Source organism: Caretta caretta, chromosome 16 (assembly GCF_965140235.1).
Source record: "Caretta caretta isolate rCarCar2 chromosome 16, rCarCar1.hap1, whole genome shotgun sequence".
In the NCBI taxonomy this organism is placed as follows: domain Eukaryota; kingdom Metazoa; phylum Chordata; order Testudines; family Cheloniidae; genus Caretta; species Caretta caretta.
This window is the reverse complement of record NC_134221.1, coordinates 8,646,121-8,717,915: the sequence shown is the minus strand read 5'-3', so window position 1 is coordinate 8,717,915 and position 71,795 is coordinate 8,646,121. Positions and strand designations below refer to the sequence as shown.

Here is a 71,795-nt window from a genome sequence, read left to right as displayed (position 1 = left end):
TGTCTCCTATAGCTGCATCACCTTGGGTTTGTGATTGCTTTGGCAGAAGGCATAGGGCAGGATCGGTCCTTGGATGTGAAACCTCTTGGAAAAATTCAGGTGTTGACGGCAGCGGTGTTGGAGATTCACCAGGTAAAATTCTTTCTAAGTCATTTCTGAAACAATTCCCCAGCATGGTGCTCGAGGGCTCTGTGCTTCCAGAGGTGCTGTCAATTGAGAAGGGAAACTACAGCACTGAGGGTCTGTAGTTTTTAAAGACTCCCTGGCAACTTCTGCAAGAATTATGATGTTAACCGGGTCAATTTCCAACTCAGGTAAGTACCTCCGGCTTTCTGCCTAACCCAAGTCCCCTTTCAGTTTAAATTATGCACAGTGCTCCAAACTCATGTGTTGTGTTGCTGTGAGTTGTTAAGCAGTTCCACCCCAGAGGCAGCTGCACTTCAGTGGTTGGTAAAGTGATATAGATATAGTGATGTCAGTCTTATAAGTTTGGGATGTACTCAGTGGAGTATGAAGAGCATGGCAATAACAGCAAAAATGAAGGCCTCGGTGTTTGTGCAAGGCAATACTCATGATACTATGGTTACTATCATCTTCAGGGCTTCTTACTGATGCTCCTAGTGGGACCAGAATGCACTCCTCTCTGTTACCTACTACCTTCTGTTCCATGCACACTTGAGGAATGCCCCCATGCCCCCAGCCAGCTGATGACACCCCCTGCATCTAGCAATCAAGGAAGCATGAGTTCTGTACTACCGTGGCTACTGTGCTGAGGCAACCGATGTCTACACCTTCTTTAAACATCTGTGTAAGACAGGCTAGAATGTTTCCCAGATGCAGTGACATTAAAAATGTTAAATGTGTGTGGGGGGGGGGGGGCAAGCACAGGATTAAGAATGCGTGAGTTCAAACAGAATAGCCAAATATTGGGGAAGGTGACACATCCCCTCTTTTTACCCAATGGTTGACCCTGTGCCATAATGGGTAAAGCGCTTTGCAGATAAGAGGTGTTCTCAGAATATAAACTCCTCAGATTTGTTGCTATTATTATGATGACTGCTCCAAATTATTATCAGTACAACTCACTCACTCCAATTCGTATTTCTTAAAAAGCATTACAGAGACAGAAAATAAGGGGAGAACCAATGATTTCTCTCAGTCCTGGGTTAAAATTGCCCTAAATTTCAGCTTTCCCAGTTTGTCAGCTGTCCTAGCCAGTACATGACCATGAACCAAAATAAAGGAGCAGGTAGGGTTTACTCATTTTTGGAGCTCAGTGGGAAACAGTTTTCCCCTCCTAGGTTTTTTTTTTTTTTTTTTTTTTTTTTTTTTTTGAGATCCAACAATTTTCCTGTCAAGAATTGGGATAAAAATTCAAAATCCCCAAAATATTCATCCATTGAAATGTAAAAAAAAATCATTTTGGGTCATTTCAAACATTTTAAAAACATGTTCTTACCATTCTGACCCTTTTAATGTTTTGTTGGTGGGTTGGTTACTATACTTAGCTCAAATTTCAAAATGAAACATTGGTTCAAACCGGAAAACCAGATTTGTCGTTTGTTTCAAAATGAAACTTTTCAACAATTTCAAAACTTTTTCCCTCAAATAATTTTCAAGTTGAAAAAGTTGTCAAAACCAACCCTTTCTGGCAAAAAGTTTCAGTTTCGATGAATCAGCATTTTCTGACATTGCCAAGTACCTGAGTGGTCTGGCTCTTTGGTATTTTGACAATGCTTATATAACTTGTCACGCCAGTAAGCCTCACTGAATTGGAACACATTGCCAAAATGTCTCTTCTGGAGAAAGCTGTCTATCTGTAGCCATTTTGGTCCCAGGCTGTGAGAGAGTCTAGGTGGGTGAGGTAATATCTTTTATTGGACCAACCTCTGATGGTTAGAGAGAGACACGTTCAGGTCTGGGAACTGAAGAAGAGCTCTGTGTGGCTCGAAAGCTTGTCGGAAGTTGGTCCAATAAAAGATATTCCCTTCCTCGCTTTCTCTCTCTTTTGGAGCAGTCTGTTTCATTCATCTTTGTTGCATACCAAGCAACTATCACCAGTTAATACATCGTGTATATGGGCGCTAGAGGGACCATTTCTTCAGCAAGAACAGGAGGACTTGTGGCACCTTAGAGACTAACCAATTTATTTGAGCACAAGCTTTCGTGAGCTACAGCTCACTTCATCGGATGCATTCAGTGGAAAACATAGTGGGGAGATTTATATACATGAAACAATGGGTGTTTTCATACACTCTGTAAGGGGAGTGATCACTTAAGATGAGCTAACACCAGCAGGAGAGCGGGGGCGGGGAGGGACCATTTGTAGTGATAATCAAGGTGGGCCATTTCCAGCAGTTGACAAGAACGTCTGAGGAACAGTGGGGGTGGGGGTGGGGACTAAACATGGGGAAATAGTTTTACTTTGTGTAATGACCCATCCACTCCCAGTCTCTGTTCAAGCCTAAGTAGACTAACACAGCTGCTACTCTGAAACATTTCTGCAGAGTAAATGCTGAGGGACAGATGATGCCTTTGGGAAAGGGTTAACACATGTTTTTCTTTTAAAAGCAAGAAAATTACATTGAAAATGTCCAGCCTGACCTTTTCATCTCAAAGCAAGCAGTCACAGGTGGGTACAGACAATATTCTAGCTGGAGAAGAAATAATAGGAAGGAGAAGTATGGTTGGAAAGCAGATTTCTTTCCTGATTTTCAATAGAAAAGCAGAGACTGAACAAATCATAACAGCCAGAGTTACTGCTCATATGACCACTGAGATCAAATTTATTCTGGCAAAAGTAGACTCAACTACATTATTTCAATGGAGTTGCACACACCCCCTTGCTCTAGCATTGAACTTTGTTCTGAACTTTACAGATTACAGCACATGATCAACTTTGGCCAAGATTTACAAAAGTAGGAAGCTAAAGTTACGCTTCTAGGCCCAAAAACTCAAAGGTATTTAGACACCTTACTCCCACTGGTTTCAAATGGGAGTTAGATGCCTAAATACCTGTAAGGATCTGAGCTCTAGACTCATACTTAAGCACCTAAATCAGTGAGCTGATTTTCAAAAGTGCTAACCACCCAGTAGGTTCCTTTGGGCTGTTGTGTGCTCAGCACTTTTGAAAAGGAGACCACTCTTTAGCTGCCGAACAATGGATTTAGAAACCTAACTGTGACAGACTGTAACCGTGTGTTCGCACCCTACACATGATTGTAATAATTTTTGTAAAAGGAAAGTCTTGTAAGGTATCATTTGAAAACACATAATTTTCTGGTCAGTATCATCTAACAAAATATGTATGTAAAACTGTAAGAGTTCCATGCATGATGTTATTAACACATGTTCCAAATTCCACACCCTTGCCGAAACAGAGGTTGGCAAACTGATCGGTTGTAGACAAAGGAATATGTGCTCCACTTAATGTGCATTTAAGCAGTAAACAGAGTCATCAAGCAGGAAGGGAAACACAGAAAACCCAAAGAGGTGAGAAAAAGCCAGCAAGGAACATCCTTTCACATAGACTCTGGCTCCTAGTGCTCTGCTGAAAATGTGTTTCAAGCAAGTGACTGAACCTATATAAAGGAGGGATAAACACCCCAAGGCACCCCGCTTTCTTTCCCTGACCATTGCATTCACTACACTGAAGAGATAAAGGAGCATTTGTTGGACCTTGGAGGAGGGGTCCTGACCTGCAAAGGTTGGTCAATAAGACTGCTGAAAGCATGTGGTGAGAAACTTTGTTTGACTCTGATATAGTTTGTTCAGTTAGAAATTAGTAAACGTCTTATCTTTATTTTTCTTGTAAACATTTCTGACATTTAAGCCTCATTCCTTTTACTCACTTTGAATATCTCTCTTAGTAATTAATCAGCTTGTGGTTTTCTTGTTTGTTTTATCTAATCCAGTGTGTTTAAACGGAAGTGTCTGAATAACTATTTGAGATAATAAGATGGCATATTATTCCCTTTAAGCAATAACAGACTTAAAATATGTTGTACTGTCCAGGAGTGGGCTGGACAGCACAAGACATACATTTCTGGCAGGAATCCGGGACTGGGGTGTGTGTTGGGGTCACCCTGCAGTATAACCCAGGTTGGTGAGAGCCAAAGTGTAACCCTAGTGTCACCTAGGCTGCACTAATGCACAGATACTTATGGTGTGGTTTGCATGCTGGCAGGCTGTTTGTGAGCACAGACCAGGTGAGAGCTTCCTTTGTAAGACACACAAGGTTGCTGGGCAGGAGAGACACAGCTGCTCATTAGTCTGGATTATACCCTGGGTATGTCACACTAACTTTAGGCTCTGAAAATCTTGGCCTGTTTGTATAAACACAGATTATATATATGTAAATGCAGAGAGAGAAAGAGAAAGAACAACTGACAATAGCTTGCACAGTTACTACAGTGGTAGGGAGAAACAGCTGCATTTCAGATAAGTGCGCAGGTAGCTATTATTGCTAAATCTTGTCTTTTTAATAGTGAATGCTGTGTGTTTGTGTGTGTGTGTGTGTGTGTGTAAAAATTCCTGCTCACTCTCCTGCTGGTAATAACTCATCCAAAGTGACCACTCTCCCTACAATGTGCATGGTAATCAAGGTGGGCCATTTCCAGCACAAATCCAGGCTTTCTCACCCCCCCCCCACCCCTTTACATATCTTCTCATTGGCAACTTTACTGGCCATTTAATCAGCTGTGTAGTTCTTAAAAATCAGCCAAGGGTTTATGAGGAGGAGGCAAGATTTATGTTGTGAGATGCAACTACTAAACAAGCCAACACTCAGGCATAAACAAGGACATAGAAGCATGCTGAAGTATTACCACTTTTGAAGCAAGAGAGGCTATCTTTTGCGGTCATCACAGCTTGCCCACAAGAGAAATAAGCTTAGAAAAGCAGGCAGGCATGAGCTTACGTAATGGGTCAGGCAAGGAAATAATAAAGGAAGGCAGGCAGTCAAAGAGGATTTTAACAACCAGTACTCACTAATCCTCTGACCTAGTTTCTGAAAGGCCTATATAAGGAAGAATATTCTCCACTCAGCAAGCTGCTAATAAGCAGTGCCAGCATTTGAGATTTTGGAGCATATAGATTCTGAGATGAAACTTGCTCTTCCTGGAAAATAAAGCTATGCAAGTGAACTCTCTTCAAAGAAAAAATCACCTTACATCTCTAACAAAAGCAACATTGTCTCCCTCCATAGCAACCATGGTTAATGCAACAACCTCGTACGGTTTATTTTGTTCATTAGTTTGTGGTTGAACCTTAAAATGGACTTTACTGGCAGGGTGGGCCTTAGGGCTGGGCAAACGGGGCCCACGACCAGGGCACTGTAGCCAAGGGAGCACTAGCAGGGGCTCAGGCTTCCCCTGGCTCACTGTAGTCGTATTCCTCTCTTCTCCAGCCCATGGCCCATGCTGGGACAGTGGGCTTCTCCCCGCCCTACTGACCCCTCCCTCACTCGCTCCTCAGTGCACTCACTGTCTCTCAAACGTCCCTAACACACACACACACACACACACACACATACACACACACAGAGTTTCACACGCCCCAACACACACTCTGTCTCTCACACAATCCCCCAACACACAGTGACACACACACACTCATTGTCTCTCTCTCACACAGGCTGGCTCTCAGACCCACATACCCTCTGCCTCTCACAGTCCCTCAACACAGATTGTCTCACACACATAGTCTCACACTCCCCAACACACACTCTGTCTCTCACACAATTCTCTGACACATAGCCTCACACACACAGAGGCTTTCTCTCTCTGTCTCTCTCTCACAGACTGGCTCTCTCTCTAAGAGCGGCAAGGGGCTGCAGGAGGGCCGTAGACTCTGGCAAGATGCAGCCCCCTTTTGACAGTGTGAAGGCTGCCTTGAGCTGCAGGCCAAGTGCCAGGAACCAAAAGCCACTGCAGCAGACAGAAGTAAGTGTGGCAATACACCATATACCATGCCACTCTTACTTCCGCACTTCTGCTGACAGTGGCCTAGGAATTTGCTAGTTGTAGCAGTTACTCATTGTGACGTTATCTGATTAAAACATGACCATGTAGATCACTGTTGCATATTTGCAACAAATCTTGTACAACATGTCGCATGTAAGATGTCTATGAAAAGGTTATGATTTGCTGAATATGTTTATGCTATTTGTATGCATGTATCATTTTGGTATTTGAAGTCATGAGTAGAGACCTGTATTTCAGATGTTTGCTCCTGGGGTAACTCCCACAAGGTAGTTAGCCAGCACATCTTGAAGGGACTAGTCAAAGTAAGTGGCTCATCAAGTGGCACTTAACTACAATGGATCATGGGAGACGCCCATCTACATTGAATGGACTTTCCTGTGGACATTGCATATGAAGTATAGGTAATGGCCCAGAGGTGATGGGTAGGGGGGAGCCCAGGGACCCCGTAGGAGCCAGGGCTAATGGGGGAAGGAGAGGGAGGGCACTAAAATACAAGTTCACCCAGGGCACCATTTTCACTAAGGCCAGCCCTGTTCACTGGTAAGTGAGTCTCTCATCCATGGTTATTGGTCTGCATTGTGCATGTTAGTACAGTTATTACAACTATCTATCATAGGTGTTTGTATAGCCATCCATCACCGTATGATCTGAGAAAATCCCTCCATGTAAAATCAATAGCAATAATGAAGTCCTTAGTCTCCTTCATGGAGTCTCTGGGTCTTCTCAATTTAAAGAAAGCTCAGAATGGAGTCGAGAGAGACCCAAACTAGGACCCTCATGGGATTTTCATCCTGTCCAAGCTAAAAAGAGCCTTTCTGGGCCTTTTGCAGTTAGAAGCCACTACAACCTAAATTTTGAAAAGTGGCCACTGGTTTGGGGTGCTCAGTTTTTGGGTGGTCAATGTAAGATGTACTAGAGGTGTCAGTTTTCAGCGGTTGGCTTCAAATGGAGTCGTAGGTGCTCAGCTCTTCTGAAAATCAGTCCAAATATGTCTCAGGATAGGCTCCCAAAACCTGAGGAACCCAAAACTATTATCCAGTTTTGAAAAATCTGGTCAGTGTTCACATCTTACAGATCCGACTTCTCCTCTAACTTACATTGGTCCCACCTTGGTATAACTCAATTAATATCAGTGGGGCTACTCCTGATTCCTAGTGTACTGAGAGAGAGGAGAAATGAGTTCTCTGTGTAAGCCATGAGATTTCTTTTGCATCTTTTTCTTCTCTCCAGAAACACTGTGGATACGCTGCAGGGTCATAGAGGACACTGTCCTGTTGGTATTTCCCCTTGGCCCAGAAATGAGGCAGACCAGAAAATGCGCAACAGAGCCTACCCTGGTGAGATTCCCAGCCCCTTGTTTGCAGGCCCAGGTGTGATCCTTGTCTCAGGAAGAAAGTCCACTCCTCAAAACAATGAGATTGAAGATACCGTTGGAGGATGTCCAATTGTGAGGCTTCAGAAGAAGGTAAAAACCTCCTAGCTAATTGTGTAGCACTTTGGATCGGGGGAGAGGGGATATGAACAGAGAAGCCTCTCTGCCTTCGCAGGCAGAGGGGCAGGATGATCTAACGTCTCTGATTCTCTCCAGCCCCTGTCCCACCCCATCCCCTGGTGATCTTCTTATAAAAGAGGCTTAACCTTACATTTTACTTGCATAGCTCCATATATACTGCTTATAACATATATCGAGTTATTCAGGGCTAAAAAAATCCACAGGCACAGTATTTCACTTACTGATACCCTGAGGCAGCAAATCTTTGAGCAGCTCTTGGTTTACGTGGTATCAGAAAGAATATGAGGGAGGGATTGTTGAGCTTTACTACAGCCTTCATAGCATTGCTCATCATAATCAAGTCCCCTTAAATCTTCTCCTTTCCGGATCAAAATGATCCCAGACTTTACAACCTCTTCTCCTATAGAAACCCCATTTATAACACTTTCCATTGCAACATCTCACAGGTATTTACAAACAGCAGTAAATTAAGCCTCATGAGATAGGTAAGATATGCATCCACATTTCATCAATGTAAGAACTGAAGTGCAGAGAGGTTAAATGGTGTGCCCAAGTCCACACCACAAATCAGTGTCAGAGCCATGAATATAGCCCACCTCTCTTTACTGCCATCCCTGCTAACCGTGAGACTGCCTTTGAGCTTTCATCCCTCCGTTCAGGCTCTTTTCAATTTCTGCTTTGTCCTGCTTGAGACCAAAATGAACTTTGCACTCGAGCCTCCCATTGATCTCATATAATGTTGCCGTAATAATTTCCATACTATTTTCTGTCCCCTTTAAAAAAAAATCTGTCTAATGTTCTTTAAAAATAAAACAGCCAGCCCCAGGGGAACATATGACACCACCGTCCTCCCCCTTTTCTTTTATCACTGTCTTGTACAGAATGTGTTGGCTGTGGGAGGACCTCTGAGAGGAATTTGCCACAAGTGCTAGTAAAAACTAACCACATTTTTCCTGCAGCTTCATAACCTCCTCGGTACATTGAAATCCTTCAGTACTGCATGTTCGGCACATCCACAAATTACCTCCAAGCAGCTTCAGTGGCACTGGAGAGGGGCCAGGAGGCTATTCTACCCTCTTTCCCCCTCGCTAACCTTTCACAACACCTACCTGTTTATTAGGTCTTCATGGTACTTGAGTACATATGTGGGTTTATGTAACATTGAAAAACAACCACTGCCCACTGATTCTCAGGAAATCTTACCAAACCGCAGTTGAAATATGTTAGCTCTTGTACAATGTGTTCCTACTCTGCTGGCCTAAGTGAGAAGTGGTGGAACTAGAGCAGGCTAGAATAAGAACTGACCTGAAACTTTGCCCAACCCTACAGAACTGAACGTAAACCTTGGTTTAGCTCTGAAAAACTCAACAGGTTGTTTTTGCTTCACCTTGCCAACTTTGAGACTTCCTGCTCTTGGATAAACCTGGAGGTGGAACTCTCAAAACAAGGCAAGAAGAGCTCCATGTTTCACATCCTACATGCTGGGTATAACGTGAGAGGACTCCGTGTGCCCAGAGGTGAATGGATGGAATCATTCCATTCCAAAAAGCACAGCCAGGAACACCTTTCCACTCAGAGCACATCTTTCTGTGTGCCGGGGATCTATTAGCAAATGCTATGGGCTGTGTTGCTCCTAACTCCTCCTGAGGCCTCACACTACAGCTCTAGCCGCTCTGCAGGGTTGTGGTGCTTTAGGGCTGGTGCCTCGCTTCCGAGTCTCTTTCTTTAATCTTTCAAATGCCTGTTCTTGGGTCTATGACCATTCCCATGCTTGTCACTGTGTGTCCACTGTTCAAGGGTTCCCAGGCTTCTGATCGGTGGGTACAGTATCTGGAAAAGTTAATCGGCCATCCTTATGAATTGCTAGACTCCCTTCACATCTTTTGGTCCGCGACTGGCCAGACTCCCTCAAAAGTCACCAGATGTCCACCGTAGGTGTTTGTTGGGTTTCTTCTCGATAGCCTGCATTTGCTTAATGGCCTCAGAATGGTTTTATTGTTTGTCACCAGCATTTGGACGCATTTGTCCGGTCTTATATTGCTGCTTATCAGGGTTGCAGGGATAGTATTGCATACGGTGACCATATTTCCCTAGGCTGAATACGGGACACCTGGTAAAATTACTCGTATTCAAGCGAGTTCAACAGCAATCAATCGTAGAAACATTCAAATTAACAGCAAGCCCCTGTTAAAGAGAAATACTTCATAGTTGGATTCTTTTTATTTACCTTCTTATCTTTAAGGCTTTAGGGTTCACATGGGGAGGGGTGACACACACACACCTACTCCCCCCCACACACATGGAGAGGGGGGAGAGACACACAATCCCATACACCTCTCTCACACACAGGGGGTGACTGAGAGACCCAACCCTCCCTTCCTGGGGCTCCCTGTCTGGCTGGGCCCCCTATGCGGACCCGCCTCTCCTGGTATCTGGCACCGCGTGTTCCGGAGGCAACACATGCGGGGTGGGGGGGATGCAGGGTCACATGCCCCCCCCCCCAGATTTCTGCCACGGTTCACACCAGAATGTGGCCAGCTGACCCTTTCAGCACTGTGTGGGAGTGAAGGGATGGAAGGGAGAAGGAGCAGGGGAAGGGATGACCTGGCCTGTGTCTTTGCAGAGCTCGTCTCTTCCTCTCCAGGCTCCACCACTCCTGTGTGGTTGGAAGTAGCTTGTCCCTTCCTACCCGCACAATATCAAAAGGCAGCTAACACCTCCAGGCTGCTGCAGGCCGCTGACAAAACCTAGCTACCTCCTGTCCCCCGGCTACCGCACGGGCAGGAAGGGTTTAAGCCTTCAGGATGCATTGTGCACTGGGGCGTCAGCAAACCTGGCCAGAGAGGTGGCTCAGCAGGGGAGGGTGCCTAGGGGATGGAGCAGCCTGGCACTCCCTGTGGGCAGGACCCAGGGCTTGAAGAGAGTGCTAAGCCTCTGCCCCCGGGGCTGCTGTGGAGCCTGCAGGTGGAGCCCATAGAACAGCCTGGAAATTGCTTCCCCCCTCCCAGCCACACCAAAGCTTCGCTGAGGGGCAGAGAGGCTTCCCCGTGCCAGCTCTGCATGGGGCTTTGGCACATGCCGGGCTCTGCTCCTCCTGGCCAGTGCCCTGGGCCGGAGGGTCTTGGGCTTTCCCGGGGCGCTGGCCCAGCCAGAGGCAGTGGGGGAAGGAAGGAGCCTGCCGGCCAGGCTGTTGGTGAGTTCAGTACTCCGACCAGGGGCTGGTTCTCCACACAGCGCTGGGAGCGAGACGCATCCCGCCGTGGGGGATTTGGAGGAGCAGCGGGGCTGGGGTGGGGGGAAGTGAAGGGGCAAAGCAGGGAGAGGACAACAAGAGAGCGAGCACATAATGGGCCGATGGGTGGGCAGTAAAAGCGATACGTAACCGGCCGCTGCCTGGCGCCTGCTCGCACTCACAAGCCACTGCAGAGCGCAGCCAGCGCCGGCTGGAAATGGGACAGGGGGCAGGGCCCTGCTGGCCAAGAGCCAGCACGCAGCGGGGACTGCGCTGACAGACCAGCAGGGAGAGCGGCTGGCCCTGCACACTGCAGCTTCGCCCTGCCACCAGCCTTGCACACTCACTCCCATCGTCGGCCACTGGAACCCCCTCACTCACCGTTGGTGGGAAGGTGGCTGGAGAGCAGGGATTTGGCCAAACTGCCTGCCAGTATGGATGTGGGGGAGACAGAAAATACAGGACAATTTGCCCATTTTAAAGAAAAAGTTGGGACACCTGCAGGATGGCTTAAGTACGGGAGTGTCTCTTTAAAAACGGGAATCCCACAAACAATCCTGTCTCTCACTAGGGAATCTTTTCTGTCTCCAAAATTACTTGTGGATGTCAGATTTCTCAGCTCTGGAATATAATGTATCTTCTACTACTAAGTTTTGAGGTAAAAAACAGAGTATCTGTCTACAGATTCTTTCTGTCTAGGGTCACGGACCTCATCAAACACTTTAATCAGCAGCTGTTCCAGCCTTTCAGGCATTACTCCTGGCAACAGTGTTTCACTCACTTATCATCCTTTTCCTCCCAAAGAGACAGTAAAAAACCTTTACTTATGTTGTCTCATCTTTATCCCCCACAGTCAGCTCTGGATGCTGACTCCATTCTTGTTTGCACTGCTTCCATGTCCGTGCAAGGTTTTTTCTTTGGAAATCCAGTATTCCCAATGGCTTGAGTGCCTCCATGTTGCCTGTTTGCTCTGTACCTAGGTGCTGCTTTATTTGCCTGTTACTCAAACTCTCTTCCTTGTTGTGGGTCTCAGTAGACTGACAGCTGCAACCATGTTTCATGTACCAAGTGCTGGGTAATAACATGAGAGGACTCCATGTTTGTAAAACTGAACTGGCTCTTTATTAATGGAACTATTTACAGGGGTGCTGCAACTGTACCTGGCATTCCAACCATGTGCACACAGAATGATTGCCTGGTGCTTCCTCCAAACTCTTCCCTCCTGCACCCTGTGCTCCTTGCTCCATGCAGGTTGCTACACTTACACTACAGCTGTAAGTCTACCTAAGTTATGTCGACTACAGTTATGTAACTTCCAGTCCAGCAGATAGCGGAAATCCCATGTAATGTTCTAGATCACGGGTCGGCAGCCTTTGGCACGCCGCCCGTCAGGAAAAGCCCTTGGCGGGCCGGGATGGTTTGTTTACCTGCAGCGTCTGCAGATTCGGCCAATCACAGCACCCACTGGCTGCGATTCACCTTTCCAGGCCAAGTGGGGGCTGTGGAAAGCGGTGGCCAGCACATCCCTGGGCCGGCATCATAGAATCATAGAATATAAGGGTTGGAAGGGACCCCAGAAGGTCATCTAGTCCAACCCCCTGCTCGAAGCAGGACCAATTCCCAGTTAAATCATCCCAGCCAGGGCTTTGTCAAGCCTGACCTTAAAAACCTCTAAGGAAGGAGATTCTACCACCTCCCTAGGTAACGCATTCCAGTGTTTCACCACCCTCTTAGTGAAAAAGTTTTTCCTAATATCCAATCTAAACCTCCCCCACTGCAGCTTGAGACCATTACTCCTCGTTCTGTCATCTGATACCATTGAGAACAGTCTAGAGCCATCCTCTTTGGAACCCCCTTTCAGGTAGTTGAAAGCAGCTATCAAATCCCCCCTCATTCTTCTCTTCTGCAGGCTAAACAATCCCAGCTCCCTCAGCCTCTCCTCATAACTCATGTGTTCCAGACCCCTAATCATTTTTGTTGCCCTTCGCTGGACTCTCTCCAATTTATCCACATCCTTCTTGAAGTGTGGGGCCCAAAACTGGACACAGTACTCCAGATGAGGCCTCACCAATGTCGAATAGAGGGGAACGATCACGTCCCTCGATCTGCTCGCTATGCCCCTACTTATACATCCCAAAATGCCATTGGTCTTCTTGGCAACAAGGGCACACTGCTGACTCATATCCAGCTTCTCGTCCACTGTCACCTCTAGGTCCTTTTCCGCAGAACTGCTGCCTAGCCATTCGGTCCCTAGTCTGTAGCTGTGCATTGGGTTCTTCCGTCCTAAGTGCAGGACCCTGCACTTATCCTTATTGAACCTCATCAGATTTCTTTTGGCCCAATCCTCCAATTTGTCTAGGTCCTTCTGTATCCTATCCCTCCCCTCCAGCGTATCTACCACTCCTCCCAGTTTAGTATCATCCGCAAATTTGCTGAGAGTGCAATCCACACCATCCTCCAGATCATTTATGAAGATATTGAACAAAACCGGCCCCAGGACCGACCCTTGGGGCACTCCACTTGATACCGGCTGCCAACTAGACATCACTTCCCACATTGACCTGGAGCAGTGAACCACGGCCAGTGGGAGCCGCGATCGGCCGAACCTGTGGATGCTGCCAGTAAACAAACCATCCCGGCCCGCCAGCAGCTTTCCCTGACTGGCCACGTGCCAAAGGTTGCCGATCCCTGGTCTACATGCACTCAATATTCTCAATGCAGTTTCTAGTGAAAGGTTGAGGTAGCATTGCATATGTTTAAAAACATTTCAATGTCTGATGAATTTCAAAGCCTTGAAACTAGATGACTCACTGGATAACCCTTAGGAACCAAGTGGGTTTGTGTCTTTATATCTTCATAATTACCACAACATCTGTGAAAAGAAAAAGAGGACTTGTGGCACCTCAGAGACTAACAAATTTATTTGAGCATAAGCTTTCGTGAGCTACAGCTCACAGCTTATGCTCAAATAAATTTATTAGTGTCTAAGGTGCCACAAGTCCTCCTTTTCTTTTTGTGGATACAGACTAATACAGCTGCTACTCTGAAACAACATCTGTGGATATTCATAATCACCATATGTCAGACAGACAAGAGCCAGTCATACTTTCTCTCAGCCATTATATTTTACCTAGAGGAGCTGCCTTTAATGGTGAGAGAGTGTTTTTGTGTCAATAGCCCATTCATTCCTCAACCTCTGTTGACGCTGCCAACAATGTGGCCAATTAGGGTATTTCTATGCTGCAATTAAAAACCTGCAACTGGCCCATGCCAGTTGACTCCGGCTCACTGGGTTTGGGCTAAGGGGCTGTTTAACTGCAGTGTAGATGTTCAGGCTTGGGCTGGCATCTGGGTTATAGGATCCTGTGAGGTGGAAAGGTCCCAGAACTTGAGTTGCAGCCTGATTCTGGACTAGATTGCCAATCCTCCAGGATTGTCCTGCAGTTTCCAGAAATTAAAGATTAATCTTTAATTAAAGATTATGTCATATGATGAAACCTCCAGGAATACACCCAACTAAAATTGGCAACTCTAGCCCGACCATCTCCAATGCAGTTAAATAGCCCCTTAGCCCAAGCCCGCATCAGCTGGCATGGGCCAGGTATTGATATCTAATTGCACTGTAGACAGACCCTTACTGTCAATGATGCCTTTTGTGATGTAGCCACTTTGTTATGAGAGAACTGGATTTGGCATAACTCTCAGCCATCTTTTGCACTTGGCCCTCATAAGCTGGAAGTGAGGACACCACATAGGAATAATTTGGCCTTGCTTAGGCAGACAGAACAAAAACAGCTGCAAGCTGCAGTTTTACTGACTGGGATAGATAAAGTTAAAGGACAGATTCGTGAGAAGAGGGGAATGTGGGAACCTGACCTTGATTTTGGTTGTTTGTGATTGTAAGTGTGATACCCTGGCACCCCAATATTCACCACTGTCATGTAATTTGGATATGTTTTGTACAAAGTATGCCTTGTGAGGTATCATTCTAAAAGTCTTGATCTGCTTGTCATTAATATCTCATTGGATTTTATGTGCTATTATCATATGTGAAATTATGACGTTTGGCTAGGTATGTGTTACTGAAACATGGTGTAAGATTGAAAACACCCACAAGCAGCCTTTCAGGTACAACCTTAAAAAGGCCAAACAATGTGAATGGCATATTGAGGAAATGCACACAAGCACAAGGATTACTCCAGGAACTGTGTACAATAGAAACCTCTCCAAGACAGCATTACACAATGGGAACTGTTTGACCCATGTCACAGCAAAAGAGCTTTCCAGCAAGAGGGAAGAAGATATAAAAGGGAGAAAATGACATTCTGGGGGGACCACATTCTCCCTACAACAACACACCTGGAAACACCTGAGGAACAAAGACTGAACGGGGGGGGGAATTGATGGTCCTGAGCTAAAGGGATTTCTAGCCTGTGTATGAAAATCTGGGAAACCCAAGCTGCAAAACCAAGGCAGCTTGTGCCTTAAGAATCTGCCAGCCTGTTTATCACTCAGGGTGAGAATTGGCTAATTCATATCCTACCTATCTAGTGTGTTAAACTCAGTTTGTGGTTTTATTTATTTACTAGGTAATTTGCTTTGATCTGTTTGCTATCACTTATAATCACTTAAAATCTATCCTTTTGTAGTTAATAAACTTATTTTATGTTTTAAACAAAACCAGTGTGCATTTGACTAAGGCGTCTGGGGAAAATCTCAGCTTGGTTACCACAAGTGTGCTTGGTCCTCTTCTCATTGAGGGAAAGGCAGACCAGGTGTTAAACCGTATACTGGCCAGATTTGACCAAGGCAGGACAGTACTGTTCTGGGGTCCTAAACTGGGAGGCTGGTAGTTAGGGAGCCTGCATGTGACTGCAGTTGGGCGTGTCCCTACCTGTGTGAATGCTGGTGAAAGTTCAAGCTTGGAGCTGGTGAAAGTTCAAGCTTTGCAACTTGTCACAGCAGCACAGTGTGAGAGGGAGCCCAGGCCGGTGGGTCAGAGGGCTCAGTGGTACCCCAGTTCCAGGTGGCATCCCAGGGGGAACTGTCACAGTAAGGTTGTGGGTTTTGGGGGTTTTTTTGCTGAAGCTCTTTGCTGATAAGGAGAATAATGAATTGTTATTGGCTGTTACTATGGAAATTGTTAGTCTATTAGGGGCTATTATGAATTATCTGTTTTGTTGGGAGAAAATCTAAAGAGTTTAGTTAGAAAGTATGCTTTGGAGCAGTCAGAGGAAGTGTCTCTTTGGGCAAGGATCTGACACCAAAACTTCCCCGCATCTGAACGGAAGGAGGGCCCCTGGAAGGCTGGCTGCTGATTCCTCAAAACCATCTTAGACTTTGGTAAATATAAAGGTTTAGGTTGCTCTGAACCTACTGTTATAGTATCTGTGTGTGTGTGTGTGTGTGTGTGTGTGTATGCACACACGCAAGCACGTGAGACCTAAATAAAGAGTCGTTTTAAAGGTAAAAGCACTCTTGTTTCTATCAATCATTTTATCAGATGGAGGAGCTGTGTCCCCATTGATTTATTCCTGACACTGCCTGAAGGCAAACAGTTAAGTTACCACTGCTTTGGATTTTTAAAACAATTCATCCACTAGGAACTGGGCTGAGGCATCTCCTGCTCAATAGGCTTTTGTGCTGGTACATCAGCATGTGCTTCTGGCGTCTCACCAAAGCTTTGATCCCGCCAGGTGCTGCAAGTCCCCATCCCATTCAATGGTTCCACCCTTCACTTTTAAGGTTAGTGGACTGTGAATGAGACCACGGTGCGAGCTGAGGATTCTCAGCACTTGGAATCTCATTCTTTGTGCACAGAGGTAGACAACTATCAAAACTTGTTCCACTGTAGGCGTGTTGAAAGCCTGCAATGTGGGTTGCTGCAGTCTAGAACATCTCTTTCATGGTCATCTTACTCATTTTTGGCATCCACTTCTCCTCCTTTTGCTTTAAATTACAGGTGTATTGCCCTAGCATTTATTACTCTGATGCATCTGAACTAGGGCTGTCAAGCGATTAAAAAAATTAATCATGATTAAGTGCGTGAATAAAAAAATGAATCGTGATTAATTGCACTGTTAAACAATAATGGAATACCATTTATTTAAATAGTTTTGAATATTTTCTACATTTTCAAGTACATTGATTTCAATTACAACACAGAATACAATGTGTACCGTGCTCACTTTGTATTATTATTTTTATTACAACTATTTGTAATAAAAAACAAAAGAAATAGTATTTTTCAATTCACCTAATACAATTACTGTAGTGCAATCTCTTTATCATGAAAGTGCAACTTACAAATGTAGAATTATGTGCAAAAAATAACTGCACTCAAAAATAAAACAATGTAACACTTTAGAGCCTACAAGTCCACTCAGTCCTATTTCCTGTTCAGCCAATCACTCAGACAAGTTCATTTACATTTGCAAGAGTTAATGCTGCCCGCTTCTTGTTTACAATGTCACTTGAAAGTGAGAACAGGTGTTCTCATGGCACCGTAGTAGTCGGCATCACAAGATATTTATGTGCCAGATGCACTAAAGATTCAGATGTCCCTTCATGCTTTGACCACCATTCTGGAGGACATGTGTCCATGCTGATGACGGGCTCTGCATGATAACAATCCAAAGCGGTGCAGACCAACGCATGTTCATTTTCATTATCTGAGTCAGATGCCACCAGCAGAAGGTTGATTTTCTGTTTTGGTGGTTTGGGTTCTGTAGTTTCCATACTGTAGTGTTGCTCTTTTAACTCTTCTGAAAGCATGATCCACACCTCATCCTTCTCAGGTTTTGTAAGGCACTTCAGATTCTCAAACCTTGGGTCGAGTGCTGTAGTTATCTTTAGAAATCTCACATTGGTACCTTCTTTGTGTTTTGTCAAATCTGCCGTGAAAGTGTTCTTAAAATGAACACTAATGTGCTGGGTCAGCATCCAAAACTGCTATAACATGAAATTTATGGCAGAATGTGGGTAAAACAGAGCAGGAGACTTGCAATTCTCCCCCAAGGACTCCAGTCACAAATTTAATTAATGCATTTTTTTTTAACAAGCTTCATCAGCATGGAAGCATGTCCTCTGGAATGGTGTTCAAAGCATGAAGGGGCATACAAATGTTCAGCATATCTGGCACGTAAATACCTTGCAATGCCAGCTACAAAAGTACCATGAAATTGCCTTTTCTCACTTTCAGGTGACATTGTAAATAATAAGCAAGCAGCATTATCTCCCATAAATGTAAACAAATGTGTTCATCTGAGCGATTGGCTGAACAAGAAGTAGGACTGAGTGGATTGTAGGCTCTAACGTTTTACGTCATTTTATTTTGAGTGCAGTTATGTAACAAACAAACAAAATCTACATTTGTAAGTTACACTTTCATGATAAAGAGATTGCACTACAATACTTATATAAGGTGAATTGAAAAATACTATTTCTTTTCTTTATCATTTTACAGTGCAAATATTTGTAATAAAAATAATAATATAAAGTGAGCACTGTACACTTTGTATTCTGTGTTGTAATTGAAATCAATATATTTGAAAATATAGAACAATAGCCATAAATATTTAATAAATTTCAACTGGTATTCTATTGTTTAACAGTGTGATTAAATGTGCGATTAATCGCGATTAATTTTTTTAATAGCAATACATTTTTGGAGTTAATTGTGTGAATTAACTGCAATTAATTGACAGCCCTAATGCACTGATCTAGAAGGCTATTTACTGCCAGATTTATTTATTCATTTTCCTCTTGGGTTGTTTTATCTGCTGCAGGTGACAGAGCAGTGCTCCGAATCAGGGCAAAGATTTAGAATGGAAGAGAACGTAAATCATAGCAATCTCCCAGGGCAGCCTAATGGGACTTCTCCCCTTCGTAGAGAAGAACCAGCTATCCCAAATGTTGCTTCTGTTTAAGACAGTGGTTCTTGAAAGATTTATTTCCATAGACCACTTCATTAGAGAGATGATTTCATGCAGAATTGGTGTCTCCCCTCCCATCCCTCACCTCTTATTACTCACTTCCCTTCTAGCCCTTGCCAACTTTATACCAACCCCTGCCTTGCACTTCCTGTCCCAGCCGCCTACTCCCCACCCCCTCTCAGCCTTCCTCAAGTACTTTAATTCAGTTCTTTTTACACAGAATTGACACTTTCGTAAGACACCTCCACGCCTTTCATTTACATGTTTCAAAACATAGCAGAGACCCCAGGGGTGTGACAGTAAGAGACATTTTTCCATCATTCAGAATGAAAATATTGTTGAGATTTCAAGCCACTGATGGCCAGTGATTTTACACAGAGCTGGACGGGAGCCAGATTTTCAGTATCACAAGAAAATTGATTTTTTTTCTATTCAGAAGTGGAACAAAATAAAAGAAATAAAAATTTACCATAAAACAAAATTTTTAAAAATGGATCTGTTGAAACATTTAATTTTGACAAAATTAAAGCTGCCTAATATGTCCTTTCATTTCAATGTTTTTCTATTTCAGTTTTTTAAAATATCTATATATATATATTATAAAATGGAAGGAATTTCTAAATGACAAGTTTTTAAAAATGAAATCATTCCATTCCAAAAATGTTGCAATGGAACATTTTGACTTTACCAAAATGCTTCCTCCCTCATCTTCCCCCCCCCCCCCAAGATAAAATTTCCATAACATGTTTTGCTTTTGACAAATTAGCATTTTCTAGTGAAAAAATGTTCCATCAGCAAAATTTACAGTATTGGACTGGGACTCAGGAATCCTTGATTCCATCCCAGGATCTACTATGGCTCTTCTGTATGACCTTGGGCACGTCACTTCGCTTGGTGCCTATGTTTCCCCTCCCACCCTTTGTCTTTCTTGACTATTTGAGGCAGGAAAGAAGAATCGGGAAGGCAAACACTGCATCTGGAAGACTCAAAAACATCTGGCAACTCAAAAACATCTCCCTCAAGAGAAAACTGAATGTGTACAAAGCAACTGTTATCACCATCACAACATATAGCAGTGAGACATGGCCACTTACCAAGAAAGATACGCAAAAGCTGGATGCATTTCATCACAAATGTCTGAGAAAATATAGAGATAGGAAGATGAATGAAGAAGTCAGAAAAATTACTGGACAAGGTACCCTCTCACAAATAATCTACAGAAGAAGACATCAGTGGCTGGGACATGTGCTGAGAATGGAAAAAGAATGCTTACTAAATACTGCCCTTGAATGGAAACCAGAAAACGCAAGAAGAAAGAGAGGAAGACTGCAGATAACATGGAAACGAACAGTTCTGAACTGCATCAAGCACCTCAGTATGAAATGGAAGATTTGGAGAGAACGGCAGTTGATAGGCAAGGGTGGCAAATGTGGGTAGCCCAATCATCAAAGCGTGGGATGGACTAAGGTAACTGTCTGTTACACGTGTTTGTACAGCATGTAACACAATGGGACTTGAGTCTCAGTTGAAGCCACCAGGTGCTTCTGCAAGAGAAATAATAACTTGTAAATGCATTGTTAGAGTGTTCTGAATGAGGTGCATAGACAGCATGCTGATTATCTATTATCTATTCTATAATACTGCATTTACAAATGATTATTATTTGTCTTGCAGGAGCACCTGGTGGCCTCAACTGAGACTCAAGTCCCATACTTCTAGGTGCTGTAGAAATACATAGTAAGAGACAGCCTCTGTGTGTGTGTGTGTGTGTGTGTGTGTGTGTAGATAGATAGATAGATACCTGGCTAGCTGACTGATACTGACAAGACTGAGGAGTAATTGGGAGTTGTTTATATTGCCTAGATTTTTTAAAAAAGACATTGTATTCTCCTAACCAAGATCACCACTTTGACAACTCTTCTTCTGTGTTGTATCCCTTTGCCCTGTCCTCTGCCTGTTTGTCTGCCTTTAGATTATGAGCTCTTTGGGGCTGGGCCTGTCCTTTCTTTTCTGTTTGACAATTGTCTTGAGAAGCAGACATTACGGTAAACAAACACTAATCACACCTACAGACTTGGTGGCAGTTCAGCTGTGCTGTGCTTCCTTTAGCTTTTAGGTCTTCAGGGACAGGGACTGTTTTAGTACATGATTGTACAGTGCCTTGCACATCAGAACCCTGGGGGCCATTTTTCATATTGACTAATAACAACTCATTTGCAAACTCTTTAATCCCCACTACCACGCATTTGAACCCCCAAAAACCCCAGAGGAAATAACATGAGGTAAAAAGTTGCTTCTATTTATAGCCAGAAAAGGAGGAGTCCCAGCAGTACATCAGATAGATGTTTATCTACTGTCACAGAAATGTTGAGTCTATTTTTTAAATTACAAACTTGAAGTTTCCTTTGCTTATGTCAGAGCTTTTTTCATTTGCTTTCACAACCTACACCACCACCTCCTCTTTCTCACTGTCTTCATCCCACTCCTCTTCCTTATTCCTTAGCCTGTCTGGCTGATTGTAAAGATACGAATTTTCAGATCCATAGAGCCCAAATGAAGTTAGAGAAGCACCATCTGCCTGGACAAACCCAGGAACGACTTCCTGTGGAAATTTCTGCCAGTGATTACATTTCTGCTTACAAACCCAATAGGCAGTTGGGAATGATAATCTATCATGCCTTCCCAGGGAGCCACTGTGGCCTAGTGGATACAGCACTGGTTTGGGGACTCAAGAGAGCTGGTTTCTATTCCTTGGGCAAGTTACTTTGCCTCTCAGTGACTCAGTTTCCCCATCTGTAAAATGGAGATAATGATACTTCCTTTGCGAAGTGCTAATGTTATTTATATTACAGTAGTACCTAATGGCTCTAGTGGACATTGAGACCCCATTGTGCTAGGTGATGTACAAATACATGCGCTCAGAGAGTTTTCAGTGTACAATGATAAACAAACGATGGGGTAAAGAATATATTATTCTCTCTCCTATGCAGATGGAGAAGCCAAGACACAGACAGGTTAAGTGACATGGCTAAAGTCACACAAGCAGTCTATGGCAGAATACCCAAATCTCCTGACTCTCAATCCTGTGGGTAACCACCTGTCTTCTCTCTAGAGATAAACAGTCAAACAAACCAAAAAAGGAAATGAGTAGGATGTGTCCTCCAACTCTCTAATTAAATTACCATTGGCCACAGGGACAGGGTTAGGTTTGTGTGTGTGACCCATAGTTTCAATTCTGTTGGTCTTTCCTTTAGCAAAACTTTAACTTGCAATTTACAGGGTTTCTAACATTCGTGTGTTCTCTAGGGAAATGTTCTGTTCTTGCCCTCTAAGAAATTACAGTGGCAAGATGTAATAAAATAATTTGAGGTCTGGAAAGCACACTTTACAATGGGAGAGTTAAGGAACTTTATCTGTTTTGCTGATCAAAGAGAAATTGAAGAGGCAATTTCACCACAATCTATATTAACCTATATAGGGAGAAGGGATCTGACATTAAGGGACACTTTGAGCTATCAAGGAAAGACATAACAAGATCCAATTGCTGGAAGCTGAAATTAGTAATTGAAAATTAGATGAAGTTTCCTAACAGTGAGGGTAGTTAATCATGGGGGCAGCTTTTCAAGAGTATGTGGTAAATTCATCATCACTTGAAGTCTTTTAAATGAAGATTAGATCAATTTCTAAAAGATATCCTCCAGTTCAGTCACAGGTTAATGGGTTCATTAGTATTTAACGGGATGGTTCCTATAGAATTCCATGAGAACCACTGCTGTTCATTGGAAGACAACTTTGGCTCCATTTCAATATCTGAGACCTTGTCTTCAGAAATACCATCACTGCCAAAGGGCACATATTCACTTCCATGCCCATTTATATTACACGCTTAGTTACATAGTCATTTTGGCCAAATTGTCTACATTTAAAAAAGAAATCCTTTTCTATCCACCCACCATATAGCTACTGTCATAAATATAAAGGGAAGGGTAAACCCCTTTGAAATCCCTCCTGGCCTGGGGAAAGCTCCTCTCACCTGTAAAGGGTTAAGAAGCTAAAGGTAACCTCGCTGGAACCTGACCAAAATGACCAATGAGGAGACAAGATACTTTCAAAAGCTGGGAGGAGGGAGAGAAACAAAGGGTCTGTGTGTCTGTCTATATGCTTTTTCTGCCGGGGATAGACCAGGAATGGAGTCTTAGAACTTTTAGTAAGTAATCTAGCTAGGTATGTGTTAGATTATGATTTCTTTAAATGGCTGAGAAAAGAATTGTGCTGAATAGAATAACTATTTCTGTCTGTGTATCTTTTTTGTAACTTAAGGTTTTGCCTAGAGGGGTTCTCTGTGTTTTGAATCTAATTACCCTGTAAGGTATCTACCATCCTGATTTTACAGAGGTGATTTCTATTGACTTCTATTTCTATTAAAAGTCTTCTTGTAAGAAAACTGAATGCTTTTTCATTGTTCTCAGATCCAAGGGTTTGGGTCTGTGGTCACCTATGCAAATTGGTGAGGCTTTTTATCCAACATTTCCCAGAAAAGGGGGGGTGCAAGTGTTGGGAGGATTGTTCATTGTTCTTAAGATCCAAGGGTCTGGGTCTGTAGTCACCTAGGCAAATTGGTGAGGCTTTTTACCAAACCTTGTCCAGGAAGTGGGGTGCAAGGTTTTGGGAAGTATTTTGGGGGGAAAGACGTTTCCAAACAGCTCTTCCCCAGTACCCAGTATTTGTTTGGTGGTGGTAGCGGCCAATCCAAGGAGAAAGGGTGGAATATTTTGTACCTTGGGGAAGTTTTGACCTAAGCTGGTAAAGATAAGCTTAGGAGGTTTTTCATGCAAGTCCCCACATCTGTACCCTAGCATTCAGAGTGGGGGAGGAACCTTGACAGCTACAGCCAAATTTTATTTGAATGTTTCTATTGTTTGAACATGCTTATCCCCATGATGGATCCCTCCTTCCCACTTTGGGCTCAATCCCCAACTGCGCCATGCTTCCACACTGGTTTGGCTCTATAACGCCTTTCTACTCCGGGTCATCTGGGGCCAAAATGGCCCTTGGCCAGGGGTGCTGGAACAGTTTTTATAGGGGGGGTGCTGAAGGCGGAAACCACGTATTTGGGTTGTTATACTTCATGCCGGGGGTACAGCAGCACCCCCAGTTCTATCACCTATGCCTTTGGCATAACCGAGAGCAGCTACAAAGCTTCTTGGTTTCCCCCACCCTCCTATGTCCCCAAGCTGTGCCCTGCACCAAGGGGGCAGAGGATGTAGAGCCGGCTACATCACCTTCACACCACTTGTGGATTTCCCTGTGACAGGCGGAACCCTTCATTTCCTTCCCTGGGGGTAACTCCGTTTGCTCAGACTAGGCTGTGCAAAGCAGCCAGAGCTGAGCCCCAGGACTGAGCCCATTGTGTGATGTTCATCCCTGGTCTAAGGGCCCGTTGAAGGCCTATCAGGAACGCCATCCCCATTTAGCATGTGCTTGTGAGTCATACACAGTGCCTAGTGCTATCCCGTTTCTGTCCCCCCTCCCCCAGCAGAAGGATGAATTTTCACCCATTGTGTTATAAGAAGACAAAAGTGTATATATAGCTATTCAATCTGCTTTGGCACCTGTGCTTCATGTATTCTATTTTAGGAGCTATGCAATTATCATACTGAAACCCCGAACTAGGTAAAATATATGGTTTGGTCTGGAAACCATGAGCAATTCTGTGGTTTTTGCTTTGGGTTTGTACTGAAACTAGGCACAAGTAGGTAGTTTTGGTTGAGTTTTGCTTAGAGGTGCATGAATTCATTCATACCTGAAACCGAGAGCAAATTTCAGGGGGCATGAACCCATACCATCTAAAGAACAAAAAGGGTTTAGTCTGAAACCGCAGGCCAGGTTTTCAAATTTGAATTTCACACCTCTTTGAGCCATGCTACTGGTGGCTGAGTCTCTGCGCCCCTCTCCTCTAAACGCTTTACTAATTTCTGTCTTCCTGAGCCCTTTTGATCTGGGCTATTTGTGGACTCATGTCTCCTTCTGTTGTGAACATGGTGTTTGATGCTGTGTTCCTGTTGTAAAAGTAGCCCCTTCTGTTGTGCTGCTGAGTCTAGAATCTTGTAGCATGCCTTCTGCTTTTTTCAAAGCAGCTGGACATTTCCATATTAGCTGGCATGCCTCCAAGATGGTGAAAGACTCTGGAGAAAATGGGGTACTAAGTAACACTGCTAGAAACATCCTGGCTGTCTGGAGCAGATGTGACTGGGGGGAGGAGACTGTTGATGGTGTTCCTCTTGACTTGGCTCTGCATTCTCCTTGTGCCCTTGCCTCCAACTTTGCTGGGAACAGCGAAGTCCTTGATTTTCCATCAGAAGTGTCGTCACCCCTCTTCTCTGCCCAAGGAAGGAAGAGCTGATACAAATCCTGAGATATTGGCCTAAAGGTGTCTAATTTAGAGCAGAATTTGGGGGTGGGGGAATCCTAAAAACATTGAAATCGACATTATTAAGGTACCTAAGGTTTTATTAACTCAAGAAAAGGCTAAAGTAGAAAGGATCTGAAGATCAATGGAAAAGTGAAAGTCTTTGTACACTGTGCTTGGCATCAAAGAAACACAGAATTAAAAGTAACTCATGGGAGGTCAGATTTAGTATGATCCATGTTGGATATCTGCTTCTGGTGGATAAAGTATATTGCATTGATAAAAAGCTCTGGGTGTGTCTAAGAAGCAGTTCAAGTGAAAAATCTTGGTGAGTCAATTCAAGATAGTGTATTATCTGTCTTTTCCCCATGCGGACACATAGGGCTTGTCTACACTGCAAAGTTGTCAACCAAACTTTTCTCTGTCACGGGTACTTGAAAAAGCACCGTCATGAGCATCGAAGGTGAGATTTTCAAAAATGCTCAGCTCTGGTTTACCTCTGCTCCCTTTGGCTGTGATTTTTAAAAGGTGCCTAAGTGACTTAAGGACCCAAGTCCCATTGACCTGCAACAGAACTTGTGCACCTAAGTGACATAGTGGCTTTTGAAAATTCTACCCATTAAAGTGAACACGAGTTTTATTACTGACTGCACTGGGGGCAGAGTTAGGCCAGTGCTGAATATCTTTGAAAACCCAGGGCGGAATCGCTTGTCTGGCATTATAGACTGGACATACTGGAATCTGAGTAGGTCCACACAGGCGTTCAGGCAATGGAGTTCAGTGCTGCCAACCACTATCTTGTCGGTATCTCCCTTTGGCTAGTTTAGGTGGCTCCCACCTCTGTTTGGTGGCTTCTGTGAACATCATTTATAGCACCTAACTCTCCCCATGAATTCCACTGGACGGAAAATGCTTAAAAGCTGGGCACTGTAGCACCAAAGACCCTTTGCGAATCTAACCTTTAGGCTCTTTGTGCCTCAGATCCCCATCTGTACAATGGGGATAATAGCAGTGCCCAGCCTCTCAGGGGTGTTGTGAGGATTCAAAATTGGGAGTTGCTCAGAGCCCATAGTAATAGGGGCCCAATAAGTAACTTAGATCATGATCCAATTTTTGCAGGTTCCTTTCTTCCCCGGATGACAGTGACGCAAGAAATAAAACAAAACAAAAACAAACAAACAACAACAAAAACTTCACAATCTAAAATGTGTCTCCTCCCTCAGAAAACTTTGATTTTAATCATTATCTGGGGATAAAACATTCCTGCTTGCCAGATTTATAAGTAGGAATTTGTCCTGTGTCCTTTTTCCTCCCTTGATGTATAGTTTGCCTTTCACATTAGATGTGACTTTGTCTTTTCTCTGTCTTGTGTTATTTCCCAATTAAGTTTAATATGTTAATCCCACAGTCAGCAGATTGAGTATTTGGTTTCCCTTTTTATAAGATATTCAGAGCTTTATTAACAGTCTGCGCTGGAATGTAATTTTTTCTTGTGACTCTTTATTATAATCTGGATGCTTTACTGTGTCTGGAGCCCAATTCTGTTGGTTTGGTTAGGTTAAAGCTGGGCTAATTTTGGCCCTCTGTATGTTTCATTTTTTTCCTTTTATGTTTATGACCTCCAATCCAATTGCATTGCCCTAACTGAAGTATTTTAACATCATTTTTAACCCAATTCTCTCATATTTGGAACACAGAAAAATAGAAATCGCCATACTAGAGGAGGCTAGTGGGCCCTCTAGCCCAGTGTGCTGTCCGCTGCAGTGACCACTACCGGATATTGCATAGGAAGGTTCAAGGAAACATAATATGGTGGAATAAACTACCCAGAGGGATGTTTCTTCTTGACCCCAGGCAATTAGCCATTAACTGACACCTGAGGGTTTGAATCCCTCATCAATATTAAGCTATCTCATTTAACTCTGATTATTCATATAAATGTCTATATAATCCTTTTTCATATCCAGCTAAACTCTATCAGTAACTGTTATGGCAATGAGTTACACAGGTTAATAATGTATTGTGCAAAACACATGGTTTCTTTCTTCCTCTCCTCCTGATTATTCTTATTCTTCAAATTGTATTGAGCAATTTCTGTTGTGAACGCAAAGGGGTCAACAAAGGTTATCCCGTTCTTTCTTTATTTGATCATTTATTTATTTGTCTCCAGTCATATTTTGTCATTCGTGTGATTTGCTTTAGTCTAACCCAAGTTATTGGCATACTCTAGGAATAACATGGTGAACTGCGAGTGTCTGTATTACACAGGAGGTTACACTGGATCATCTAATGGTCTTTACAACCGGTGGCTATGTCATGCACTGTGAGACCAAGATCTTTCTCTGTAGTCCTTGACCAAGGAAACATTCCTTTAGTCTGCAAGTTCTGATTAACACCCCGATTTCAGTACAAACTCACCTCATGCGGTATGGTGTCAGGGTCATGCTCTCTGTGGGCCACTTCCAGAGCACAGTGTCATCAATGGGAACCCTTTCCATTCATTTCAATGCATTTGGGATCAGGACCTTTTTTGTGTGTGCATTTGATTATTCCTCCCGATCATCTGAGTTGATTTATTGTTGCCTGTATTTGACCCTCGGTCAGCGACTTGAAACCATTCCACTGACCTTCCCAGGCCAAGCTTTGCCGAAGTGTCCTGAGATTTTGGGTGACTCCAATCTTGGGTACCCAGCTACAGAGATGCTGAAGAGGCCATTTGCAGAAAGTGCTGAGCACCTGCCCTCTGAAAATTAGCCTTCTTTCAGGTGTCTCAAATTAGGCACCCAGAAATTGAAATGCCCCAAATCACTCTAGACATCTGAAAATCTGGTTTTGGGCATATACTGTATGTTAATCTTACCCTTCCCTTTTCTCTCAGCTTCATAGTTTCCCTACCACCCTCTCCAGTCCATCCGCCAGGTCACTAATGAGACTACCAAATGGTATCGGACCCAGAAAAGAAAATTTCCATCTTTATTAAATCTTACCTAATACGTCCTCCTGTGAGATATCAAAGACTGTCAAACAGCCCAGACTCATTCCCTCTTGGAGAGGATGCTGTGCAGACAGAACTATTATATTCCATGGCAGACAATAACTCCAACTGAGGGAAAGTATTACCTGAAAAATCTATGAGTTATTGCACTATTATAACCATTCCGTTTGCATTGGCTTAGTATTGCATTTTATCATCTGCCTTAATGCCACTAGTTTCTCTATGTATTGTACTTTTAGAACGATGGATGATGCACATCGCCTACTGTTATAAAAAGATTTTTGTCCCCTACAGACAATTTACAGCTAATTCAACATACCTGCTCTGCTATTGCCTTCAAAGGCTGACTGATGTGTTGCCTTTGAACAAGAAAGCTGTCTGCATAGCAAGAATAAACACTGTGCAGTTTCCCGGGGAGATAATATCGCACAAATTGCTGATTTAACCCCTATTTTTCTCCCTGTCTTGTGTCTACTTTGGTTCAGTAATTTTGATTGATTGTTTTTTTCCACCCAGTCCAAATGAGAAAAAACCAAAACAAAAAAACATTTCTCTTCTTGAAATCCTCCCATATATCCCGAAGGAGGAAGTCTTGGATGGAAGCTCCATAGCACCTCTTAAAAAGAACAGTCTATTGTAACAGCCCCAAATATTGTCATAATAGTAATACGTGTCTAACACACACAGTGTCATTAACTTTATTTATTAGCTCCAGTCACCTGACCGGGATCAGAACCACATGCTACATGGGTCAGTTTCCAATTATTTCAACGGTTGTTGTTACAGTAATACTTAGGTTCCTATGTCCCATTGATTTTCAACTTTGTTTCAGTTGGAATAATTGACTTCCAGAGGGACTTAGGCAGCTAAGTCACTTACTCAGATCCTCAAAGGTATTTAGGCGCCTAACTTCCATTGATTTCCATGAGCGTTGGGTGCCACAATACCTTGGAGGATCTGGGCCTTAGGTATTTTTGAAAATTGTATTCAGTGTTTCTTAGCCTTTTCCATGTTGACACACCCATTTCAGTACTGGAAACCCGCAGCTCTGGGACATCAAGCTGGATTAACCTGCTTCCATTTGTCAATATGGGAAGGGTAGGGTGGATGCAACCTATTCAGCTCCCAGGGCTGAAACCCCAAGTTTTATACCAGCAGCACAGAAAACGGTAGTATCCATTATGAGTGATGCATCAGAGCGCTCATAGTGGAAAGGTCCCTCACAACGGCATCCATGTCCCAGAAAGTTCTGAATGCGTTACTCAACCCACCCAGGCCCCAATCTAGAATATAATGTAGGCCAAAGAGAGATGCGAGAAAATGATTCACTCTGGGAATTTTAAAGGGTGTGACTCATCTTGAGCATACATATTTTCAATAACCTCAGTTTTCTGATTCTGCATTTCCGGTTTCCAATGCTTTACCAGTGTAATCGTAAGGACGTGTGGGACAGAGGTGCAGCTGAGTCTAAAGTGATGGGCACTGCTTGCTGGAGGGGCCTGTCTGAGTGGTTCAATGTGGAGATGAGTCAGAGGCCCCCTCTCCTAATACCAAATATTTGCTGTGTAAGACCTTTTATTCATTTTCATCTACATTCCAGGCACCCTTCTGACTCATCAAATGTTCGTGACAAAAATCTGCCTAGAGATAAGATAGTTGTTCACAAACTATGGGCCAGATTCTGGCAGGCGGGCTACAATGGCATAAATGCAAAAGAATAGGAAGATTTTGACAGCACCTAGACCTCCTTCAGGGAGAGGGCAAGTGCCTCATGAGAGGTACTGAAGAGCCTCGGTTCGCAGTGACTTCATGCAGGGGGGAATTTTACGTAAGCTATGTTGGATAGTTTGAGCCTATTCAACAAGTTTGATATTTTTCCTTTCCACTTAAAACTAGTTCAATGTTAAGTTGGAGTTAGGGCTTTTTTCTCTCTTTTTTTTTTTTGCTTCCCTGTAAGAGAAGTCACTTGTGTACTCTGCAAAGAAACAATTAGCATTGCTGGTTTTGTGGTTCACTTGTTTTCTCCCTTCTTGTCCTTTCACACAACGGCAGAGAAAAGATCTGGCTGCTGATCTGTAGCGCAGATGCTGCAGTGTGCTACATTTCGTGTATTCAAGAGTCAATGCGAAGACCTGGCTACACTCTGCCTTTAAGCCGCTACAGCCGCAGCTACGTTCAAACGTTCATATGAAGCTCCTTGAAGCTGCACACAGCATACTGGCCTGCAGCTCTGCATTCCAGAAGGTCACGAGATAACCAGGGAGATGATAGGGGAGCGCGTCCAGAGCTGATGACAGAATCCAGGCAGTGATGGAGCATCACTCTGGGGATGTGTTTGGAAATGTTGTAGTTGTACTCAGGCCAGTGTTCATGGGACACACAAGCCTGTTTTCAATGGTAGTGAATCCTCTCCCAGCTCCCTACACACAGCGCTTGCCACTCACACCACAAGCTCACCTTGATTTGATTGACTGATGAGGTGCAGGGTCTATCACTCAGTTATGGGGGCAATTTTTGAAGCATCTGTTCATCCTACAATGGATACCATTAGAAAGCTGCTAATTGCTCTAAGATAACCACTTAGCTTAATGACAGGTTTCAGGGTAGCAGCCATGTTAGTCTGTATCAGCAAAAACAACTAGGAGTCCTTGTGGAACCTTAGAGACTAACAAATTTATTTGAGCATAAGCTTTCGTGGGCAAAAATGCATTTCATCAGATCCATGGAGTGAAAAATACAGTAAGCGGTATATATGTTACAGCACATGAAAAGATGGGAGTTGCCTTACCAAGAGGGGGGTCAGTGCTAATGAGGCCAATTCAATCAAGGTGGAAGTGGCTTATTCTAAACAGTTGACAAGAAGGGGTGAATATCAACAGAGGGAAAATTACTTTCTGTAGTGCTAATGAGGCTAATTCAGTCAAGGTGGACGTTGTCCATTCCCAACAATTGACAAGAAGGGGTGAGTATCAACAGAGGGAAAATTACGTAGTGACCCAGCCACTTCCAGTCTTTATTCAGGCCTAATTTGATGGTGTCCAGTTTGCAAATTAATTCCAGTTCTTCAGTTTCTTGTTGAAGTCTGTTTCTGAAGTTTTGTTGTTGAAGAATGGCCACTTTTAAGTCTGTTATTGAGTGACAGGGAGATTAAAGTGTTCTCCTACTGGTTTTTAAATGTTATAATTCTTGATGTCAGATTTGTGCCCATTTATTCTTTTGCATAGAGACTGTCCAGTTTGGCCAATGTACATGGCAGAGGGCACATTGCTGGCACATGATGGCATATATCACACTGGTAGATGTGCAAGTGAACGAGCCCCTGATGGTGTGGCTGATAGGGTTAGGTCCTATGATGGTGTCCCTTGAATAGATATGCAGACAAAGTTGGCACCGGGGTTTGTTGCAGGGATTGGTTCCTGGGTTAGTCTTTTTGTTGTGTGGTGTGTAGTTGTTGGTGAGTATTTGCTTCAGGTTGGGGGGGCTGTCTGTAAGCAAGGACTGACCTGTCTCCCAAGGTCTGTGAGAGTGAGGGATCATCCTTCAGGATAGGTTGTAGATCCTTGATGATGCGCTAGAGAGGTTTTAGTTGGGGGCTGAATGTGACAGTTAGTGGTGTTCTGTTACTTTCTTTGTTGGGCCTGTCCTGTAATAGGTGACTTCTGGGTACCCTTCTGGCTCTGTCAATCTGTTTCTTCACTTCACCAGGTCGGTATTGTAGTGTAGAAGCTCTCTACACCAACATTCCACACAAAGATGGACTTTGTGGAACAGTATCACGGATAATGTCATGGCAAACCTGGTGGCTGAACTTTGTGACTTTGTCCTCACCCACAACTATTTCAGATTTGGGGACAATGTATACCTTCAAGTCAGTGGGACTGCTATGGGTATCTGCATGGCCCCACAGTATGCCAGATTTTTATGGCTGACTTAGAACAATGCTTCCTCAGCTCTCGTCCCCTAATGCCCCTACTTCTTCTTGTGCTACACTGATGACATCTTCATCATCTGGACCCATGGGAAGGAGGCCCTTGAGGAATTCCGCCAGGATTTCAACAATTTCCACCCCACCATCAACCTCAGCCTGGACCAGTCCGCACAAGAGATCCACTTCCTGGACACTACAGTGCAAATAAGCGATGGTCATATAAACAACACCCTATACCGGAAACCAGAGAGTGCTGCCTAACAGAAGTATGCACTTTTCATATGAAAGGGGAAGCTGAATTTGTGCCTACGTTTACATTGTTGTGTTTGCTGTCTTTAAGTAGCAGCCTGCAGTCGTGAGTGACGCAGGCATGAGACTAAGAGCAGAGTTCTACAAGAAGTGGCCGGGGGTTGAATGGGTACCAGAAAAAGGAACGTTCATAGAGGAAGATGTTTCTCTTTTATTTTATTGGAAAACTGCTGAAAACATCTTGGAGAAAGAACGGCTGGGCCAAATAATGCAGTTGTTTAATGTCAATGTAAGGAGTGGGTTAACATCCAGTTTTCACCTTAGCGCAAAAAATGGTGGAGAAACAGTTCAATGAGCATTGTGCTTCTTTACACCAGGGCTGAATTTGACCTAAGATATCCAGCCATTTTTTTTCACCAAACTTCATTAATCTATCTACTTATACAGCCATCACCAGCATCGTATCTGTGTGCCCGCCTATTAGAACGATTATATGTATTACAGTACAGGTATAATTATTACTCTTACTGATGTTTATTACAGTGGTGCCTGAGGCCCAACCAAGACTGGGGCCTCACAGTGCCAGGTACTGTACATAGGAAGAGCAAGTCTCCGTGCAAACATCATGTAGTCTAAATAGACAGTTTAGTAAAAAGGCATTATTGTCCCCATTTCACAGCTGGATAACTGAGGCACAGATGGACTGTGTGGTGTGCGACAGCTCACTGGAAACAAAACTGGTTTTGCTGAGACTCAGCCTACTTCATTCACCACAAAACTACCCTTCTTTTCTAGGCAGCCATCTTCCTACCTGAGCTATTTCTCTGAATTCCACCAGGAAAGGAGTCCATCCAGCACTCCCTCCCAGCATAATTGCTGCTGTCAGGCCATTGCAAGGTCTTTTCAGCTCTGAATCTGCTGTGCCACCCATGCCACCCTGCTATTTTTAGCATGCTCGCTCAGGCAGAGCTAGTGTGGGTCTGTCTCTCCAGGCTGGGAGCCACACTTCCAAGTGCAGTGTAGACATGCCCAAAGTGATTTAGGACCCTGAGTCCCACTAACTTTCAATGGGGCTTGTGTTCCTAAGTCATGTAGCCACTTATGAAAATCCCACCCAATGTTTCCAAATCATGACTGTCAGGACGGATGGTCACCAAACGCGTGTCGGCTCAATCACACCTGGACCCGGATCTCGAAAAGAGACAAGGAGCTTGCAGTCCTATAACACTTGACTAAGAATGAGCAGGAACTACACTGTGAAACAGGAGGATGCCAGCTGGGGTGATTTACTGTACTGAACTGTCCCTGCAGTTGAGTAGGAAGTGAAACAGCATTTGCCTTGCACTCAGTTTCACAGAAAGAGGGTGGAAGGGGAGGGGGGGGACGGACCAACCTTGGTTACCATTCACCTTCTGACATCAGAAACCGGTGCAGTATGAGCGGCTGCCTTCACGAAATCCCTGATCAAGAACATGAAGCTCCTTCCCCTCTTCACGGCTGCATCCTGCCTCACGCCCCCGGGTCCCTTTTTCTTCGTACCACAAATGATGAAGCTTTTTTTCCAGGTCACATGAGCCCAGGATGAAGGGGGAAAATCCTGCTAGGAACAGAGATGGGCTGTGAATGAGAAGCTGATCAAGGGGAGATACGGAGTGGTGAGCTGAGGGCTATATAAGAATGTGCTCCTCGCCAGAGCAAACATTTTTCCCGGTGAATGATTCTCATGAAGCAGCCATGAACATGACTGAAGCCGGTGTTCCAAGGAGGCTCCGTGCCACTAACAAGAGATACTTCTATTTCACCACAGCTTCCCTCACGGTGTGCCTCGTCTTTGCTCTAGCAACCGTCATGGTCCTAATCGTTCAGAGGAAGGTAAGTCACTGACAGCTTTTCTCCTTCAGTCTCTTTTTTACTCCTGCTCTCTAAGAAGGTCCTTGCAACTGGAGATTCAGTCACTGGCCCACAAAAAAATGTAGATTAGGATAAAGGCAAAACAGAGAAAGAGAGAGATGTTATAAGGAAATTATTTATTTTCTCTCAGTACAATACTGATTTCTTGTGCACAATATCTTCCACACAAGAGAAATAGAAAACTTCATGCTCCAGGACATAATCCATCAGGAAAGGCTAGAATGAGACCTTTATAGAGGGCAGGTTTTTACTGCTTGGTTCTTATACTTTCCTCCGATGCATCTGGTTCTGGCTACCATCAGAGGCAGGACACGGGGCTAGGGGGACCTGCGGTCTGAGCCAGCATAGCAATTCTTATAGTGCTGTGATGCTTTGCCAAAATGCTTTATTGATTGATGTGATAGAAGGAACCACTGTGTATGACACCATGTATTTGCAAGGAATGGTAGTTTGCAAGGGCCGGGGGGAAGTAATGCTTCAAAGGCATTGCATAGTACATTCCTGCAAGCATGCAGATTTCAAGCTCATTAATGGACGGAGAGAGACATGGAGGATAGATGTTTTCAGATTAGCTTTGGAAAGCAATGGAGAGGTCATCGAGGTAGAGGGATGCAGAGAAGCCATTCCAAACTAGCACGAGCTGCAGAGGATAAGGCTCTTGAACTGAGTGTCAAGTTTGGGGGAAGGAACAAGCGAGCAGGGCAGTGCTAACTGCAGATAAGGAGCAAGAAAAATGGGGAACTCTGAGGTAGGTTGTCAACAAGCCTGTGGAGTATTTTAAAATAAAAGAGGAGAGCTCTGAGCTGGATCTTGGAATGAACGGGGAGCCAATGGTGTATATCAGGATTGGGCGATGGGGCTATATTTCTCTGTACAGCTGATTATGCACATAGTGGATAAAATCTTGAAGCTATTGAAATCAGCGAGAGTTTTGCCATTATCTTCAGTGGAGCCAGGCTTTCACACAGTGGGGTTGGAAATCTTATTATAAATCCAAGTGCTAAAGATGCATCACTGCACCTGTTAGAAGGAAAGCTACAGAAGCTAAAGACCCAGCTTTATGGGAGAAAGTTGAGTTGAAAAATGCTACCCATCATGTTCTTTTCTCTTGAATTACTAAATCAAGTCTGTGTGGAACTATCTGGAATTTACCTAAAAATGAAACCTCAGGGCCTAATTCATCTCTCTGTTACATCATTGTAAATAAGGAGTCACCTAATTGAAATCAAGGTTGTTACACTATGATAAAACCAGTGTAAGCAATGTCAGAATGAGACTCACGTAGTTTAACATAATAATCAACTAGTGCGACATTAAGGAAACACCTAAAATAATGGTTTCATTAATTACTGCATAGATCCCACATAATGTTGGTTCCAGTGATACTTATTAACACTAAATTTGACACTGAATTAGTGCTGCATCAGGATAAATGCTGTCACACTGAATGCCAGAGGAACGATAATGAAGGATTAAGGTTGCTCATTTTGGAAACAGAGCTTGCAAAAGGAGAAAGCAGCAAGCTGATAGCTCAGGTGTGTGATACAGAGAATCATGCTGCAATTTTGTTCTGCATGGGGGAATTAGGGAGTAAGGAATGTGTCTCCTGGTCTTGCTTTCAAGACGCTGAAGAACTCACATGCCTAAATCTTCTCCCTATGGTCCCTTTACTCTCCTTCAATGGGGAAGTGACTAACCTTCAAGCCCAAATGATGAACTGTGACACCCCAGGAGCAGTTCCACAGTGGGATGCGGTTCTCATTTGGAACATGCATCCGCCGTCATGCCCCCGCTCAGTGTAAGATGGGGCAGGAACTCCTCCGAGAGCTATGTTTGTTGCTGTTGAGTTAGGGGATCCTCTAGTCTAGGTGCTTTCTTAATGCACCCCACAATGCAAGTGTTTTTCGGAAGGTCTCATCATTGGAACCACATGGCTCATAGGGCTCAGTCCTGTGACACACTGTACCCAACCATGGCGTTGGATCAGACCCAGGGGCTGTTTTGATTGTCTCGAAAGTGTCTTTTTCAGCTGGATTGATGGGCGATTTCCAAAGCACACAGGGAAGTTAGGTAGCCAATGCCTATTGACCATCAATGGAAGTTGGCTGCCTATCCCTCATTTGTGCTGTTGAAAATCTCCCTCTTAACAAATTTCCACTAAAAAAAAATGGTTCACGATTAAGGACCTTACATAGGGTGAAATTCGATAAAAAAGCAGAGAAACTCTGCAGACCTGAAATCAAGATACCCCGGACATGGATTATACAACATGGAAGATCACAATAAACAACCACCCATAAATCCAGTCATCCCTCTGGATCTAATACAAATGTTATTAAATAATAATCCGTCCTAGTTCGTTTCATAGCGCAGCAAAAAAATCTTCCTCACACCCACTTCTCTAGCGGCAAAGGCTTAGCAGTGTAAGTTTAGACTCCTTGGAACTGTGTATTGGGATACAGCCAACTCAATTCTTCATGCTTCTGCTAGAGATACATCGAGCATCTTCCCATTTACTGTATCTCGCCTTTTATGTGAGACCTTGTTTTTCATAAAAGCAGAAGGGTTTGCCATGGGGGACCTTGGACCAAATTTCTCTTTCTCATTGCAGCTGTGTGAGGCTGATGTCCTGCACATCAGAGGTGTCTGCATTTCATTGTTGCTGTATGTATTTCCTCAGTGAAGCACACTGGGGCAGAGGGTGTGTTGTAAACAATAATTATTATGGAGCACCAACCTTAAGTTACCTGGTTGTAGCAAAATGTTGCCGTGAACGTGGCAATAGTAGACCCCCTATTCATCCCTAAGCTTGTATTTTACCAGCCATCATAACTACACACCGGGACATGACACTTCAGGGGTTTCTACATGCTCATGTTTCCAACCTGATAGGATTTGGGGTTTTTTCCCCAGAGCCATTCAGCCCTATTCCAGCAATAACGTAAAATTGTATACGTACGTGCCCAGTAATTATACGGAATGATCTAGTTTTCAAACCTGTTATGGTTAAAATTCTAGAACAATTTCACCAGCTGGAATCCAGCCCGGCTCAGTAATGTCCAGAAGTAATTCCTATCCGATGGCTGTTTAGAACACTGGATAACATGACTTCTAAAAATTTCACTCCATTTCCTAGGTGGAAATGTTGCAATTTGCATTAAAGAATGCCCCCTAGTGGGCAAACGTGGCAGAGACAGCAAGAACTGAATACCATGGAAAATGAGCCACCTACTAAAATAGAACCCTGCAGAACAGGACTAAGGCATCTTGATAGGAGCAAGACCCCCTCCGCTCGAACCCATGCTGTAACCTTTCTATGGTTAAACAGTATCCTTCATGGTCCCAGGCTGTGAGCCTGGTACCGTTCACCAATACTAAAATCATTCCTTGTAGTTACACCTGCATTTGTAATGATGCCCCTTGTCAGCTCAAGTGTGAGGCTTGAGCCAGGAGATGTGGATCATTATTCCCAGTTCTTCCTTTGACTGTGTGAGAGTTTGGGCAAGCTGCTTAAATTGCCGCTGCCTCAGTTTCCCCATCTGTAAAATGAAAGTAATGATGCTCACCCACTTTGAGGTCCACAGATGAAAAGTATGAAGGATTATGATGCTGGTGCAACTGGGATGTACATTTTACAGCCTCTGCTGTAACAAGCAAATACAAAGATTAAGAATTAGGTAGCTGATTATAGGCCCTGTGGGAATATAGGGGCTAGCTGTAATGGCTGGGACTCAGTCATTAATTTTTTCTGTCTTCATATTCTTGCACCTCTTAAAAGGCAGAAAAATGGGGAACTGTTGTTTTAATAATAGATGGTTTAAGTAGGGTGACATCCTAGGGCAAAACTCCCATTGATTTTGATAGGTCCAAGATTTCGCTCCCGGAGCCCCATTTTCAGAGCAGCTGAACATGCATGGCTCTGGCTGAAGTGCATAAGAGTGGTGTAGGCTCAGCACCCCAAAACTCCTGAACTAAGGATGCTGCCCTGATGTGTTTGTATAGCACTATGTTAGTTAAGTGCCTCTATATGGATTTTGTAAGAACAATCCCACACTTCAATGAATGCAGGTAAAATGGACTTTCAATCCTAAGGCAGCTAAAGATACTCAGCCTGTATCCTCTCAAGTCAAGGGTGAATCTCAAATGGTTGGGGGTGAATTCAAGGCTTCAACTAAGGCAATAGCAAACCCTCCCACTACGTTCAAATGCTCAGGATTTCACCCCAGGGAATTTGGAGTCAGGTTGACTACAACACCTGTAAGTCAGGATGCTTATCTGAATCTTATCCCAACTACTGAATTCAAACCACTTGGGTCTGCAAAATCTAGGCTAAATTGCTCATAATAACAGTTTTTCTCTCCACGTGTGGGCCCAGACGGGAATGGAGATTTTGGTGACCGCTCAGTGTTGTAGGTTCTGGTTGGAGTCTGGATGTTGAGATACCCACAAGTGGCTGAAAAATGTTATCTGAACGGAAAGAAAGAAAGTTTCAGAACAGGCTCATGCCAGTGCAAGTGCACTGAAGTCAACTAAGTAACACCTACTTATAGTAGCTGAATTTGGCTCTGTATTCAAATTCAGTTTTAGAAAGAGGCATAGAATCTGGTGAAAGAGTACTTCTTTTTTCCAAGCCCATTCATCCATCCCTACTCATATCTTCTGCAGGGCATGTCGTGGCATCTGATGCAACAGTAATCCTCATACCTCGTTGTTTGTTATTGCGTAGTTGTTTAATTATTATGGGTATCATTCCTTTCCAGTCAGGGGATATGAGACCTTTGCAGTTTTTCTCCCAGGGAGCGGGGTCTGCAAGAGCCATTTATCAAGATGATTTTGATTAGATGACAAGTGAGACACCAGGCTGATTTGGTTTGGGAAGGTTTTTTATAAAAGCACTTTTTAAAAGCTGATTTTTCCCTGGCACATGATTATCATTTTCTCTGATGAAGCAAACGCAAATCATTCTGCTTGTGATGATTGAGACCATTCATCACCCGCACGCACTGCCATTGCAGATTTATAATGAATTTTTCCCAGGCCTGTACAATACACTTTCATCTCTTTGAGCACCTAGAGGGGAATGCTTTACATTTCAAATTAGAGCATTAAACTGAATCTTCTTGCTGTGGGAAAGGAAACGCACCCCCCCCCCTTAGAAGCAAGCACTAAAGTTTTATTTGGGTGTCTACTCAATTATTCTTGAAATAAGATGCATTAGTTTCTGTTATTTTCCATCCATTCTGAGACTTTCCAAGCAGGAATGCGACACATTAGTGCATTTTAATTTCCCTCAAGTCCCCCCATCTGCATAGCAAACTACAAGTCGTCAGATTTATATATTTTTTCTCCTAACCTCTATCGCAGAGGAAGGTTTGAAAGGTGAATGCCTCGCTCGAACACTAATGGCTCAATTGCTTTGCAAAACACTCCTTTATAAACAACCATCGCCTGATTCCATTTAGTGAAATGATTAAAAAAATTAATCACGCGATTAAAAAAATGAATAGGGATTAATCGCACTGTTAAACAATAATAGAATACCATTTATTTAAATATTTTTGGATGTTTTCTACATTTTCAAACATATTAATTTCAGTTACAACACAGAATACAAAGTGTACAGTGCTCACTTTATATTTATTTTTATTACAAATATTTGCACTGTAAAAAACAAAATAGTATATTTCAATTCACCTAGTACAAGTACTGTAGTGCAATCCCTTTATCATGAAAGTTGAACTTACAAATGTAGAATTATGTACAATAAATAACTGCATTCAAAAATGAAACAATGTAAAACTTTAGAGCCTATAAGTCCACTCAGTCCTACTTCAGCCAATCGCTCAAACAAGTTTGGTTACAATTTGCTGGAGATAATGCTTGTTTACATCTTGTTTACAATGTCACCTGAAAGTGAGAACAGGTGTTCGCATGGCACTCTTGTAGTCGGTCGGCATCACAAGTTATTTACATGCTAGATTCGCTAAAGAATCATGTCCCATCATGCTTCAACCACCATTCCAGGGGACATGCGTCCATGCTGATGACAGGTTCTGCTTGATAACAATCTAAAGCAGAGTGAACCAACACAGGTTCATTTTCATCATCTGAGTCAGCTGCCGCCAGCAGAAGGTTGATTTTCTTTTTTGGTGGTTTGGGTTCTGTAGTTTCCACATCGGAGTGTTCCTCTTTTAAGACATCTGAAAGAATTCTCCGCACTTCATCACTCTCAGATTTTGGAAGGCATTTCAGATTCTTAAATCTTGCATTGAGTGCTGTAGCTATCTTTAGAAATCTCACATTGGTACCTTCTTTGTGTTTTGTCAAATCTGCTGTGAAAGTGTTCTTAAAATGAACACTAATGTGCTGGGTCAGCATCCAAGATGGCTATACCATGAAATATATGGCAGAATGTGGGTAAAACAGAGCAGGAGACTTGCAATTCTCCCCCAAGGAGTTCAGTCACAAATTTAATTAACACATTATTATTTTAACGAGCGTCATCAGCATGGAAGCATGTCCTCTGGAATGGTGGCCGAAGCATGAAGGGGCATATGAATATTTAGCATATCTGGCATGTAAATACCTTGCCACGCCGGCTACAAAGTGCCATGCAAACACCTGTTCTCACTTTCAGGTGACATTGTAAATAAGAAGCAGGCAGCATTATCTCCCGTAAATGTAAACAAACTTGTTTGTCTGAGCGACTACAGGTTGCTGAAGACTGAAGACTGGCTGAAGTAGGACTGAGTGGACTTGTAGGCTTTAAAGTTTTACATTGTTTTGTTTTTGAGTGCAGTTATGGAACAAACAAAAAATCTACATTTGTAAGTTACACTTGCACAATAAAGAGATTGCACTACAGTACCTGTATGAGGTGAAACCTCAAAAATACTATTTCTTTTATCATTTTTACAGTGCAAATATTTCAAATAAAAAATAATAATATAAAGTGAGTTCTGTGCATTTTGTATTCTGTGTTGTAACAGAAATCAATATATTTGAAAATGTAGAAAAACATCCCAAAATATTTAATACATTTCAACTGATATTCCATTGTTTAACACTGCGATTAATCACAATTAATTTTTTAAATCGCAGTTAATTTTTTTGAGTTAATCGCGTGAGTTACCTGTGATTAACAGCCCATGTGAAATGTAATTGTAGATGCAAAGTTCCTTCTTCACAGGGCAAAATGTGCCCACCTCTTTTTAGAACCAGGTATATTGCATTGAGATGTAATGCCCTGAGTCCTTGGTTGTGGGGTCCCATGGTGGGAAAGACGGTCTAATGGCTAGGGCCCTGGATTGAAGTACAGGAGACTTGTCTTTAATTCCCAGCTCAGCTACAGCTTCCCTTAGTGATCTTGGCCAAGTCAGCCATTCTACCCCATGCCTCTGGTCTCCCTCTGTAAAATGGAGATAGCATTTTTTCCCTACCGCATGGGGATCCTTAGAAGGTAAAATCCTTTAATGGCTGAAAGTCACTTAGGCCAAGATCGTCAGAGGCATTTAGGCACCTAACTCCCACTAGTTTCCTTAGGGTGTTAGGCACCTAAATACCTTTGGGGATCTGGCCCTCAGATGTTACAGTAACAAGGGTCATATAAGTACCTAAATAGATCTCTAGCTGCGTCGTACAAACTTCTACCATTTGGACTAAAAGAGGAAGTGCCTTAGATGATAGCTGTAGCAGCTGATCTGTGGGTCAGTCACAGAAGGGGGTCACAGGCAGAGTTGGCCAAGGTGTTATATTAAAAATATTCATGGACACTTAGGACTAGCACCTCAGGAGTTGAAGGAGTGGAAGGGATAACAAGGCTGATCCTTGTGCCTCAGACAGATTTACAGAACATCAGACCAAGTAATGCCTTTTACTCTCAACCTTTCTTCCCTCTTTCCACCTAACCATCGCAGGACTCACCAGACTTTAGCCCACTGTCAAGTATGTTCCCTTGACATTTTCAGGTATTTCTGCCTTGTGGCCACTGAACGAAGATCCTTTTGCCTGTCATTTCAGCACTTCTGGTTCTAGTCACAGCCAGAATTGGAGGATAGACAAATTAAAATGAGAAATAAACCACCTCTTGCTTGTAGGACACCACGGGACACAAGTGATGGATAAGGCCTTGTGCTGGTCTGCTGCTCAGATTGAATTTCACTCTTCAGGGACAGAATGTAATAGAACATATCTTAAAACCACTCTGTACCTTGAACACAAATATTCATAGGGCCTAGAATAAATATCGGCTTCCTTACTTTTCTTTCAGGGCCTGGCTCCCCCAGAGGATGGCATTACACATGCAAGCAGAAAAGGTAAGGCCTGTAACTGACTATCAATATAATTTGCCTGGTTTATAATGCAAATGCCACCCAGGGGTGACGAAAAGCTGTTTGCACAACTCTTAATCACTTACCCAAAGTCTCCTCTTGTTGTAAAAGCCAAGCCAGTGGAAAAAGCTTATAAGTTACTCGGTACATCCGGAAACCAGTGCACAGCTCAGCAAATAACAAGCATTTCTTGTCTTTGGTACAGTGTGTTTTTTGCCAGAGGATGTGAACATTAATCTGATTATATGGCAGCACTTGGATGGCTCAGTCCTGCATTCCTGCATGCAGAAACACATTTTACCCTGTTTTTATTAGGGATGGGTCATTGTCACTCTCGTCAAAACCACTGGGACACCATGGTTTCATGGGTTTGATATGACTTCAAACAGTACTGGGTTCACATTCTGCTTCAGAGAGGATGCAAGAAAGAAGGAGAGTTGAGGTGGAGGTAGGCGGGAGGCTGGTGAAAAATGGGGCATCAAGAGAGGCAGAGGGAGAAATATGTGGGGGAAAACAGATCACAGAGGGGGAGACAATTCTAATGAGAATAGTGTATACAGTGGGCCAAGAGTCTGCTGTCACTTAAACCATCATAAAACTGGAGTAATTGTTGGTTTCATTGCAATTATCCATCTGCTTATATGGTCCTCATCACCAAGTATTTCAGCATCTCACAAATATTAATGAATTTATCTCCACCTCCAAGAAGAAGGAAAGCATCATTACCATTATCATTTTACATGTGGGGAAACTGAGGCATGAGAATTTATATTGGCTAGCCCAAGATCACACAGAAAGCATGTGGCAAAGTCAAGAGTTTAACCAGGAACTCCTGAGTGCCAGTCCAGTACCTTAATTACGAGATCAGCGTTTGTCTTACTCAGCATTTACAGAGAGGTAACTCAGAGCAATGTCTGTCCAAGTTCATACGCTTTCCAGCATACCAAACTGCCGTCACATGCCAACTATACCATCACAAGCTTCCTGACAGCATAAATGTCTCATCACTTCTTATTGTTTTCAAATTGAATCTCTCTGGAAATAACCCAAGATTTTAATTTACACAACCAGGTTTGGGTAAAGAGAAGATTAGATCCTTGAAGTTCAGATTCTGCTCTCAGTCACCCGAGTACCAATCCAGAGTAATGGCTTCAGGGAAGCTACCCTGGCTTTACACCATAGTAATTGAGGTTGATACCAGAACCTGAGTAAGCTTTACAAATGCCCTCCGAAGATTTGCAAAACATCATCAGCCAAGTTTGGACCATTTCTAATCTTTACACCAAGAGAAGGAAAAGCAGACACTGGCAGTGTGAAGATAGGGACTAAAAGAGACACTCAGAGGACCAGAGCCTTGGCAATTGTAAGTTGACATGGCCTCACTGACATCATTGGAGTGATGCTGATTTACAGCCATCTGAGGCTTTAGCCCTAATTAGTAAGAGGCAGAGGGAGCTGCAGTAGTGGATGCTTACCATAGACAGAGTAATTGATGAAAACCAGGTGCAACGAAATTGGCGATCAATTAATGTATATTTAATCCAAAGCTAATGGTACAATACAATTCTCTGTGGTGCAAGGTAGATTGCTCACTTATTCTTGTATTAGCAGGAGTGTTGTAAGCAAGACACAAGAAGTAATTCATCTGCTCTATTCCATGTTGATTAGGCCTCAACCAGTGTCTTGTGTCCAGTTCTGACACCACATTTCAGGAAGGATGTGGACAAATTGGAGAAAGTCCAGAGAAGCGCAACAAAAATAATGAAAGGTCTAGAAAACATGACCTATGAGGGAAGTTTGAAAAAAATGGGTTTGCTTAGTCTGGAGAAGAGACGACTGAGAGGGGGGCATAACAGTTTTCAAGTACATAAAAGGAGGAAACAGATAAATTGTTCTTGTAAACCTCTGAGGATAGGACAAGAAGCAATGGGCTTAAATTGCAGGAAGGGTAGTTTAGGTTCCACATTAGGAAAAAATTCCTGTCAGGGTGATTAAGCACTGGAATAAATTGCCTAGGGAGGTTGTGGAATCTCCATCATTGTCTTATCTGCTCTTAAAAATCTCCAAACACCTGTCAGGGATGGTCTAGATAATACTTAGTCCTGCCATGAGTGCAGGGGACTGGACTAGATGACCTCTCGAGTTCCCTTCAAGTCCTACAATTCTATGATTCTAAATAAACACACTGAAACCTTCATTCCTTCCCAGCCAGCTCCTGCCAATTGCTCTCTCTCTCAGCTCGAATAACCAGGGGAATGTCAGACAGAAGGAATGTGCACTCTCAGGGTGCTTACAAGCTGTCATTTCATTTGCTCCTAGCTGCAGTGTAGACATACTCAAAGTGGGATTTGTGTGCACTTTGAGGCCCCTTTCCATGACTCAGTTGGTGTAAAGTGGCCTTCATGTAAATATACATTCTATATACAAAAAGCTACATTCAGAGAAAGTTAGTTAGGTTGTAAAGTCAAGCATTCAAAAGTTAGGAAATGCCAGATTTTTGGTTTTCAGTGCAACCTTAATTCTACCCCTCTGTGTCCTGAAAGAGGCAGGTGGAAAAATAGCAAATTATCAAGTAATTAAAAAATGTATCATCAGGCAAATTCACAGTGGGATAGACATATGCTACTTTCCAGAGTTGATTGAGTGATACTAAAAACATGCATTATATTTTTATCTCATGTTTCATTTAGAGTTTACATACTATTGCATATTATTAACTAAATGCCAATGGGTACTTAACAGCAAATTTATTCAGGTGTACATATTCCTTACTCAGCTGTCAATCCTCTGGGGATAGGTTTGAAATAGTCTAATGGCATCTAATTTAGAGGCATGCTTTGCCAGCTAATTAAATGTTTATTTGAAAAAGCGCCACTGAAGCATTGATAAATCTCTTTTCGATATTCGGTGGAATGGCACAAGCAACAGAGGGAAAAAATTAAGATTACCATAAAATAAATCTTTCCTGAAATGTAGTCTCTGCAGTTGTGAAATCCCTTCCACGGTTCTTGGCATGCATTGACCATTTTGCTTAACAAGTGATTTCTGCCTGTCAGAAGCTGTTTGGTGAGAGTTACCTATCAGGGCTCCACAAACCTCTCCATCTGTCATTCCCCTTCAAGTTCTATGTCTCCAGCTTGCTGACTTCTCTTGTTCTTCTCTGGATCATGAAGTCATGGCACTAAACTCTGCTCTCATTGACCCCGGGGTATACCAGGAGATACTTCATTGTTTGCCTGGAAGTAAGATATTGAAATTCATTAGGAGCTGAGTGATAAGACACTGCAGGACATATTTTGATCTTTATTATGCCAGAGTAAATCAGAATAAACTTAGAGTCAGTGGAGTAATTCCAGATTTATACCAAAAGAACTAAGAGCACAATTTCATCTTATGGGTTTGAATCTGGTCTCTCTTACACCAGAGTAAATCCAGTACAACTCCACTGAAGACTCTGGAGTTACACTGGGGCAAAAATAATGTAAGTGAAAGCAGAATCCGGTCATATGATGATAGTCAATTTCTAAGGAGTCTGTCTGGACTGAGAGATATGGAAAGACTGCAACTTTACTGACCTGTCTTTGCAAGTTACAGTCAGTAGATTTGTATATGTAATGTGGGGAGGAGAAGGCTACCTTGCTGTGACTTTAGTATGGAGATTCACAGACAGGTTTGGTATTGCCCTCTGAGAGCTTCCTAGTCCCCAATTATAGAAACCATTTTTTGTTTCTTCCTCTGTTTCCTTTTAGGAGAAAAAGTGGGTGGTGGCAAGTCTGGGCTTGCAAATGCTAATCAGGTCCTTCAGTTTACTTCTAAACCAGGCTTCCCTACCTGACCACCAATGCAATATGTCTGGCATAACATGAACAAGTTGCCGGAAGTTAAAGCCAGACAAATTAAAATTAGAAATAAACCACCTCTTGCTTGTAGTGAGGGTGATTAACGACTGGAACAAACTACCAAGGGAAGTGATGGAGTCTCCATCTCCTGAGATCTTGAAATCAAGACTGGATGCTTTTGTGTAAGAGACGTTTTAGTCTAACCCAAGCTGCTTGGTTCAATACATTTTTTAATAGCCTGTGATATACAAGAGGTCCCACCAGCTGTGATGCTGAGGAGCCAGGGGACTTGGGCAAGCAGTTCAGATAGCAGGAAACCAGGCAGACAGCCTGCCCCAGCCAGCTTAGTTTCTGGTGAAAGTTTTGACAGAATCAATGGAACGTATCGATTCCGCCAAGTCAGCATTTTCCAACAAAAAATTGTTCCACTGGAAATTTTGCCACCATCTCTAGTTCGTTATGATTATTTGTATTACAAAAGAGCCTAGAGATCAGGGCCCTATTGTGCTAGGTACCTTGCCGGCACATAATAAAAGGCAGTTCCTGCCCTAAAGACAGGACAGACAAAAAGGTGGGAGGGGAAACAGAGGCTGATGAAGTGACAAGGACACTCAGCAGGCTATTAGCAGAGCTGGGACTAGAACTCCCATTCTCTCAACCATGCTACCTGCTTTCCTCCACGACGGTGCCCTAGTGAAAGCAGTACACGAAGGTCATGCTGAAGAGCTCTGCTCAGCTTGTAAGATCCCCTAGGATCTGACAGCAGCAGCGGGTGCCGTGTCTTGCAGCTGGCGGCAGGATACAAAAGCAAACCTACTGGTTTAATTAAAATACTCTCAGATAGCTAAGCAGATATTTGCTAGAGATGGGTGAACTCGTTTTGCCTAATTTCAAAGGCAACTTAAACAATAGTGGGTTTGGACGTGTGACTCAAACATTATTGGTGACAGGTTTCAGAGAGGTAGCTGTGTTAGTCTGTATCAGCAAAAACAACGAGGAGTCCTTGTGGCACCTTAAAGACTAACAAATTTATTTGGGCATAAGCTTTTGTGGGCTAAAACCCACTTCATCAGATGCATGGAGTGGAAAATACAGTAGGGAGGTATAAATACACAGCATATGAAAAGATGGGTGTTGCCTTACCAAGTTGGGGGTCAGTGCTAATGAGCAATTCAATTAAGGTGGAAGTGGACTGTTCTCAACAGTTGACAAGAAGGGGTGGAAATCACTTTTGTAGTGCTAATGAGGCCAATGTAATCAAGGTGGCCCATTTCAAACAGTTGACAAGAAGGTGTGAGTATCAGTGGGGAGAAATTAGTTTTTGTAGTGACCCATCCACTCCCAGACTTTATTGAGGCCTAATTTGATGGTGTGCAGTTTGCAAATTAATTCCAGTTCTGCAGTTTCTTGTTGAAGTCTGTTTTTGAAGTTTTGTTGTTGAAGAATGGCCACTTTTAAGTCTGTTATTGAGTGACCAGGGAGATTGAAGTGTTCTCCTACTGGTTTTTGAATGTTATAATTCTTGATGTCAGATTTGTACCCATTTATTCTTTTGCGTAGAGACTGTCTGGTTTGGCCAATGTACATGGCAGAGGGCACGTTGCTGGCACATGATGGCATATATCACATTGGTAGATGTGCAAGTGAACGAGCCCCTGATGGTGTGGCTCATGTGCTTAGGTCCTATGATGGTGTCCCTTTAATAGATATGTGGACAGAGTTGGCACTGGATTTGTTGCAGGGTTTGGTTTCTGGGTTAGTGTTTTTGTTGTGTGGTTTGTAGTTGCTGGTGAGTATTTGTTTCAGGTTGGGGGGCTGTCTGTAAGCAAGGACTGGCCTGTCTCCCAAGGTCTGTAAGAGTGAGGAATCGTCCTTCAGGATAGGTTGTAGATCCTTGATGATCCTTTGGAGAGGTTTGAGTTGGGGGCTGTAGGTGATGGCTAGTGGGTTCACCATCCCCTTAGGAGATGGAGAGGAACAGCCAGAGAAGAGAGAGGGTCTAGCTGAAAAGCAGATACACTGTGTACTGGATCCCAAAAATAGATCACTCAGGTTGTGGCTGCCTAGCTACAGGGGTCTCTTCACAGGCAGCTGTTTAGCTAGAAATTTGTAGTATTATTTGAATCAGACCTGTAGAATCATTTTGGTTCAAATTATACTTCAAATAAGCTGACCACATTTTATGAACCTCCTAAATAATTCCATAAGAATCACAAATCTTCAGCTCCCTCAGCTCCAACTAAACCTGATGCTCCACCATGTGCAGGAGAATTTCATTGAAATGGGGCGACTACCTAATCAGGGTAAACTTCATCTGCCAAGACATCCTGTCTAAGCATCTTCTCCTGTTTACTCCTTGATCCTGTTGCCAGAGTGCTCCATCTGGTGGCTGGATTCACCATGTTCTGTGTTTCAGAGTAACAGCCGTGTTAGTCTGTATTCGCAAAAAGAAAAGGAGTACTTGTGGCACCTTAGATGCATCGATGAAGTGAGCTGTAGCTCACGTAAGCTTATGCTCAAATAAATTGGTTAGTCTCTAAGGTGCCACAAGTACTCCTTTTCTTTTCATGTTCTGTGTGTATGAGACAGAAAGACCAGATGCATGTGTATAGCCTTCAGATTCTTCCTGTCCTGAAGCTACAGTCCACTGAATAACATTATGTACCTGTTATAGACACCCGCCTTCTTGCATGACTGGTGGAATCTGAGTCATGTTCTCAATGTTACTGCAGATGTGGCTGTAGCCCACCTGAGACGCATGTTCCATAGACATAGCAAGCTCTACTGGTCGCATCAGACAGGGAGCCTCCCTTGATCTGGACCCCAAGGAGATACACTAGGCTTGTGTGAGCTGTTACTGTCTCCTGTCTTTCAGCATGCAGATACCGCATCCCTCAAGATAGGTTCCTTTGGGAGCCACATGTAACTTACTCCCAGCATCCATGGCAATGGCATACAAATGTTGAGAGTCTCATGACATAAGTAGCATCTTCAGGACAGAATAAGTCTACACACCTTCCCTCTAGGGCTTCTCTCCCACTGTCAGACTCTTCTCAAGTTTGCACCATATGTGACCTTCAGGTACCACACATCTCAGGGGACAAAAATGCAGCCAGCAAAGATTCCCTTACCCTTGTTTCCAGAGTCTGGCCCTGGTTTTCCTCGTACTTACTGTGGTTTAAAACTGATGTAACCCAACCGACTTCAGTGGCATTACTCCTGATTTACATCATTGTACGTAAGAGAATTAAGCCCTGCACACACGGATCTTCCTGTGCTTCTGAACACACTCACACTAATTTTACGCTCATGGAACTCCTTTGATTTGCACTGGGCCAATTGCGATCAGAATAACTAACTAGAAAAGCAAAACTGAAAAATGGTTATAAGCAGCCCCAGTGGCAGCTTGAGCTCAGGAAATGCTTCTTTACAACCAGACTTTTTTTTTCCATGCTTGGTTTTCTCAGAAACACAGCTGATGTCACCAAATAAATGCTATTAAAACTTACTGACGTCAATGAAAGCAAGTTCAGGTTTACAAAGGCCAGGTACAGTCACTTCAGCTCAGAGCTGATCATGGGAGATGCCTTGAATCGCCTGAAGTTATCTAGTGAGGTACTCAGCTCTTTGCTCAATCATGCTCTTTATTTCAAGGCAGCATTCTTTGCTTGATCAATAGAGCTTGGAGTGCTGGAGCTTTAAATGCTACAGGGGCTTTTCTGATCTGAAGGGTAAATTCCACTCACTAACACTGAGTTTCTGTTAAACTCCCACCCCCAAAATCAGACTCTACCCTCCTGTAGGACAGATGAAGTTTTTAGGGTCCAGGGCTATGAATGTATATTACCAAATCCTATTTTTCATCATGATGCAGGTTTTAAGTATCTAGGATAGTCATAAAGCTTTCTATTCTATTCTATTCTATTCTATTCTATTCTATTCTATTCTATTCTCATCACTGTAGTATCTGGGCAATTTCCAGTCGTGCATGAAGCAATGTGATTAAGACTGTGCTTTGGTCTTTCTTTGACTGGGATTTTCAACAATAAAGGACCCACTGTCATGGACTTTTTGTGTGCAACAGTCACCTACCTTTGGCCCTTTTGAAAATCCCAGCCTCGGTCATATGTTTAGTGTTATCTAATTTAATTCATTCCTGTGTTCGTTACCTGCCTGGCCAATGGTTTGGTGGTATGCGTACAAAGATTGCAACATTACAAATGGCCAGCCAGTAGGATTATCTATAGCTGCTCAACTGCTCCCCTGTTTGCCCTCCCCAATGACAGGCAACCTCTACCTTCTGACATCAAAGTCAGCCTAAGCCGATGTTCTTGAGACCTAGACATTAGGATCTCTTTTCTTACACTTTTATAGCAAATTTTATCTGAAAATCTTAACTAGTTTTACACACAGGCCACAGTTTGTTCTCATTTACATGGTGTAAATGAGTAACTCTACTGATCCCAGTGGCGTTACTCCAGATTTACTACTGATGTGCTTTGACAGCAGAAGTTGGCCCTATCATTAACAAGGCTTCGTAAGAACCCTGTGAGGTTGATAAGTATTATTCCAGTTTAACAGAAGGAGAAATTGAGGCATAGAAAGGTGTAAGTGACTTGCATTTGGCTGTATATCTTGGGCCAAATTCTTTGCTGGTATAAAATGACACAGCTCATTAAAGCCCATTTACACCTGGAGAATTTGGCCCTGTAGTGTCAGATCCAGGTACAGAACCCATGAATCCTGACTTCTGTTCTCCTGTTTTAGCCACTAGACAACACACTCTCCGCATCTGGATTACAGGTCACAGATTTTACTTATGCCCTGTGTAATTCTATGTGACTTAGTCAATGGGGCTTTCATGTACTATGTGAAAGTAGCATTCATCCATCTGGAGGAAATGATTAGTTGTGCACTGAAATATATTTCCTGGACCGTGTGCTCTAGTTTATAACACCTAGTTTATAGCCAAAACAGTCAGGGAAACTATGGAGCGGGGGCGGAGGGGGGGAAACACAAGAGATGCAAGATCTTTCTGTCTTAATCACAAAGTAATGGTTATTATTACTATTTATTGTTTGTGCTACCATAGTGCAAGGGAGACCCAGTCACGGAGCAAGGTCCCACTGTGCTAGGGATTATACAAATACAGAACAAAAGACATTCCCTTCCCCAAGAGTTTACAATCCCAGTATAATACAAGAGGCAACAAATAGCTATATTTAGAGGGGATGAGTGCAGGGAAACAATGAGACAGAATTGGCAGTCAGCACACCAGCAGCTGAACTGTGTCAAGGTTTTTTGTTGGCATCACAGCAAAGGGGAGATTTGAAGGTGGCTAAATGAGGTAGCTTTGTAGATGTTAACGGAGAGCAATGCCCAAGCGTGAGGGGCAGTGTGGGAGAAAGCCTGAAGGTGCTTGTTTGAAAATTGAAACAGTGGGCAGTGGAGGGTGGTAGCATAGGTAGACTGGAGGCAAGCATTGACAGTGAAGGAGAGATGATAGGTAGGATGGAGCAAGGTTGTGAAGGGCTTTGGAAGTGAAGAAAAGTACCTTTTATTTGACACGCTAGAGAAGAGGGAGCCAGTCGAGTGATTCAAAGAGAAGTGTGACATGCTCAAAGCAACGGGCTAGGAAAATGGTCTTTGCAGCAGCATTCTGAATGGATAGGAGCGGGGTAAGATTACATTGGAGAAGGCTGTTGCAGTAATCAATAAAAGAAGGAGAATTGGGGGACAGGTGAGCAAGAGGGTAAGAGCTGACAGGATCGTTGGTTAAGAAGGGAGGAGGTCTGGCTTACAAACATCTGCATCCACACTGTGGTAGAATGTGAAATTCACTCCCTTTTGTATTGACAGAATTCAGCTATGCTGCACTATTTTTGCCCAGTAGGGGGACCTGTTCTCCTGCTTTTGAGCAACGGTAAAGCAGCTACAGAAGTACAGTGCCCTACTCACTGCAGTCTATGGTTCACACGCAGTATGCATGAGATCACCTCTCCATTGCATAATTTGAGTCGCTCAGCTTCACGCTTGCAAATCAGCCATTTCTTATTGCCTCATCATCAGAGAAAAGGATGTGGGGGAAATGCATTTGTGCGTAATGGAAATAAAACCTCCGAGATGGTATATAAAAGGGTCAATTGTTTCATAACATTTAGGGAGTTTGCAAGAGTTCCTGAACCACTAAAAAAATTTAAAGTCCTCTTTATACAGTCCTTCTGTCCTCTGTCTACAGCTTGATTATGCTGATAGGGCAGTGATTTAGGGCATGACAATGAGCAAATAGTAGTTCCAGGCTCAAGGATGGCAACGGAGTCTGAAGAGCTAATGGAAAACATCTCAAGCATCTTTTGTTGGGTTTTACTGGCTTTCCCCATACCCCATTCCTCCCCAGCTTCAGTTCCTGGATTGACCGAAGGTGCTTGCATTGTGCGTACCAATTCCTCTTTCACTATTGTTATGCAGGAAGAAACGTATACAAAAATCAAATTGTCTTGTATGAAGTAACCTGTGGCCTTCAGGTCTAGAGGGTCATCAAACTCCCATGAACATCTTAACATTTCTCTAATTATAAAGAAATAGGGTAAAATTGTCAAAAGTGCCCGTGTGAGCCTAAATCCCCTTTTCAAAAGCAAGGCTTTGTCTACCCTAGAAAGCTGTACCGCTTTAACTACATTGGTCTGGTTAAAGCAATGAAACTCGCTAGGGTGGTTAAACGTGCTTATACTCTTATAACTTATCCCCATACGGGATGGGGAAGAAGGGGTACCAGTGTATGTCACCTTTAGACCAGCGTAACTGGGTCCGAAGGCTTGCACCAGTATAATGATATCAGTAAAAAAATAATACCCCTAAATGAGATAGGTTTCAGAGTAGCAGCCATGTTAGTCTGTATCCGTAAAAAGAAAAGGAGGACTTGTGGCACCTTAGAGACTAACCAATTTATTAGAGCATAAGCTTTCGTGAGTATGCATCCGATGAAGTGAGCTGTAGCACACGAAAGCTTATGCTCTAATAAATTGGTTAGTCTCTAAGGTGCCACAAGTCCTCCTTTTCTTTTTACTAAATGAGATAGTTATACTGATACGAAATCTGTGTGTGGTCAGGTGTTATTTAGAAAGTTAATAAGGCTTAGGCTATGTCTACACTTGCAGAGTTTTTGCGCTGTCAGTTTCACCGGTGATGGGGAACAGGTGAAAAAAAAGCACTGGTTTGTGTTCTCACTGACTTCCACCGGCGTCAGATCGTGTTCACATTTGCAGCACTTCCTTTGCTGATGAGAGCAGTGCTCTAGGGCAGCTATCTCTCCATTTTGAGGGTAGGTCTTGTCTTGTGGGAAGTGTGGGGTGATGGCGGGGCATCCTGGGTCCCTGCACAGCCGCCTGTCCCCAAACAGCTCCAGTAACTCAGCATTCCTCCAAGCAGGGGATCCTTTGCTCCATGGAGCAGCCATTGTCACCTGGCCAGAGGATAAGTGAGCACTTGCCAAGACAACAGGAAGGGGAGTTTCAAAGTTCCGGGGCTTTACACGGGGAGGGGCGGACGTCTGTTTACCTGGCCTCAGAGCAGCAAAGCTGCTGGTCAGAGTGGTCACCTAGGCACTGTGGGATATTCTGTGGAGGCTAAAAGCACTGTAAACAGGAAAAACGGGTCTTCACATGCCCGTCAGTGCAAAAACATCATCGGTAAGAGCTGTACGCCTCTCGTGGAGGTGGTTTTCTTTTTGCGGTGAAACTTCTGACTTCACTGCAAAAAGTCACTGGCAAGTATAGATGCTCCCACAGTTTTTGCGCACAAAAAGGGACTTTTTGCGCTTTAAATGGCAAGTGCAGACATGCCCATAGACACCAAAATCTCTTCTGAAAATGGTACTTCGGCTAAGTCATTTGCAGTACAATAGGGACAATTATTGCAAAATGTATTAATATAGGGACAATTATGTTTCCAGAACATTGATTTATTAACTCCCAGCAAATTAATTTCTGGGATAATATTTGGTTTATTTTCAAGTTCTTTCTCTGTTGTCTTTTATTGGCATCCTCAGCTGACAAGTATTCCATCTGGGTGTCAGCAGAATGAATTTAAAGCAATACCGAGCTAAAGTCTTCCCTGACTTCAGTAAAGTTAAACCAGGAATGAATTTTCTCCATTCATTAAAAAATGAAATGAAGCTAGAATAGGATTATGCTGCGTTGAGAACCATGGGACTTAGTCTTTTTACTTGGGATGGGGAACGGTTCATGATGGTGTGGGTTGGAGAATCACTGCAAAAGAATACTGGTAGCAAACCCTCTAATGGAAATGAAACTGCAATGGTTATTTATCTTTTGTTTCCTCCAGGGAATGATTTAGATGTTTTAACAACCCTACAGAATGCTTCATTTAAGAAAGCGGCGGCATACATGACAGGTCAGTGAATGAGTCCAGCTAATTCAAGTTTATGGGAGCCTATATCTCAAACTGGCTGAAGATTTTCCATAAAAAAAATTTTGCTGGAAAATGGCCTTTTGACTAAGTGGATATTTTCATGAAAATAGTACTGGTTTTGTGGGGAAAATTATTTATTTTTTTTAAGTTTTCAGCAACCAAATATTTTGTTTTTAAATGATGAAAACAAAAATTGAATGAACGAATGTCTTTGTGCCCACTATTTCCCACCACATGTTCCTGACAACATTTTGACTACATCTGCTTGTGTTTAAGTTGGGAGGAGAGGTTTAAGTTGGGAAGAGAGGTGTTCAAAATTCTCAGCCTAAAGCCTAGTGGGCCTAGGACAGTGGTTGTTGTCTCCTATAGGAGAATGACAGAATACATGGCTACCATTTACCAGCAAATAAGTCCAGCAAGCTCTCATTTGTGTGTTTAAATAGAATATACACCGTATTGGTATATTGTATTTGCTCATTCTCCTTTTCTTTCTAGTGTCAAAGCCAATAAATAGTCCAAAACTGAAGTGGACTAAAAATCGTATTCTCCAAGACATCACGTACAACAGCAACGGAGACCCGGTGATCCAGACGCCAGGCTTGTACTTGGTCTACTGCAACTTGCACTTTCATCTAACCAACTTCTCAAGAAACACAATCGACCTACAGGTGGAGCTTCTTGTGAATAACGCCACCAACAGGCAAACGTTACTCACACACTGTCCCACCACCAACAGGCAAACAGTATTCAAGCAGTGTGCATCAGTTGCAGACTCTAACAGGATATTTCAGGAGCTCTCCATACTCCATCTGGTGAACCTAGATGCAAATGACTGGATATCAGTAGAAACTAAGCAGTACAAATATTTGGATTTAGATTTCTTTCCCAATGACAATGTTCTTGCAGTCCTCAGGTACAGTGATAAAAGTAAGGAGTGCACTGACTGCTCCCTGTAGCTCAAAGTAACCTACCTTCAATGACAATGCCTCTGCTGGACAATACCTGGTCTTAGTTGACATACATTACCTCATCCTAAGGGGAAATAAGGAACTTTCCAAGCGTCCAAAAGAGAAATCTAAAACACAATAAAACATTCACCCAACAAACATAGGAAAACACTCTGCTTTGGCCGAAAGTGGGATTGCCTGTGATGCCAGAAGACTGTCCGTCAGGAACGAGGCCAGCAAGTGACTCGCAGTCATGACAATGGTGCCTCAAAACAAAAACAACCAAATTAGGAGAAGAACTTTCCATGCTGAAAATGATCAGATATCTGATATCTTCCACTTACAGAAGCAGCTGGGCAAGCATAACTAGTCTGGGGGGAATGGAACCTCTTGTCATCTGAGGATTTTGGAATTATACACGATAGTACTTTGAGCTAGTTTTTTCCAAAAACTAGCAGTCAAAGCTGATTACTGATGCTTTCTTTACAACTAGAGCAAGCAGCTGTAAATCTGTGAGATAGCCTGTGGGCAGCATCGTTGAAAGCAGAGGTGGGAAGAAGTTAGGTCATGAGAGGCAATGTGGCCCAGCAGTTAGGGCACTGGACTGAGACTTGGGTTCTGTTCCCTATTCTGCTACTGACCTGCAGGGTGGCTTTGCACAAGGTGTTTCACCATTGGTCCATCTTTCGTATTTAAATTGTAAGCTCTCTGGGGCAGGGACTATGTATTTGTACAGTGCCCAGCACAATGGGATGCTGATCTCAATTGGGACCTCTAGGTACATGCATAATACAAATATTAAAAGTAAAAATAATAATCTAGTCCATATGCCATGTAACAGGCTTGTCCCTTACAGTATATGTTGAAGTGCTTTGTGAAGTCAAGTTTTAAATGTAATCTGAATGTCACCACAGCATACATGCATATAAACATTTGCTTTTAGGGGGCTCAGAGGAGGAAGGAATGGCCCACACTGCACTAAACACCTGCCATTTTGTGACATTTTAGATTGAGCTCTGGATTTGAGCACCCATATTTGGGAATGTTTGCATCTGGAGTTTTGATATGGGCCACCATCGAGATCTGGCATTTGGATCAGGGCTGCACTGTGCTTTTGGTTTGACCTTGCATCTGTTACTTCTGAGTGTAGAGGATGGAGGATGTGACAGGAGAGGACCATACTCTAAAGTTATGAAGTTATTTATCTATAGTACAGTAAATCAGAGTTTTACGTGAAATTCCAGCTTCACAATCATGTTTAATTAAAATGTAATTCCTGTACTACTGGTGACCGCAGAAAATGTAAAATTAAGAAAGCAAGCACTAGATCATACTCTCTTTTCACCATCAAAAGCCTACTGATATAAAGATTTTTCATGAGTACCTATATTTTGTTTTAGCCACATGACTGGAGCTGGGTGAACTGTTCACAGTGGAGTTTTTCACTGGATTTAGCTCCCTTGTGTCTTTGTGAATTTCCCCTAAACAGACTACAGTTTTTACTATGGGTTTTGTCATTCAGGTTTTTCTGATTAATGGCTTGTGTGAGCACATTCAGAATATCTGTAATATTAATAATTCATTATTTGTGCCATGTGACTGGTCACCCAAGTCACATGGTATGGTTTCTGCTCCCTGGTCAGATGATTTCAAAATGCACAAAGAGCTTTCAAAACACATCCACTTCATCTGTGCAAATACATAGTCACACAAAAATGTGGGGGGGGTGGGTGGGTGGGGGGAACATAATTACATAAGTCATAGATTCCAAGGGCAGAAGGGACCAGTGTGGTGATCTAGTCTTGCAGGCTATAGAACTCCTCCAAAATAATTTCTGTTTGAACTAGAGTATATCTTTTAGATCAGAGGTTCTCAAACTGTGGTCCGTGGACCACCAGTGGTCCGCGAGCTCCATTCAGATGGTCCGTCGATAGTTCCCTCTAAAGTGCATGCCTGGGCGGCCACACATGAGAGAATAAAGGGCCACCCACCCAATTAGTGGAGATGTGCAGGCGTCTCCACTAATTAGGAGCCTGGACCCTGGAGAAGACGTACATGTAAGGTGAAGTGATGGCCTTGGGGGGATTAGGGGGTAGGTGGGGGGGCAGTGGGGTGAGAAGAGGGGGTGGGAGGAATTTGGGATGTGCAAGGCTGTGGTGGCCAGAGAAAGAGGCAAATTTCCCCAGAGCCAGGGCTGTAGCAGCCGGGGAGAGACGGCCCTCCTTCCCAGCCCCAGCTCGGGGGGCTACTGCACTGGGAAAGAAAGGGAGAGACCCCCGCCACCCTTCACAGTCCCAGCTCGGGGGCTGCTGCAGAGGGGAAGAGAGGGCACATCCATTGCATTAGAAAGGTAAGACTATTGGTATTAAAATATGAGTTGTGTGCTTTTATTTGTAGAACAAAAAAAAAACATTAATTATTATTAAGGGTTTTTTTTCTACAAAGTGCTTTACAGTAGTTAGCTAACAGTACAAACAACATTTGTAAAGATCATTAAGTGGTCCCCTGAGACCCTCAGCAATTTTCAACTGGTCCGCAGAAAAAAAAAGTTTGAGAACCACTGTTTTAGATCATTCTGTTTTGGTGACCATGCATGTGAAAAATATTTCACACACATACACACACTTGCAAAAAATGAGTGAAAGGGACCACAGATACTGTGGAAACAAAACCATGTTTTTTATTTAAAGGCATATATTTTTTGCAGCATTCACCTAGCTCTACCCATTCAGACCCTTGGTAGAATCAAATCATCCCTCTGCTCTTAAAAATCTATACTGGTCTCTGAATGGCTTTCTATCCAGCATCAGCCTGCACTTGTGTGTCATATGAGTAGAACCCAACAAAGGTTAAAGAGGCTCGTCCCTCTTAGGAACCTTTAACAAGAGTTGATATCTCAGCCAATGTGAATTCAGGAGCAGCACCGACACCAAAAAAGGCTTTGAATTTGAAGGGGAAAATAGCTCTTTTTTTTAAAAAAAAAAAAATCCCCCTGCATAGGACGATATGTCACTATTCTTTCAGCAAGTGGAGGAAATAATGGAAGAGTGGAACTAGACCGATCAGTCCCTGGCTTTGCACGATGGCAGGATAGAACAATCTTGCCCTTACCATGCCACATCCAAGAAATAAGCATAAATTATAGCCAGAAAGTCAGACCATCAGCTAAATGTGTGTCAAACGGCTTTCATTAAAACAAAGCCCCGGGCCAGGCATCAGACTCCACACTTCATTGCCGATTCCAAACCACTTTACTATTTCATCTTCTGCCCCGCCCCCTCTCTTCTCCTTGTTTTTGGCCATGTTTATAGAATAAGAAAACCCATTTCAGTTCTTTGAACTACATCATGCCTTTTCAGCAAGGTCCGTGGCAACAGCCTTTGGAGGACAAATAATTCCACAGGCCTAGACTTCACGGGTTGCCGAAGACCAAATTCTCAACGAAGGCCACTTTTCAGAAGGTGGTTGTTCTCCTGTATTAATTAGGTTGGTCTTAGTCCCAGGACACACTGGTTATGTAAAGTTCCTTCAGTAAGGGTGGAAGCCCAACCCTGCAGTCCTTACTTAAGCAAGACTCCCAAAGACCTCTAGAGCTCTTTGGAATCAGGAGATTTTCCTCTTTTGCTCTTCTCATTGTCTCTCAAATCCACAAGTTCTGGATGTACCTTCTCTGAGGTTCCCTCAAAAGACAGAACAATCTTGGACGATTGAAAGCGCCTATGTCACATAGACGCTTTTGACTATCCCTCCCCATGTCCTCAGATGTGGCAGTCCTGTGGCTTTCTGTGCGTAATCTCTGTTCCTAACTTGACCAGAAATGGGAAGCAGCAGAAACCTCACACAGCAGTCTGTTCTTTCTGGGTTTCTGGTCCTTGTTCAGAAACCAAAGAATCTAAGTCCTCTGAATCTTTTTATGCTTTCTTGACCTGAGTCTACAGGTGCTGGAAGATTTGTCTGTCACTGATAAATATAGGCAAGATTTTCAAAAATGCTCAGCATTGGTCTAACTCTGCTCCTGTTGCTTTACCATTGACTTCAATAGGAGCAGAGTTGAGTGCTTTTAATAATCCCACCCTCTGATAATTAAAAATCAGAGGGATGAGCTGGAGTCATCGATTTCAGAGGTGGACCTGAACTTCCCCAAAGGAGGAAGGCTTGGGAGCCAGGCTTTTGACTCACACCATTATAAAGCTTGAGGTCACCTGCAAAGTTCTGATCTTGATCCAAACTTTCCCAAAATTCAGAGGTGGCCAGGTCTGAGGGATTTAGTTGTGTTCTAACTATTACATATTCTTAACCTAGGCAATGGGTGGTTTCATCAGGTGTCTTGAAGTTTCCTTCTCCATTTATGTCCATTCTTCAGATCTTCCTGGCCAGGGATCTGGGGGCAAGATTCCACACAATCTGGGTGAAATTCTTCACTCTGCTGAGGGCTGGCATGGGTATATGCACCACATCGATCCCACTAACGCCATATTGTGAGAATCCAAGTTGAACATAAATGTTGCATAGGCCTTGTTTTGGTCCTCCACAACGGGGCTCCTATAGAGGGAACAATAATAAAGATACAACTTCCACCAAACTGACTGAACTAAGCCGTTAGAATAAGGCTACGTTTACACTACAGCTTATGCTGGCCTAATTTATGTCGCTCAGGAATGTGAATATTCCACCCCCATGAGTGACATAAATTAGGCCAGCATAAGCGCTTATGTGCACACCGCAATATCAGCAGGAGAGCATCTCCCACTAACATAGTTTCTGCGGCTCGCGGGTATTTTTATGCTGCCAGGAGAGCTCTCTCCCATCAACATAGAGCATCTTCACCATACACACTGCAGCACTGTAAGTGTAGACATGCCTGAGGCTGTACAGTAAAACTTGGAGTAAAATTTTCATAGGAGCTTGAGTAATTTAGGCCCAGATCCTCAATGGCATTTGGGTGCCTAACTCCCATTGAAATCAATGGAGTTTTTGAGAATCTAGGCCAAATCCAATTTTCCAACATATCTGAAGAAGTTAGGAGCCTAAGGGCCTGTTTACATGAGCGTAATGCACACTACAGGATGTGATTTCTAAAGTGCATTAATTGGTCCACGTAGGCCCTGCTGATGTGCAAAAATGGTTTGAGACAGCACAGTGTTAAAGCACCCTAGGGAAACTTTAGTGTGCACCAGCCTGGTCTACACGGACCAATTAATGTGCAACACATTAGTGAGCTTTAGACATCACACCCCCATAGTGCACATTGGCACACCGTGTAGACACGCTCTAAGGTTAATATAAAGTCAGTGGGACTTGGATGCTTTTGGAAAATATTACTTTTAGAGACCCCCCCCCCAAAGAAATGTCATGCAGAAATGTCCAGGGCTAATTTTTCAGATGCAATTGATGATTTTGAGGGCCCAACTTGACACCTTCTTGAGGGTCCTGCTTTTCAGAGGATAGGAGTTTATCACTTTCTGAAATTCAGGTCTCTTTAAGGTGCTTTAATCTGGGTGTCTTCAAAACACCTGGCACCACTGGTTAATTTTGAAAATGTATTATTATTTTGCCTAGGAGCGCTAGTCATGGACCAGACTCCCATTGTGCTAGGCACTGTGCAAATACAAATGTAGGCCCTGTTCTTTGCTGGGACACTACTAAATTAAGACCTGATCCTTCGAATGCTTAAGAGTGGAAGCAACTTTTGACTCCAAGAGGATTACTCATGAGCATCTCATTTATGTGAGGATAAGCACACGTGTAAGTGGTTGTAGGATCAGGGCCTGTGTGTTTGCAGGATTAGGCCCTTAACTAGTGTCATGATAGTGTTCTACCCAATGATAGGCTCAGGTACCAATGATATTCCAGGGCCCTTGTCTTCTTCAATCCTGTTTAATACAAGATTACTATAAAGGTAATTAGCCCTGACGTGTGATCATTTCTTACAGTAGAGGCCCAACAGAAGATTGCTTGGCATTAAGAACATAAGAGCGGCCATACTGAGTCAGATCAAAGGTCCATCTAGCCCAGTATCCTGTCTTCTGACAGTGGCCAATGGCAGGTGCCCCAAAGGAAATGAACAGAACAGGGAATCATCAAGTGATCCATCCCCTGTCGCTCAATCCCAGCTTCTGGCAAACAGAAGCGAGGGACGCTATCCCTGTCCATCGTGGCTAATAGCTATGGATGGACCTATCCTCCCTGAATTTATCTAGGGAAAGTATGACATTTCAGAGCAGCGGCCAGTCCCACATCTTCCCAGTGGCATCTGCTTGTGCAGCAAATCATTGATGCCAAGTGCAGAGCAGGGCTGGAGAATATTTAGATAGTTGTGCTTGCGTTCCTGGTTAGGGCATGTTTAGATTTTATTTTTCCAGTACATGGAGAGAGAAAAGAAAAAGGAATGAGAGTGGATGCTATTGCAGTCAATGGCTGAATCGGATTTCACTTTTACCAGTTTACACGCATTACCAATGGTCAAAAATGAAGGGGGGGGGGGGCGGGGCGGGGAGCCCCCCCCAAAATTAAAATGCCTGTCATTTTAATGCTGCAGGTTTTGAAGAGGAATAATTTATTGTTTACTCTACCTTTTCATCAATATTTTATTGAATATTTTTTCTCCAAACATTCATTTTTGAAATGTTTCAACTTTTCAGATTTTTTAGTTTCTTTGTTTTCCCCTCTCCCTCCTTCTCCCCCCCCCCCCCCCCCAATGTCTTCCTTTTTCCACTGAAAAATGGGTGGGAGAAAGGAGGGAGGAAGGGAAGGAGGACAAAGGAAAAACCAACCCCCAAAACCCCCACATGCAATAAAAAAACTCTCCAAACAGCCATTTTTTGTTTGTTAGCCAATTTCTAAAAACACATTTTTAAAAAGAAAAGTTTGAAAGCCAATATTTTTTTCTTGAAAATGTTCAACAAACAATGGTTTTGTTCAAACAATTTCAGTTCCAGTACTGCTGCATCCCCATTGACGTCACTTAAAATTAATCCCAGTTTAGGTCACTATCCTGAAAATAAGAGTCCCTATGCTTGAAATTGATGAGACTATTCACATGTTTAGGGTTACGTACATGTGGAAATCCTTGAAGGATGAGAATCTTGCACTGTGCTAACTCCACTGATTTCAAATGAGTTCATCCAGATTGATGCCGATCAGAATCAGGTCCCATTGTGAGCAGGATTGGGCCTAGTGTGTCAAAGCCTTTACCGTTAAAGGCTATTTAAACAAAATATGTATAAACAGGATTGTGTTCAGTGAGATAGTGTAGCCAGGGGCTTTAGCAATGAACACAGATATAGGACGTCTAAATAAATGTCATGTAAACAAACTAAAATGAAGCAGACTTTTTGTAAATTGTTATTTTCTTTTTAGAAATCTGAATAAATAGATCTGGTTGGTAACTCAGTAATGGTTTGTTTTTAATCTCAGGAAGTATCATAGATAAAGATACAAGCCCCATGGTACAGACAAGCATTAGACATTCTGGTGCAGACTGCAGACAGGGTTGTGGACTGGTATTCAGCTGACTTCAGCTTAGTGTTGGTTAACTCAATACATGGAAGTTCTTGGGGGGAGGGGGGGGCGGAGGGCGGGAACAGATTTGTGTGCAAGTCTAATTGTTCCGGCATTGATCCTCGTGTTCTGCTTCCACTGATCAGAGGTCCAGAGACCAATGGAACTCATGGAAACTCTTCAGTTAGTGTAAATCAAGAGGCAATTGAGTTAAACTGGTATAAGTGAAGGGAAAAATCAGACCCCATGTTTTTAAAACACATAATTTGGGTCTATGGAAATGAACCAGGATTTAAAACAAATTACTCTAATGACACACAGGGCCTGACTTTGGGCTCACTTACACCAGCAGAAATTTGGAGTAACATCATTGAAAGCAATGCAATTCTCCTGCTGTTACATGGGTGTAAATGAGAGGACAATTGGGCCCATAGAATTTAATTGAGAATGAGATCCCTGCTGTGGAATTTTAAAGATTGGTTTAAAATTTCTGCAGAAACGTTATCCATCTCTGGGACAGCTATAGGACATTTCTATCAATAAAATGGCTGTAGCAAGGGTTAATGGCTTGCATAATGGTGTTTTAATATATTCATTGCCACTTTTCCACTGGCTTGATCCAGCAAGGTGCTCAGTAACCTGTGCCTGATGCAGAGAAAAACTTAAACGCTTGTTTAGCTTTAAGCACATGCTTATGTCTTATTGAAGTCAGTGGGTCATAAGCACATGTTTAAAGTTAAGCATGTGTTTGGGGGCTGTCCTGAATGGGACTGGACTTAAGTGCAGCTTGGGTGCTTTCCAAAGCCAATGCCATTTCAGCCTGTAAAGCTATAAGGTGATTCAATCTTGGTACATTTACCTTCTGCTAATACTTTAAACAATTGCTCAAGCACTTTGATTCCTCATTATCATATATATTAAATGTTAAAAAAAACCCACAAAAAAACCCTGAATAACTTTAATGCAATTTTAAGGTTGTGAAATCCAATTTTCAACAGTGACTTCAGTGTGAATTTTGTTTTACTATTCACTGAAGCCACTCAAAGGCTAACAGGAGCTGAAGGTTGTGATGTTTCCCTAGGCAAAGAGCTCAGTAGCTTTCAGACTGGATAGTTTTTATTGCAGAGTAAGAGAAATCAAGAAAGAAAGAACGAATATAATGTCCCCATAAGAGAGTGAACAGTGTGAGTGATGCATTCTGTAAATGCATCCATCTTGAATTCCATGTTGTAGACACTCTAGGCGTGCCAACTGACTCTTAAAGGTTCACTACTTAGGAAACCGCTTTCCAGACAGGAAACTAGAGCCTTGCAACCTGACTCAACCCCCCCGGGACCAAACAACAAGCGTCATGTTCAGGTCAGGCCTGAAAAAACGCAACCCGCTCATGCTCAGGTTGGGCTGTCTCTGATGACCTCCTCCAGCCTGTGGGGTTGGCACAGGAAAGGATGGGAGCCCTGCTCCTGCCGGCCACCGCCACCTCCCTGCTCTGGGCGTGGGCCACCTAGTGAGACAGTGCCTCTCTCTCCACAACACACAGAACACTGAGGCAGTGGCCATGAGGAGAGGGGCATGCAGCTGCCGCCACACCTATCCCGTGGACAGGAGGCAGCCGGAGATGGAACAAGGGCAGCGGGTATTGGGAGGGAAGGGGTACCTTTGGGAACGGAGGGTTCCCCCCGCCCCAAGCTCACCCTCAGAGATGAGGCTGTTGATACAGGTTTGTTAGTGGGGAAATGTTGGGTCCAGGTTGGTCTTTAAAATCTATGGTATACACCACAACGGTTATGCCTGTGTAATTATAAAGAGAATTCTGCTAAGGTCTGTGGTTAAATGTGAGATTTCCCAGTAGTGTGAACTTACTATCCTGAGGATTTAATAATCCTCCTGGTTATATAAAAAGGGAAGATGCTGGGATTTTATTAATTGACAAGGCTATATTTCATTAATAGTGATGGCTAAAGAGACGTTGTCAACTTAACAAAAAGCAAGTTAAAAGTAGTTTCAGGTACTTTTGCAGAAATATAGGAATTTCCAGACTGAGTCAGACCCAAGGACCATCTTGTCTCCAGTAGTGGCCAGTACCAACTGTTTCAGATGAAAAAGAAACCTGAAGTCAACAGATGTGGGATAATCTGCCAGGTGTTCCCCCACCCTCATACCAACTATCTGTAACAGAGCTTGGTTAAACCATGAAACATGTTTATATCCACTCCAAAATGTTTGCTGGCATTAAGAAGAACTCTGGTTCTTCTGGTTCTTCTTGATATCCCTATAAATGTCCAATCCCTTTTTGAATCTTGCTAAATTCTCAGCTTTAGCAATTTCCAGTCTAATTATACAGTTGTGTTCAAACGTATTCCCTTTTATTGGGTTTTGAACTGGGCTATTATTGAGGATTTCCAATCACATTCCAAAAATGTTTTCCTGTCTTGTGTTGCTTTGTGAAAGAACTCCACAAACAACAAGGGATACTGACTACAAAGGGGAAAGAGTGAAACTGACTACTCATGCAGAAGAAACAAATATTACAGAGAGGACCAATTTATCAAAAGAGCACAGCTTGTTCAGAGTTGAGCCCTTTCGGAAATCTGCCCATCAACGTGAGTGGGAATTTCAGGTGGCTGAACTTTTATGAAAATCTGGCTTTACTCCATGCATTTTACTGGATGTGAACACACTGGAAAAACTAAGTGTGTGTGTGTCGGGGGGAGAAGCAGGAGAGGGGATATTTTTTTTTCTCTAATCTCTTTCAGTAGCAGGACTCATAGGGGTTATTTGTATTGGCAAAGGTAACAATTTTAAACGATAGTGTGATGAAGTTCATAGGCTCCTTTTCATTTCTAAAATGTAACTGATTGGGTAGCCCAAGTTACACTTTAGGGTCAGATCCTCAGCTGGTTTACAGCAGCGTAGCTCCATCCAAGTCAATTACACTAGTTTACATCACCTGAAGATCTAGATCTAGCTTTTTAAAGCAGTGCATATGGATTGGTCATAATTCCCAGGTTAGTTTGTATGTTTGCCATTGCACTCCAGCACTGCATGGAATTGGAACACTTAATCATATGCCAGAAGCCCTTTACTGATAATGAGGATTTCCCTTTCGTTCAGATTAGAGGGAGCTGTGTTTTCAGAGCAGGAAGATCTGAATTCTATCTTCACCATCAATATGAAGTTCCAAGGGGCCAGCCAGGGTATGTAGCCTAATCCAGCTGGCCCCAAGAGTCCAAGGAGGCAATAGATTCATTACAATTAAGGCTGGCTAGAAAACAAGAATTCCCGTTTGTAAAATAACTTTGAGCTTTCAGAATTTGGTTTAATGCCATGTTGGACCAAAACCAAGACATTTCAATATTTTTTGTGGGGGAGGGAGAAAGAGAGAGGCACACATCTTCTCTAGACTAGTCATAAGCCTTTTTGAAACACTTAAATCCTAAGTGGCAGGATTGTTTTAAAGTTCCCCAGAGGAAGGTGGGTATTGATTCTCTTCCAAAGGCTTTCTTCCCATTTGTCAAATTATGCAGAGGGAACACTGCAAGAAACAGTTGACAAGCAGGGCCAGTGCAACCACTAGGTGAACTAGGCGGTCGCCTGCGGTGCCAAGTGGTTGGGGGAGGCCAAAAGCGCGCTCTGGGGAGGCGGTGGAGCGGAGGTGAGCTGGGCCAGGGGGGCGCGGGGAGGGCTGCCTGCAGCAAGTAACGGGGGGGGGGGCGGCGCACAGGGGAACCACTCCCCACCCCAGCTCACCTCTGCTCTGCCTCCTCCCCTGAGCACCACCCTGCTCCACTTCTCTCCCTCCCAGGCTTGTGCGCCAAACAGCTGATTGGTGCCGCAAGCCTGGGAGGCGGGAAAAGCAGCGTGCTCGGGGAGGAGGCGGAGCAGAGGTGAGCTGGGGCAGGGAGCTGCTCCACGCAGCTCCCTGAGCCGAGGGGAGCGAGGGGGTGGAGGGAAGCTGCCTCAGGGGGGACTCCCCGGGCTGAGGGAGGGGGTGGCGGGGAGCTGCCGCAGGGGGGGCTCCCCGGGCCGAGGGGAGGGGGCAGGTGGCGCGAGGTGGAAGTTTTGCCTAGGGTGTGAAACCTCCTTGCACTGGCCCTGTTGAGAAGATTCCCAATACCAGTGGCAGGGAACATGACGACATGCAAGGGTAGGATTTTAAACTCTAGTTTCTCTTCCCTTTCAAGAGCAGATTGGTAATGGTCACAAAGGAAGAGTGAAGGAGGTTTCCAGAGAGAGTTCCCCAGCCCTACAGCCCCCTGTTTTCCTCAGCCATGAAGGAGGGAGGAAGGTGTGAGCAATCTTTTTTGACTGTCACTTCCTCTTTTCATTTCCTCAATTGTTTTGTTCTCACTCTTTGCTCTGCTTATCCCAGCTGCTGAGTCTGCCACCTTTCCACTCCCACATAGGAGATATTGCTCAGACCAGATGTTCTGTCGGTTGGAAAGTGAAAGAAGCAGAAATGGAAGATTAATGGAATTCTTAAGCAGTGATGCAGCGTGTACACGAAATCATAGAACATCTTAGTGCCTGTTTCCTGGTCTTATAACAGGCCAATGCGGCTGTTACAAGAAAGGCCATGTTCGTTGTGGGTTACAGCTAACCTAAAAGGTAGTTAAGTGCTCAAGTCCCATTGAAATTCAGTAAGATTTGGTTTCCTAAACTCCTTTGAAACTTCCTTGAAACTCCCAGCCTCTCCTCCCAGCTCTACTGACTGACTGACTGATTAAAGGTCACATAGTGAGAGTCAGGACAATGTTTTCAGAAGTGACTGATATTGGCTGTCTCCATTTTCCGGAGCAAAGCTTGTGATGGCACCCAGAACTCAGGGACACCCACAGTCAGTGGCCACTTCTGAGAACTCTTGACTTAATCCTACCAGTGCCCTAGGTTCTCCTACCTAGAAAGAAAGGTCATAACAATATTTGTCGTTGGTCATCTTAATCAGATATCACTGTAGTGTGAGAGTGTCTGAACATTGTAGAAAAACCTAGCGAGTTAATGCAATTCCAATTTAATAAGACACTTTTTGCATAGTCTGGTTTCTGGACCTGAGGGTTGTAAACAGGTGTCCAAAAAAAGTCAACCACTTGCTAAACAGGGTCCTGGCATGGAAAATGTCGACAACGGCCTTTCTAATGTGATTCATTGCTAATCTTAGTTCTTTTATTTTGGGAGTTGCTTGAATTTAAAAAAAAATCTGTGATTATAAAGAGATTTGAATGTACTAGAACTTGATGATAATGGAATAGTGGCACCACATACATTCCAAGATAAGGGATTGAATGCAAAGGATGACACTCTAGCAATACTGGTAGATGACCATTTAGAGACAAATTATTCAAGGATATGCATCTCTTTAAGAACGTTGGGCTCAGATCAGTCTTCCCTACCTCCAATAATTCTTGGTTCTTAAACTCCCACTGACAGTTAGACTACAAGGTGCCACAAGTACTCCTAGTTCCCATTGTGTCACTGATCGGCAACCCAGATGCAAAGCTAGGAAACACCTAAGGGACAGATGAACCATCATGAGCCTGCTAGGTCTAAAATAGAAGGAAGATGACTAAAAGATCAACTTTATGTAAACCCACACACCTTATCCGTGAAACACTAGGTGAAACCCCTTTATCTCAGAGGTCTAATTATGAAAATTGGGTTGTAGCCAACTTCCAAGTCCTGGAATCATTTGTTGTAACTTACGGAACTGGAAATGTTTCGATCTCTTCCTTCCTGGAGATAATGGATTTTTCAAGTCAGTGACAAATAGATGACAGGAAAGACTTGAAAACAAGATGATTCAGAAAGGATGCTTAAAAGAAGTCAAGACAGAGACAACTTGGTGTGATCAGTTAATGTCTCTATTATCTTATAGGAATGAATGAAAACATTCTCCTCTTATCTTTTTCTGTAGGATATCAGGAAATAGGAATTGTGGGTCTGACCCAATCAGAATTAAGGAAGACTCCCATAGACTTTCTCAGACATTGGATCAGACCCTGTATCTTGTAAGTAATATTTTATGCATTTATTTATACACTTGTTCAATAAAAAAGGCGCATTTACCTTTTGCTTAAGGCACCCCATTGTGCATTTCTAAATTACAACTATATAGCCTCCTTCATTCACCTACTAATTAACATAAATCATAGCAAAGCAGATAAAGGACATATTCTCAGTCTATGATCTTTCACCAGAGCCCTTCTAGCTCTCCTTACTAAAGAAAGCAAGTGTGTTGTTAATAGGGCAATTTTGGACCTTGCTAACAATTTAGCAAGTTCCTGCGTTGTGCAGGGTGAGGATGCTGATCTGATATAGCAATGTTACAGCTGGAAGGGTGATTCTGTGGTTCACACAATGCACTGGGACTCAAAAAGACATGGGTCAGGCTTGGCTTTGCTACTGACTCAGTGTGACCCTGACCAAGTCTCTTAGGGCCTCATTTTCAGAGGGATAGGTACACTGAGTGTGAAGAGGGACTGAGACCATGGCCCTGTCTCTCCCTTTGGGATAGATTCTGTCTCCAGCAGGTGCACAGTGGACTCCCCATTGCACACTGACCGCAATTGGCATGCTCTTTGCACCTTTCCTTCTTCCTTGTCCCAGTGCTGCAGCCAGGGACAACCTGCCTATCAGCTCAGATTGCAGAACCTTTATTAGAAGCTCTTGTAATGCAAGAGGCAGAAGGGGCACAGGTGAGTTTTCAGATGTCAGGCTGAGTTAGTGACCCTTGCAGACAGCAAAGCCAGCCTTTGATTTGTAAAGGGAGAAACTGGACCTAGAAGGGAAGGAGGGAACAACTGCAGAATGCAGTGCTGCTATTTCTACAGAGTCACTTCTCCAAGTATAGGAGCACTTTTAGGATTTGGAATTCAAGAAAGGGGGGGTTGTGATGCTCTGTACTTCTGGGGAACACCTAGAATCCCGATGTTAACATGAGTTTAAGCATAACCACCACCATGTGTTTTGCTTTTATTTCATTTGTCGAAATCTGACTTCTTATGCTTTGACTTACAATCACTTAAAATCTATCTTTATAGTTAGTAAATCTGTTTGTTTATTCTACCTGAAGCAGTGCATTTGGTTTGAAGTGTGTCAGAGGCTCACCTTGGGATAAGAAGCATGGTACATATCAATTTCTTTGTTAAATTGATGAACTCATATAAGCTTGCAGAGTCCAGCGGGCATAACTGGACACTGGAAGACGGAGGTTCCTAGGATTGTGTCTGGGACCGGAGATACTGGTTAGTGTCATTCACTTGCAAGTAGCTGGGAGCAGCTTACATACCAGAGGCTGTGTGTGAACAGCCCAGGAGTGGGGGGTTCTCAGAGCAGAGCAGGATAAGGCTGGCTCCAGAGTCAAGGATTGGAGAGGCCTAGAAGATCACTGGTCCAGATAACACCAGAGGGGAATGTCACAGGGGTTCTTTTGTGCCTTGGATCATGGGATCTAAGAGAAATCATTTCATCCTTGATCCTCCATGTGGTGGGCAACAGGATGTACAACGCTGTTGTTCCCCAGTGCGAGCATGAGTGGTAGCTGCATCTAGGTGAAAGTAGGGTAAAATGGCTAGGCATAATCCTGATCCCTCAGTAAAAGTGCAACTCAAGCCTCTTGCACAGCCACTCCCTTACAAGAGCACAGGGTGGTAGGAGAATGTGCATGGCTGAGGAAACATGAGTTTAAGCCTAATCACTAACATGCTAATGAGATCCTTAGCTGTGTGCCCCTCTCTTCGGCCTCCCTCTAGACAGGAGTAATTCAGCAGCTGCTGTCGTATGGCAATGGTACAGCATCACGGAAAGAACCATTGGCTTCTGACACTGAACACAGAGCTTCATTAGAACAAGTGAAAACAATATTATCTGGAAGCTACATTCTCTCGCTCTGTGTTAGAACTCTATTTGGAACATTCCTTGCTTCCCCCTTTGGCCTGGCTTCCTGCTACAGATTTAAATAAACGTTCCACATATCCTTACAACCATGCTGTCACAATAAAGGATCGTTTTCATTCCTTTTTCCCCCATGCACATAGACATGTCCAGGATGTACGAGATCCACTGCCTCCGATATTCCATCAACTCAGTGCATACAGCCTGAAAAGTCACGCTTTAGCTCCTCCCCAACTCAGAGGGTCCAGGAAGTAATAAGCAGATAGCACCCTGCCTCTTAATCAAAAGGACCAGAGCAATAACAAGGCACCCACTTCACATTTAATTATGCTAAATTTTCATTAAAATTGAAAGGCAAAGACTTGACCATTGCATTGTACATTACACTTTATTGTTTCCTTTGTTTTTGCTTAAGTCTGTAGCACAGATAATAATCTCTTTCCTATTGTATTTGGCTTCATTCTCATTCGATGCATCAATGATGCTTTCTTTTTTTTAAAAAAAAAAAAAAGAGAGAGAAAAAAGGTCAGACCCTAGTGAAATCAACAGGAATTTCAGCATTGGCTTCAATGGGTCCAGGATTTAGCCCTGTGCAAAAACAAACAGGCCTCTTTCTGCATTCCTTGAAGTCCAGTGTGTTTTTGGCTTCCATGAGACAGAATTCAGGCCAAGAATGGTTCAAAAATAGTAAAGGAAGTAGTGGA

At 43.3% G+C, this 71,795-nt stretch overlaps 1 protein-coding gene across 1 annotated transcript; it reads left to right on the top strand.

Annotated features, from left to right (window-relative positions):
• Window positions 1-33,749: 33,749 nt before the first annotated feature.
• Window positions 33,750-56,522, top strand: TNFSF8 (TNF superfamily member 8). The gene is made up of 4 exons (XM_048822785.2): window positions 33,750-34,116; window positions 42,425-42,470; window positions 54,668-54,736; window positions 55,250-56,522. Exons 1-4 carry the CDS (start codon window positions 33,922-33,924, stop codon window positions 55,708-55,710), a joined length of 771 nt encoding a protein of 256 aa, XP_048678742.1. The 5' UTR covers window positions 33,750-33,921; the 3' UTR covers window positions 55,711-56,522.
• The last annotated feature ends 15,273 nt before the right edge of the window (window positions 56,523-71,795 follow it).

What these genes read in the sequence shown, in the direction of transcription:
- TNFSF8 (XM_048822785.2), top strand. Translation starts at nt 33,922, where the DNA reads ATGTGCTCCTCGCCAGAGCAAACATTTTTCCCGGTGAATGATTCTCAT. An exon ending in TCCTAATCGTTCAGAGGAAG is followed by an intron (nt 34,117 to 42,424) that starts GTAAGTCACTGA and finishes CTTTTCTTTCAG; the next exon opens with GGCCTGGCTCCCCCAGAGGA. An exon ending in TACACATGCAAGCAGAAAAG is followed by an intron (nt 42,471 to 54,667) that starts GTAAGGCCTGTA and finishes TGTTTCCTCCAG; the next exon opens with GGAATGATTTAGATGTTTTA.